A 72,089-nucleotide genomic window follows, 5' to 3' on the forward strand; every position below is an offset into this window, starting at 1 on the left:
TCATTCTCAAACTGCGTTGGGAGACACAGACAGACCTGGAAGTGGCTAAGATCCATACGAATAAGTTTACAATAATCAGAATGTCTCTTAAAAGCAAAAAATCAGCTTATAGCCTCAGGCAAGTCTTCCAAAAGGATCGTTTATAGTCTGCCTCCTGGCAGATTTTCCAAAAGCTGTCCTTAAGCCTGCAATCATCAGGGAAAAAAAAAATTCAGGACACAGAGTAAAATCTGTCTCTTGTTCCCCAGACCTCCCCGACTAAAACTTAAACATCTGGAGAACGAGGCTCCTGACCCCACAGGCAAAAAGTCATCTGTGGCATTTAAGGTGTACCAGGGCAGAAATAAAAGCCTGAAAACAAAATTGCCAAGTGCTGACACTCGCTGACTCCTGAAAACTGTTAGGTCCCTGTTTTAAATGAGGAAAAGGCCACAGCCTAGTGGGGACCTTGCTAGGCCATCAACAGCCTTGTTAAAAGTGCCGCCAACCAAGACAACCAGTCAGCTGACTGCCCCAGGCGACAAGACGCATGGGTACATCAAGCTAAGACCTCCAACAGACCTAGGCTTGGCTACAGACATGGCAGGGAACTCAGAACACAGCAGGATAGTCATCCTTTCTTTCCTTCTGGACACTAAAACCACTGACTCAGTCCTGGGCATTTTTGGATGTCACCTCTCCTTTCTCTATCATCGGGTACAGAGGACAGCCTTACCTACCTCACCAGATTTAATTACACTTTCAGAGTTACTTAATGGAAAACGATTTCCAGCTAAGATAAGAGCTTTTATTTCATTGTCTCACTCCAGATCTACTGCCTGTGTTTCTCACGTGCACACAGACAGGGCCCTGATCTCTGCCTTGTCCCTAATTCAAAAAAAGTAAGTTCTCATGCACCACAAGCTTTTCTCTTCCCAGTTCCCTGTTCTAACTCACTGTTCAGCTAATGGTACAGAACCACCACAGAACCGGAGTCCAGAGATCATCAAGTAAGGAACTGCAACAGCTAAAAGGTATTTACACCCCCAGACCCAAAAGCATCTGGGCGCTACAAAAAAGACTTTAATGTAAACATCTATTACTGTGAGATGTTTTTAACAATTGATCACCTGTCTCCTGGATGCCGAACTAGTAAAGGAAACGGGTGCTTTAAAATAATCTGTCTCTGATAAAGCTTAACATGTTTCAAAATCCATCTGGACAGGCCGGATCTACCTCAGATAAATGCCAACATAAAATAATAATGATTCTTTTCTCTCTAAGTTTTTTTCTGTGTCACCAGCATCTTGTCAGACAAAAGGTTCCCAGCCACAGCCAAGAGGGATACATGTCTCCAGAACAATGGATGACAGATAGTATCCCACAATGTCTGTCTACCTCGGAAGACTCCCCTTCCCCATTCCCCCAAGAGCCAACCGACTTCCAACAGTCAGCTGGAAGCAGCTTTTGAGAGAAATGATGCCCCTATTCCCATCCACCTGCTTTTTTTCATAATAATTAAATAAATAATTTTTATATTTTTTTAAATAAATAAAATAATTTATTTTTCATAATAAATAAATAAAAGTCTGGGATGTAAAGATTATGCCCTTATTATGCCCTGTGATGGCGTCCCAGCCTAAAAAACAGGCGTGCCCTCTCTGTGCCCTCTCCTCCTGTATTCTCTCCCCTCCATGTGGTCTCTCTCTCTTTCTCTCTCTCTCTCTCCTCTCTCTCTCTCTCTCTCTCTCTCTCTCTCTCTCTCTCTCTCTCTCTCTCCCCAATGAGGCTCTAAAAAGGTAACCATGGCTCGTGATTCTTCGGCCATCGCAGCATCCAGCACTCTCTTCCATAGGCATAACCGCCAGCCACGAGCGCTGCTTAACCAACAGAAACCCTGTCTCAAAAAAATAAGTGTGAAAATTTAATTTAAATGATTGTGCAGCTTATTTATTCTTAAATCCTATTCAGGAAAAAAGCTTCACTGAAGTCTAGAGAAACTTGTGTCTTAGGGAAGACACTGCTCACTTGGGAGCTTTGATGGCCCATACTTGAATTGACTGGGGAAAAAATCAGGTAGGTTATAACTGTGTGGCTTAACGCATATCAATTGGGACCAAGAAGTAGCTCTAGACCCTTAGTACAATCAACACAAACAGAAGTGAGAATAACACATTGTGTTCAGGGCACTTGCGTGTTATAAATATCTCATTTCCTTTCCCTCTCACCAGGGATTTTATATAATGCTAAAATCAATTTCACATGTTGACTCAATTGATTTCTCTCTGTCCTTGATTTATTTAAAAATTTCCTCTCTGCCCGGGGATATGGCTTGATTGGTTAAAGAGATCAGAATTAGAATCCTCATAAAGGCCAAGCAGGTTAGCCTGTGTCTGTAACCAAGGTGTTGGGAGACTGGTGGAGGACAACAGAGAGCTGGCCCAGAGCTCTGTGGTCAGGGAGTCAGCCAACTAGTGAGTCCTGGGTTCAGTGAGAGACCCTGTCTGGGAACAAGTGGAGAGTCAGAGGAAGGTATCTTACATTAATCTCTTGCCTCTTCATATAAGTGTTCACACACACACACACACACACACACACACACACACACACACACACACACAGAGTTCCTTCTCCTAAGCAGTTATAGGACAAGTACTTCCCACAGTAAATATGAGAGACACTCAAAATTGTCTTGAATATTCAAGCAACTTCAAGTTTTAGGTTATTGCTGGCATAGTTGTACACACCAAAAATCTTTACCCTTGGGAGGTATAGGCAGGAAGTTGAGTTTAAGACCAATTTAGCTACATGAAACTCTCAGAACAAAAAACAAAACAAAAACCACACCCAACAGCAACAAAAGTCTGAAGTTGTTCCATACGCAGGCTGACTCTTCATGTTCTCTTAGAGGAAGCTGTTAGCTTGCTTTGAATTTATAAGATGCACAGTTGCATCTCATAACTGTGAAAAGCTACCCTACCATGTGAAAAGAAAGCTATTCAGGAAAAGAAATGAACTTCGTTCTTGTTGGTGTATATCAACAATCATATGACTGATTAAAATGATTCTGAATAAAAATTCTAACCTACAGTTAATACAGCCAACAGTGAATGCAAGGTTCTGATGGTCAGGTCTGATTTTATGGAAATTGGAGAAATAAGTGCAGCTAAGTGTAATATTTTAATGTCAATTATGACAAAAGCAAGATTAAATTATTTAAATACTGTTTTCAAATCTTTTCCCTTTTCAGATTATAATTTACCTAACTCAATGAGAATAATCTTCCTGAATGTGTAGTAATAGTGATCTTGGGAAACTTATTTTTCTATCCATGTGCCTAGAATGTAGATTCTGTTTCTATTTTCCTTCTGATTTTTAATGGCTATATATTATATTTCTAAGATTTTTTTTTCAAATACTTGTTAGTGGGTTGTGATATCCACCTCAATTTTTCTTCTGGAAATCTGCTTTTGTGTTAAATTTAGAAGTTGCTCTGAAAAGGGTGTGAGGTACACTTAACATTTTGAAACTTTCTAAAATCTGTCAGTACCAATTATAGACAAACATGAAATTATTAAAAAGTGGTATTGTACATATTATAAAATTTCATATATAGCTGTAACCCTTAGGCATACTTTTTAAAAACTTAATGTGCATATATTATAAAATCAAATTTAACAAGTCTCAAAACATCAGTTAGTTTAGTTCTGGAATTAATTAAGCCTACAGTTACTTTAGTGCACAGAAATGCTTCACAGTGGAAAACTTCAACAAATCCCCATTATACAAGGGGCAAAGGTTTACCATCACCATGGCTGCAATAAGATGGCATCCCAGCCTCCCAATGCGATTACACTGAAGACACGCTATGGTTTTTTCGTTTTCTTGCAAAAACCATTCAATATGAACTGAATCATTAAACATCAGAGAAACTCAACATAAGGAGCAATCTTCAACATAAGGGCCTGTGTGCTTTTAAAAGTCGTAATTCACAGAAGATCAAGAAACTGCCCATAAGAAGAACAAAAAGACAAGAGAGAGTGAATATGATCAAAGTGTGTTATATGCATGTATAAAAATGTCATAATGAGATCCATTATTTTGTATAATTAATGTACATTTGTGAATAAGGAAATTAAGGTGTAACTAAAATAGCAAAATTTTAAAAACTAGGTAAGAAAAGAATAGAAGTGTCCAGATTAAAGAGACATGATAAGTATGTGTGTCACATGGTCATGCAGCAAAATAATTAAACCTAACAAAGCTACTGTTGCCTTACAGGTCATTCTTGAGATGTCATAAAACGTGAATAGGTCTATGAATTAGGGAAACACTGACTTCTTAATTTGGATTGTTATAAGGGAAAGTGTCTTTATGCTTTCGAAAATATACAGTGAGACATTTAAGAGTAAGGGGCATTATGTTGGGAATTTGTTCTTTAAAAGTTCATGAAAATATGCATATTTGTATGCAAACATACACACTGTATAATGTAAGCAAAATGAAATACTGATGTTTGGAAAAATGAAAACCATGCAGAAACATTTGTTTGATACTTGAAATTTTCCTGAATTCTGTAATTAATTCAAAAGAAAAAATTTGAAATTGCATTGACTTTATTGTAACTGTGATTAGGTAGTTTCAAAACTATGCAATTAAATGAATTTATTGAGAATCTCAATAAACCAAACTTGGATATTAAAAATCAGTGTTTATTAATTATATTTGCAGTAAGCTATTGCTTTTTAATTCATAGCTTCCTCGTGTTTGAAAAGAAACTAGGCATAAAGTATATGAATATAAAACATTTGTGATTTTCTAATTCATCTTATGATTATGCTCAGTTCCAAAACCACAAACAATTTAAAACATTTATAATGATTTATTTGCTTTTATTTCATGTGTTTTGGTGTTTTGCCTGCGTGTATGACTGTATGAAAGTGTCAGATCCCCTAGACCTGGAGTTACAGACAGCTGTGAGCTGCCGTGTGGGTGTTGGGAATTGAACCCAGGTTCTGTGGAAGAGAGGCCAGTGTTCTTAACTACTGAGCCATTTCTCCCAACATGACAAAGAATTTTGAAGAATTTTTGATGAACATTAATTGGAAGTAACTAGACAACTATTACTTTATATCAAATTTCTTAATTATAACTATGAGAAAAGCAATCCCTAGTTATAAATTGAACTTCTCTTGGTCATGTCTAAATTAATGCAGATGAAAACATAAAAATAATTTGTGTAACTATCTGCCAGATACTCCAGTGCTTAAGAAAAGTCTGAGGTGGTCGGTGAAGAAGAAGATTCCTTCTTCATGCTGTGGATTCTCTGGCTGATGTCCTCATAAACTGAACTGGCAAGAGGCAGGCCAACAAGAGAAAAACAAAGGAGTTTATTAGTATACACACTGCACATTCTTGTATAATATTAGTTGGAACCAGCCTTAATATTATACATCCCAGGGGCTCAGGAGAGAGAACTACTAACGGTGAGGACTATTTTCAGGAAATAGAATCTCAGTACACTGAGCTCTATAGTCCACTTGCTTTAATTCCTCTGGCATAACATCCACATATACACAGCTTCAGTTCTGTTCTCGTGCCTAGCTCCTTTCTTGTCTGATTTTTCTCTGTTTATCTACTGTTCCCTCTTAAGTTTTATCTTAATTCTCTTGTCTTAATTCTGCCTTATCTAGGTCCTTTTCAAATTATTCTTACCCAGCTAGGGCTTTCCCATCTTACTCTTCCTCATCTTCCATCTCGTTTTTCTAGTACTCTCTTCTAGCCCTTCAATCTACTTCTTTCCTGTCTCAGTTTGTTCCTCTCAAGTTTTTACCCATCTAGTTCTTCTGTTCTCTTTTCTCTTCTCTGTCCTTCACGTGTCCTGGAAGTCCTGGTATTACACTTACAAGCAGTATTCTCTTAGCAGTGCAAAACCAGGCTTCCAGGGTCAAATGGAGGGGTGATAAGAATCACATAGGGAGGCAATAACCATTAATTATCATTTGCAACCCCAAAGGGAAGTGACCAATAAGGAAATGAATTAACTAAAGGCTAAATTCAGATAATATCTAAGAAGAGGGCTCTTACATGTTCAACTATAATCTTGAACGTGATTGGTAGAAAATGTTGAGAATCTATAAGTTGCTAGGTCATTGGGAGAAAATGAAACTGTCTTCTTTTTTTCCTCTTATCTGTCCAAGCTATCTGCCATTTTTCTGCAGGGTGGGGGAAAGTGTGCTCGGTCGCTAGGCTACCTGTACAGCTAGATGCCTCTGGTGATAGTTAAAGGGAGATCTGGAACTAGAGGTGAGGTTTGGGAAAGGAGGAAGTAAAGCTTAATTGGCATATCCGCCAGGCCTTCTCAAACAGGTAGCCGGATGCTTAAATCTGTTCTTAGAGAGTACAAGAGGTATCTCTGATAAAGTACTTTCCTCTATTTGGGGATGGACCTGGCCGGATGCTGCCAATGATGATAATTACAAGGAGGCTTGAACGGGAGTTCTGGCTGTGCATAGCTGTCAGTGCAGGTTATCCAAATAGTCCTAGAAGTGGTTAGATAAGGAGTTAGAGGTCTATAAAGTTAGTAAGGTTGTAAGAAAGGAGGGTCCGAGCTAAATTGTGTAAAGCTATTACTGAGCATCCACCTGACCTAGGCGGTGTCTACTTGTGGAATTTGTCTCCAATCAGGAGACTTGCATGTGGACTGTTATTACTGCTAGTCCTTGAAAGTGGCCAAGGGAGATATCTGATTCCAGAGAAAGCCTTTCCTGAGGCAGTTCGCCAAATACCTGGAATGTGTATGTCCAGAGAGTGATCAGTCCACACTGTTAGCCCTTCTTAGGGAAAAGTCACTTGGGAAAACTATGAAGGCACACATGATTTTCATAACAGAAGACAGCTGATATATAACAAGCCAAGTAACAACAAAAAGCTCCTTGGAATTTGGCTTCCTCTGGAGGAATTCCCTGATCTCTCCAGGTAGTGACTTTGCCATAACCAGCTGAGTTCTTATGATATATTCCTGCAGCCCGCAGCAGCACATAAGAATACCCAGAGGTGGACAACTCAAAGGTTTGATTGGATTCATAACATTTAGTAAGTAAAAGTAAATTTTTGCAAAAAATAACATGATGGGGAAGGGGGTGTTCAGTCTCTAAGGACAGCAAATGTTGGGAAGGCTCAGCTATGATGAAGTAATGCTAGTCATGGCCTCATAATAAAGCTTGTTATGCAGAGTCCCCCAGTGCTGGCTGTAGGCTGCTGTGAATTTAGAGTGCCTTTGGCAACTGCACTTTGTCCTTTCTGGTGGGGATAAGAGGATAGCTTTGTACATTCTGTTCTCTTAGATAACCCAGGTAGGGTACAAAGCTTTTCTCGAATCCCCTTCTTGTCAGCTGTCTTCAGTTCGAAAGAATCCACACGCTTTGTGCCATTTTGAGGATTGTGTGTTCTGCTACCTTACAACAGTCTAAATGGAATACATTTATGTGTCTGCCTACCTGGAAAGCAGGGGCTAGACACATACACACACACTCACCACAACACCACACCTCCCTCCCCGCCACGTACACACACACACACACACACACACACACACACACACACACACACATATACATACAGATACATAAATACATAGCTTTAATATTTCCATCATCTAGCTAATGATCTTGGAGTTTCAGTTAGCAACTGTTGATGGAATTAATGCATTTAATTGGATCATTCATACTTCATATGGGATGCTTCTGAAGGAAACATTAGATATAATTTTCCAAAAAAATATAAACATTAAGTATAAAGGTCAAAATACTTCATCAACATCTAAAGTCTAATGTGAAGAAATTCCCATAAACACAAAGTAAATCATATAAAATGAATGCACATACTTGGATTCTATATTTCTTAAAAGATGTGAATTGGAGGCTGGGAGTGTGGCTGCATGGAAGAGGATTGTTTAGCTTTTGTGCATATCTGAGATGGATCTTCAGCACTAATTTTTTAAAGTGGTATCTTCTCTGGAAATCAGAGCCCACTTTACATCTTAACTGACAAGCAGTCTCATCAATTCTTGAAATGTGGACAGTTATAAAGAATAACTCAAGGCCGGGAGGTGGTGGCGCACACCTTTAATCCCAGCATTTGGGAGGCAGAGGCAGGCAGATCTTTGTGAGTCTGAGGCCAGACTGGTCTACAGATCGAGATCCACGAAATCCAGGAAAGGCGCAAAGCTACACAGAGAAACTCTGTCTTGAAAAACCAAAAAGGAAAAAAAAAAAAAAAAAAAAGACTAACTCATTTGATTTGGTGGTGACATATTCTCTGAGGAACTATTTCAGGAAGTGAAATACTATTGTTTATCTTTGTTGAAAGGAGGATCCTGACATAAAATAGCAGTCCTCAGAAAAAAAAAGGATTAAACCCTGTTACTTATCACACATGGATGGAAATTAATGATACTGTTCAGTGAAATGATACAGAAAGAAGACAAATGTCTCTGAATCTCCCTGATATCTGGAATTCAAGAAAATTGACCTCGCAGAAGTTGAGAGTGGAACAGCAGCCTCCAGGGACTGGAAGAATAAACATGCAGGAGGCCTGGGAAAACATGGTCACTGACTTACAGTTAAGGTAGGAAAAGTGATTTCTGATATGCTGTTGCACAGCAGAGTGAGAATATATTAACCATAAGGGACTGTATGTGTGAGTGTGGCACACGTAAGTGTGAGTGTGTGCCTGTGGAGGCTACAGTGGCATTGCTCAATTTTTCTTCACCTTATTCTTTGGGACAAGGTCTACTAGACTTGGAGCTCATTCATTTGACTAGGTTGACATTCCAGTGAGCTTCATGGATCCTCCCATCTCTGCCACACTCTGGCTTCTTCATGGGTGTGGGGATCCGAACTTAGATTCTCATGCTTGTGCGGTGAGCAGCTTACTGACTAGACCATCTCCCCAGCTGGCGTTGTATAATTTTTTAAAAGGCAAAAGAAAGTAATTTTAGTGTTTCTGCTATAAAAGAGATAAATATTTCAGAAGACAGATACATTTACTTTGATTTGAACAATTATACAATTTACACCTGTATTGAAACATCGTATGGGACTCAGTAAATATGTATTTTGTATGTTGATTAAAAAGGATATTTAATTTCAAAAATAAACTTCCTATTTATTTAGGTAATATTACATCCTTCTGAGGTCTTTGATGTAGTATAAGGCTAGATAGTTATAATTTCTTAGTTATGATAAAAGATAAGTTAGATATGAAACCTTAGACTCACAATGACAGGATAGATAGAATATTTTCTTTAATTTTGCTAAATACAAATAGACTTTTTCTTGCTTGATAATTGTTTTGTTATATGTAATTTTACTATGTTAAAGTTAAAACCTTCCTTTTTGAAAAAAAAATGGGGGGAAGTGCTGTGGATATCACTCTGTATGCTGTGAATATGTTGCTCTGATATGGTTGATAAATAAAATGCTGATTGGCCAGTAGCCAGGCAAGAAGTATAATATAGGTGAGACAAACAGAGAGGAGAATTCTGGGAACAGGAAAGTTGAGTCAGGAGATGCTGCCAGCAGCCACCAGAAGAAGCAAGATGTAAGATACTAGTAAGCCACGAGCTACATGCCAAGGTATAGATTTATAGAAATGGGTTAATTTAAGATGTAAGAGCTAGTCAATAGTTAGCCTGAGCTAATGGCTGAGCAATTTTAATTAATTTAAGCCTCTGTGTGTTTATTTGAGTCTGAGCAGTTGCAGGCACTGGTGGGACTGGAGAAAACACCAGCTACAGTATTGTATAATTTTTTAAAAGGCAAAAGAAAGTAATTTTAGTGTTTCTGCTATAAAAGAGATAAATATTTCAGAAGACAGATACATTTACTTTGATTTGAACATTACACAATTTACACCTGTATTGAAACATTGTATGGGACTCAATAAATATGTATTTTGCATGTTGATTAAAAAAGATATTTAATTTCAAAAATAAAATATGAATGAAAAAAATGAATAGAAAAAAGTAAGGACAGTCTCAAATTGACCTTTCCCAGGTAGGATTGGTAGTTTCATTTTAGTAATTCATAAGATAGAGAAAAGACTTTGAAAAATTCTTTTTACTTCCCTCAAAATTTGCCTCAAAAATTCCTCAATTGCTCGCCCCCTTATTTTCAAATTCTTTGAAAAATCCAAGAATAAGCCTATTTAACATTGTTTAATCTAACATTTCCCAAATTCATATGAATTCAACACTTTCTGCTCCCTGAAATAAAACAAACACATGCTACAGTCTATGAGTCATGATTTGGGAAAACACCTTTAAAATATATTATTTCTCTAAATATGGTATGTAGGTCATTTGTATTTCTATTGAGAATAAAATAAGACATTAGGGAGAATGAATTAACCTATCCAATAAATTATAAAAGGTCTAAGTGATAGTTCATACACTAAAAGTATTTCCTAAAGTGAAATTAGACTGAAGCTCAGTGGTAGTAGAGCTCTTGACTGTTTGTATGTGGACTCAGGTCTGATCCCCAGCATTACTAAAATAATGATGATGATGACGATGATGATGATGATCATGATATGATGATGATGATAAACTAGAAAGAAAAGAGAGATAGCATCTCATTTAAAACCAAACAGAAAAACTTACATTCATTTTTGTTGTTTTTGGACTCAGGTTAAACTATTAGAATAGACTTTACCATGGATCCCTAGCTGATCTCAAATTAGCAGTGACCCTCCTGCTTCATCTTCCTGGGTGCTGGGATTACAGACAGGGGCTACCACATGTGATGTAGTGCAATAGTTTAGGTTAATCAAGAGTGGATCAGCAACAAAAACAGTATGTCCTATGGAATAATAAGGCATCAGAAAAAAATATCAATAGTTCGGAGTTGGAATATAGAAATTTGTACCCACAGGAAGCACACTAAAAAAGAACAAGTAACACAGGAGAGTGGTTAGTGTGTTTTCCTGTCACAGCTAGAAGACAGTGGAGTCTGGTAAGGACAGACAGGTTAACAGCAGAAACATGGGCAGTGATAGAGAAGATGTTCAGGTTTGTGACCTGAAGCATGGTGATAGGAATCAGTAACAGTGGAAAAGTGTCTGAGGGCTGAACATTGCAGCTGCTGATGTATCCTGTGTCAGGAATCAGCCACAAGCTTTGGAGCAGCTTGGGTTTAGAGCAGCGGCTCTTGACCTGTGAGTCTAGATGCCTTTAGGGAGTCAAACGACCCTTTCACAGGGGTCACCTAAGACCATTGGAAAACATAGATATTCATGACACATAACTGTAGCAAAAGCACAGTTATGAAATAGCAACGGAAACAATTGTATGGCTGGGGTCACCACAGCATGAGGAACTCTGTTAAAGGGCAGCAGCATTAGGAAGGGTGAGAACCACTATAAGGTTTTGACCACTGTGTACACCTACCTGGGCATTTGAAGTCTTTTTTGTATGATTGTCACTGTTATTGGTTTTATTGGTCCGCAAACAATGCCTCTCTTCAACTCTTGTCTCCCAAATTTCTTTCCCCAGGAGCAGTTTTCGGTGTGAGTCTCCTGTCACCTGGATAGCATGGACATCCGTAAACCCACATAACATGGAGGTGATGAATGGAACCGCTAAATAAAATAATGAAAGCTTTTTATTCATATGTTTGTGCGTTGTGTAAATGTATACCTGATATATGTGAGTATCTGAGGCCAGAAGAAGGGGTTGGATCCCCCTGGAGCTGGAGATACAAGGGATTATGAGCCACCCATTATGTGTGCTTGGAATCTGAACTCAATTCCTCTGGCAGGGCAGGAAGTGTTCTTAACTTCTTGGCCATCTCTTCAGCCCAATGAAATACTTTTAGGTACTATTTTCTACCTCTGTTCCTGTGACCTCGTGAGCAGTTTTATGCAGTTACATTCACAGTTGCCGCATGTTGGGCTCCCAAAAGACTGTGGAATAAAAATTAGCATGAGGATGTTGGCAAAAGAGACCCTTTGGATGGATACCCGAGGCAGGGAGAGGAAGCAAGCAGATGGCACAGTGAGAAGCAGGCAGGGCTGCAGCATCACCTGACTGCCTGATACGCTAAAGAGCTACAAGGATCCTTTAGAGTTGCCTCTGTGGACCAAAATAACCAGACCTTCACACATAGGGATTGATTCATCACAGGTGTAGGCTTCCAGAAGTTTCGTGCTTGCTGAAAAGGTGGCTATCTGAAATCTATCTGTAGACTGCACTTGCCTCTTTGGGTTCATTCAGTCCTTTCCTGAAATTGGACACAACGCAGTGTCCCAGTAGACGCCCCCTGAATATGTACACTTTAGTTTTATAGTCCTTCAGAATTGTTTATGAATCAAAAATGCCACAATCACTGAACTGGGAGAGTCCAGTAAGTCAAACATTTTTTTCTTTAGAAAACCAAAGTTCATCTAGAAAATACTCAACTGAATGAAGCTGGTTTCCGAAACAATACAGTAAAAAGATACATCCTGCTTCTACAATGGGACAATTTCATTCATCTGTGTGTGAGGATCAGGAGCACTCAAATACTTGGCAATTTTTCTACCTTACTAAAAGCTTAAAACCACGTCCCAGTGTCTGAAACAATCCTGACTAGAACCAAGAGGGGGCAGCAGAGAGCCACAGTGCAGAAGCTATGTGTGATCATGGCAGGATTTGGATTCTAGCTGGGTCTTGGATAACCAGATCAATAAATAGATTTACTTGTTTGTGCTAACTAAGAAGCAGACTCCTGGGTTTCAAATTTAATAAGCACTGAATGAATCACCAATTGCTTATGGGCAGTGTTCCTGACACAAAAAACTAAACAGGATGAAAACAAGTAGATTCCCAGGTACATGGGGTTGGGGTTGCAGGGGGGGTGGGGGTGGGTGGGGGTGGGGGGGGGTGAGGAGGTGGGGTGGAATTGGGGGGTGGGGGAGTTGCTAGGGAGGATGAGCCTTTAAGATTTGAAGTTGCGTCAGGAGCCCTCAACATTCACATTGAGTACTCAGTGAACAATGTGTGTCAAAGGATAGCTCTGGCAAAAATTTGCGTAAGTGTATATATCTTCCTAGTAATTACTAAACCATCATAAGGGAGATAAGAGCTGATATCCTTTGAAAGAAACATTGTAAGACTTTGCATTTGTTAATAAAGCTGTATTTCTTCTCAATTTATAGTTTTATTTTTATTATTTTTGTTGTCTTGACATTGTTTTACTTTTTAAAATGTTTGTTGTTTTTTATTTATTTTCTCCTATCAAGTCATTTAAATATAAGTATATGAGTTTGCCTCTATAATTTTGTCACATCTTAACACATTTTAATAGAAAGAGCTATAACTTTGAATAATTTTCTAAATATTCTTTATTTGGAGACTTATCTTCTTTTAATTCAATTATTGTTTAGAACATGCTTTTAATTTTCTACAAAGGGAGCCTTTCTGTTTCAACCATTATCATTATGTTTTTCTACTTTTGTCAGAGAATATGCCATTTATTATTCCTACCCTGACATAATTGAAGATTTATGTCTTAGAAATGTGATTAATTTTTGCTTCAGCAATTCTTGTAAAGTATATATCTGTTGTAGAATATTATTTTAAGGTGTGTTACATTTGTTTATGCTGTGGAACATTTGTTTAATGATGCAAAGATGTGTTGTATTCTTTTATGTTGCATTTGTTTAACTCTGTGAAGCTGTGTTACTGTGCCTGTCTAAAACACCTGATGGTCTAATAAAGAGCTGAATGACCAGTAGTGAGGCAGGAGAAAGGATAGGCAGAGCTGGTGGCCAGAGAGAATAAATAGAAGGAGAAATCTGGGGAGACAAAACAAAAGAGGAAGGAGGAGGACTTCATGGCCTAGCCACCCAGCCACCTAACCACCCAGCTACACAGCTAGACATGGAGTAAGAAAGAAAGAAAATGTATACAGGAATAGAGAAAGATAAGAATTCTGAGGCCAAAGATAGGATAATTTAAAGGTAAGAAAAGCTGGCTAGCAGCAAGCCAAGCTAAGGCTGGGCATTTATAAGTAAAAATAAGCCTCTATGTGTGATTTATTTGGGAGCTGGGTGGCAGTGGTTCCACCAAAGAGTAAAAAAACAACCAACAACATATATTCTATTATAAATTGCCCATTACCTATTTATTTAAGACCATCACTAACTGAGCTTATTTTGAGTTTTCTAAGGTTTAAAATTTTTTTTTTGTTTTCTGTTTCTTTTGAGACAGGGTGTCTCTGTGTAGTTTTGGTGCCTGTCCTGGATCTTGCTCTGCAGACCAGGCTGGCCTCAAACTCACAGAGATCCGCCTGGCTCTGCCTCCCAAATGCTGGGATTAAAGGCGTGTGCCACCACTGCCCAGTTGTATTTCTTCTCAATTTATAGTTTTATTTTAAATTTTTTAAAAGAAATTGTTTTGGGTTGAGTAGGTGTGATACTACAATATGAGAATAATACCCCAAACTTCGTATATTTAAACTCAGTCTCTAGTATGTGCTACCTGGAGGTGAAGACATCCTGGAAGTCATTGGGAGCAAGAGAGGAGAGTGCTTGGTTGGAATCAGGGCTCTTACAGTCCCAAGAGAACCTCTTTGTGTTCTACTCTGTGAGAACACAGTAAGAAGGCAGCATCTTAAGGACAGAAAACAGACTCTGTTCAGACTGAATCTGCTGGTCCTTTGGTCTTGGGCTTCCCAGATTTCAGAAATATGAGGAATTCCTTTGTATTATAAAGAGCTGTCATGTTGATGCTCATTTGTTACTGTGGTCTGGGTAGACCAAGACATGAAAGACCTGTGAAACATCCTCCACAAAATACAGCAGGCAGGCTCTTCTGTTTCTTCATTTCTTCCTGATAGACTTCACTTGTCTTGATGCTGTGTTCTTGTCCATGAGAGTGAGATTGCCAAGATTTTCTGCCTGGATGGGATTCAGAATCCATATATATATATACCCTTTTCCTGAATCCCCAGGCTTGCACTTCCTTTCTCTTGTCTTTCTAGATCTTTCCTGGACCCTAGATTTTCTTAATCCTCTTTCCATAATGGATGGCTGGTCATTCTAACAGTTCCCACCTTGACCTCGGCTTGGCTCCTCTCACTGTAGGCAGACAGAGTTCTCTTTTTGAGTTGAGAGCAACCAGAGCAGGTTGTTTTTGCTAACCTTGTTCTTCATGGCATTCCTCTACTGTCCCTGCTGGCAATGGGATCTCCCATCTCCACTGATTGCTTCAACACCATTTCAGTGCATTGTCCTTAAAGCAATGAGACATATATGCATATTCATAGAGAATGAAATTCATTCAACTCTATATCTTTCCAATTTCACACTGGCTTTGCACTTTTTTTGTTTGAAAAGTATTTTATTGATTCATATTTAGTCTAAGTGAAAATTTTTCTGAAAATTGAGTTCTACAGAATTAAAAAGCAATCATGCATCTTTAGGCTATTGAATAAGGGAAGGCTGCCTGCTTATAACAGGGCCCCATACCATGGTAGGTCCCCAGACCTTAGCACAACTGACTGCATGATGGAAGTACCATCAAGGTTGTAAAACTCACCACATAGACAGCACCACTTGCTGAAACTAAGTCAGAGGCCTAATCCATCAAAGTCCATATAGTTTTGTGAAACTCTCTAAATGTACTAACCTTGGTTTTTAGCTTCTATAGTTCTTCTGGCTAACTGTTCTTGTTAACTGAAGTATGTCAGCCCAGAACATGGTTTTTGTACTTAAAAGCTCACCCTGAGAAAGGCTCGAGGCTACACTGGGATCCCAAACACCAGTGTATCTGCCAGCCAGCTAATAAAGACTGGTTATTGGCTTAAACCCATGCCTGAATAGTCTTCTCTGGTGAATGCCTCCCAACATGCTGACTTGAATTCTATTAGCTTTGTGATTTCACTCCAGCAATTTAAACTCTCTGGACTTTTGTTCCCTTTGTGGAAACCGAGATTGGGCCAGACAGTGACACCAGGTGGTATCTCCTTCCAATGGGTGTTTGAAAACACATGGGTCTATTTTTGTTATCATAATAAAAAAATATGGGGCTGAAATGTTAATTATCCTCTAATACATGGTACCGTATGGTGAACAAGAGGATGGTCTAGGCCACATGCTTTTGCAATCCTGCTGGAAGCATGACAGATAATGGATGAGATCCTAGAAAATATTTTTATTCTTGTGGTTCAAGCATAGACTGAAAAGGAGTAGAGAAAAATTGTCTCCAAGAAAATCTTATTTCTATTTTGGTCTGAGGAAAATACCTAACAGAAGATATTAGCATTTGATGTTGTTTTTAAGTGTCCTAAAATATTTAGCTTATTAATAATTCTGTCAAAACATTTTGAAAATATCTTCAATGAAAGCTCATTATCCACCATTCAGTTTTCTTTCAATTAAATATTAAGAATTTTAGAATAGTTTTGCTTGATATGACAAGGTTTTCCAAAGATAGTACAAGGAATTCATGTATACCCAGCTTTCAATTTCTAGCTGTTTTGAATGCTTTCATCAGAGTGATGGGAGTAGAAAGAAGTGTGTGAGTAGGATGAAGGACTGCAACTTAAAGAATGGAACTTGTGCCTCAGTCCCAGGACACATGGTTACATACAACCAATCCTTCCAAACATGTGCCCACATGAGAACTGGAGTTACCATGAAGTGAGAAGATACCTGGATTGGTCCCTGTGAGAATGCTTTCCTCAACGACCTACTTAATACTAAGTAGTTGCCTATCTAACAAGATGGTGAGAATAATGAATTCCTAGCAGACTAAGTTGTACTGTATTTTATTGTCATAACACAGTATACAGTAGGGGCTTAATAAGTATTAATAAAAATGAAGTGTGCCCTTAGTAGATTGCCTATTAAACATGCCCCCATTTTTAAATGCAGTCCATTCACACAGTTAGTACAAGAAATACGGTTTTTTTTTCTTCTATACCACGTGTGTGAAATGTTTATACTGTACATTGGAATTTATACAAAATGGTATACTCTGTTTGATTGCTCTTAGAATACTTGTGACTATTTTAGACAGCTAGGGGATATGAGTCTAGATATCTGAATATGGTTGATTTCCAGAGAATAATTAGGTGTTTTATTTTTTAAATATGGGAGAGTTTATGTTGTCATGTGGTACATATTAAACATAGTTTTCTGTGCTTTTGCCTTTTGCAGTAGACTTTGCAGTAAAAAATAGAATTTCTTTTCTGACATTTCATTACAGAGTATCCAGTCTTTTGATCCTGGGAAGCAGAGCTGAAAGAATGGATAATAATCTGAATCATCCTTTAAGTGAAATATCTGTTCCTTCCTCTCTCCTCTTTCTGCTCCTTGTTTATTAATCCTTGATGTTGACTAATTACATCATATGTCCGAAGAGACAGTTCATGTAACTATAAACCCATTCTGTCTTGGGGCCTGGACTGCCTGGAAGAGCTAGGGATTCAGTGAGACGCTGCTTTGTTTGCAATGGTTTAAACAGTGCCCATGTCACTGAGTGCTTCTTGCTCATCAGCTAAGTGTGGTCGCTGACACATGCAACCTGTCTTTTCAGATACCTTGAAAGTTGATGTCGATCTGACTGAATGCATTTTGTGCTTAATTTTAGCATTTTTTTTTTTTTTTTTACAAGTGCCTGGATGCTCGGAGATAGGTATTTCTGCTAACTTGAATGATGGTGCCACACAAATTGCACTCTACTTTCTGGCTTTAAACTATTACTAATAAATAAATAAATAAATAAATAAATAAATAAATAAATAAATAAAAGTTTAACATATGATGGTTGATCTTCATGGCCACCTTGATTGCATTTGGGATCATGTAGGAAACACACAAAGGGCAGATCATTGAGGGCATTTTAAGGCAGGATTAACTGAGAGAGGGAAGATCCACACTGAATGTGGGTGGTCCCTATCAAATTGGCTATAGTCCTGTATTGAACAAAAAGGAAAAGTCAGAAGTAAGCTAATGGAGCAGCTGCAGCCTATTTTCTGTTTCCTGATGTACTACAGCTCCCTTCCTTTCATAGTTTTGTCATTGCTGAAGCTCCAAGTTCAGGAAAAACAGGTTATTTGTGAAGGTTAGTGTTGACTGTCAACCTGATAGGACCTAGAATGATCCATGAGATAAACCTCCAGGCCCAGGTCCACCTTCCAGGAAATTTTTAGATTTGGTTAGCCTTTGGGCGTGCCTGTGAGGAAATATCTTGACTAGTGGCAGTGAGAAGACCTACCCTAAAGGGTCCACCTGTTCCCTGAACTTCCAAACGGTTGCCTAAAATGAAACAAACATAGGTGGGTGAGGAAGTTCCTCACTAGAAATCGTTCAACAAACTACTCTCTGGTTTGGTGTAGAATTTACATGCTTGGTATTCTTGGGGAGAAAAAAACCCTCTTGCCGGCCGGGCGGTGGTGGGGCTCGCCTTTAATCCCAGCACTCTGGAGGCAGAGGCAGGCGGATCTCTGTGAGTTTGAGGCCAGCCTGGGCTACCAAGTGAGTTCCAGGAAAGGCGCAAAGCTACACAAGAGAAACCCTGTCTCGGGAAAAAGAAAAAAAAAACAAAAAACAAAACAAAACAAAAAAACCCTCCTGCCATTGTTGCAGAGACCCAAAGAGCACTCAGCGGGGTAGAAGTCTGAATTTGAGAATCTTTATTTAGCTGGCTAGCTAGTGCCTAGAGAGAAACAGTTCTCACAGAGTAGCCTGACTGCTTTCCACAGGGAGCTTTTTGCCACCCTATCCTGATCAGCATTTGCAGGGGGAAGTAGAACAAGCAAGCAGATTAACAGAAGGAAAAGAGACAGTTAGCTGGGCATCTTGACCTCAGTTTTCTAGAACATGGTTGAGTACTTTCCCATGGGAGTTTTCAACCGTAGAAAGGTAGAAAAGGGTGTGTGTGTGTGTGTGAGAGAGAGAGAGAGAGAGAGAGAGAGAGAGAGAGAGAGAGGAGAGAGAGAGAGAGGAGAGAGAGAGAGAGAGAGAGAGAGAGAGAGAGAGAGAGAGAGAGAGAGAGAGAGATTGAGATTTCCGGTCAAATCAAAAATGGCTCCAGCTGAGACAAGATGGAGTCACAAATTTGTGTCAAACTCATCCTGAACACATGGTAATATTTTTGGCACATTCACATCTTGGAAGGTATAGTCTTTACACGTAGACCTCAGCTGGGTGTGGCGATACCTTTAGTCACTCCAGAGGCAGAGGCAGGCAGAGCTCTGTGAGATCCTGGCTAGCCACAGCAAACAATCACAATCACCACCACCTTAGACCTCAAAGAAGCCTCACTCATCAATTTTGAAGGAACATAGTTTCCAAGGGACAAAGATGTCTTAACTGGGCATGAGCAACAGGTACAGCAAGTGTGCTTACACGTGCACAGAAGGCTGAACCAAAAGGATCCATTGAGCCCAAGAGTTTGAGGCCAACCTGGGCACTGGAGGGAAATGGCATCAAAACAACAAAAATATTGTTTTAAATGCTTTGAAAAAATACCTTCAGTGAAATTTATCAGAACAACAACAACAAAAAAATCAGATTTATAACAAGTATTTTTTGTGTGCTTAATCTATTGAATGGAGTAGGGGGAAAAAAACTTAAGACTGATATATTTCCTTTCCATGGATATTAAAATATGAAATACTCCTTTAGGAAGTAGTTTTCTTCAGGCTTTGCATCAACTCCATTCTATGCCTCAGAGCCTGAAGTCTTTGCACGAGTGAATGGTACAGCTTGGGCACATTTTCCTTTTTTTTGCAATCTGAGATTGTACCCATAACCTCACAGCAACACTGCTTCAAACTCACAACTCATGGTAGGATATTATTTAAAATTTTACATTCTTCCTAATGGAAAAATAACTTAAAACACTTAAGTGGAAGATAACTAATTCATAAGAAATCCAACCCAGGACCAAATAATTTTCTATTCCTATAAACTCCATGATAAAATTCTGCATTTAAAACATTTGGTTCAGGTGTAGAAGCATATTCTGAAAGTTACATAATAACATATAAAGTCTTTTAGCTTTCAATTTCTGACTTCTTCAAGTTTAACAAACACTGACAGCTGTCATTTGAAAAGAGTACAGATTTCAAAGACTAGCTTAATTTTGAAAGTATCTTATTCAGAGAAAAAAGGAGTTTATTTTCATTAGAGACATTTTTCTGAGTTCAGATTCATGGAAGGTCAAGGTCATCTAAGAGAGAGCTTGTGAATAAAGCAATAAAGCAAGTTTTTTTTTTTCACACTTTCAAGTACAAACAGCAAACTGAAGAACAGAGCATTTTTTAATAGGTGCTCTTGGGAACCTGACTTAAGGACAGATAAAATAGTGTAGCAGGTGTTGCATTTGAGTGAGTGCCTGTGTAGTCAGTCCATTCAAATAAGTGAGAGATTCCATTTGAGTGACAGTGTACAAAGCAGGATTTTTTTTTTTCAAATTGTGTATTCCTGAATTTCTATGATTCCTGGCTTACAGCAAAAATCAATATTAGGTAAAAGACTAGATAACGTGTGAGAGTTCCTGCAGGATGTAACATTTCATGGTAGGGTATAAATACCACCATGTGTTTTGGGGGCACAAAGCTGTGTCTGGCTTGCTGGGAGGCAATACTGTATGTTCTTCTCCTCGTTGTCCCCATAGTGACCACCTTCTCCCTTCAGACCAGCCTCTCTAGGGAGTGACTTCACATTTAATACAATATGGCCTGTTCCAAGTGGAATCAAGACCCAGGTTCAGTTTTCTATGTGCACATCTGTAATAACCCTGCTCACTAACTCCAGTCACTGGTTGAAGTTCTTAATTTTCCAAGACTTTGTGTGGCTTGTTACAATGGACTTCTTAGACTGTGAGTATGCTCTCCTTGTCTTTTTAAAGACTTACTGAGTGAGTGAGCTGTTAAATCACACATTTCCATTCTGATGCCCATGCTGAGTGCTCACACCTGGCCTGCTTTCTGTTTGCATTGTATCCCGTTTTTCTCATCCTGAATCCTTCTACCGGCCAGGACCTCAGAGACTTGTCCAGCTGCCTGGTGATCCAGCTTGTAGCCTTATATCATTGCTCTTTCAGATCCAGTTTATAGCTAGTGGGAGCTAGGTTGGCTAAAACTGAGAAAAAAAAATAGAATCAAGAAGTTGCATATGTAAGTTAAAACAAGTCCCCACTGAGAATGGGAGCAGCCAAGGAAGGGAGCAAGGAGAAGGAACAGGAACAGTGGAGAAGAGGAGAAGAGGTTCTTGCTTGGTCTCTTCTTTCCACTCTTCCCAGGACAGCTAAAGGGCATGCAGTTAACAAGCTGGGGTGGCCAGGCATCTGACTGCAACTCTTGATAACCTCTTCCCACTATGGTGTGGAATCGATGCATGTGTCCTGCTCAGGAATAGATCATCTGAACACTTGTATAGTCAACTCTGTCTCAGGCTCTCAGAATATTTGGAGATCAAAATATCTTGAGATATATTAAATTTATTCAAGCATGTCATGTTTGAGATTTTTTAAAGTGGGCTTTTATTACAACATGACATATACATTCTCTGAAGAGCACACATACAATGCAAGCCTCTAAGCCACCATCGACATCAAAGTATAGAAAACATCCCTTACTCCAAAAGCTTCATTCCTGCTTGCTGTCCCACATTCAAGCTCACAATAACTACTCTTCCACCTCTATCAAAGAGGTTTGAAAAGAAAGATACTTTTCTTTCCCATGTAACTTTTTGGAAAATATTTAAATAATAGCCAAATATGCACTAGACACGTGAGCTAGATAATACAATAATATTTTAAGAAATTATTATTGTTGTACTCTCAGAAGATGGTGGTACTTTTTTTTTTTGTAGAGGGAATTCTTTTAGACCAAGGACCTGTGGCCTCCATCTCAGCTACTCAGCACCGCCTTAGTATAAAAGCAATCATCAAAATGGATACATGCCACTAGAGTCCCAATAAAACTCTAACTAGGGACAGTTACATCTGAGTTGTGAATTTATGGGCTGAGTAGTCTCAGATGGTCTGCCTTCCCAGTACTGAGATTACAAATGTATACCACTGTGCTCAGATTTTGCACTTGGGTTCTGGATACTGAACTCAGGGCCTTGTGTTTGCAAGGTGAGCTTTTCATTGTGCCATCTATTCAGCTCGTAAAACACATGGTTAAAAATGCTTTTTATATTTATTATATTATATTAGTAGTAGTAATAATGGTGTGTGTGTGTGTGTGTGTGTGTGTGTGTGTGTGCGCGCGCGCGCGCGCGCGCGTGCCCACACGCGCATGCTGGCAGAGGCCAGTGATGTCAAATTCCCTGGAGCTGAATTTATACGTAGTTGTAAGCTGCCTGATATAGATTCTGGGAACCAAACTCTGGTCCTTTGCAAGTACAGTGAGCACTATTAACCACTAAACCATCTCCCCAGTCCACCAAAATAATTCTAATTAATGAATTAACTTATCTTTCTCTTCAGGGACTTTATAATGTCAGAAAGATATTTACTTGTCAGAACACTAAGTTTTTACTCTAGGTATTCAATTTAAAATTTAGATTTTTAGACATTTTTTATAAATCATTGATTAGTTTTCTTTTTACTGCTGTGAAAGTTTTTTTTCCTGTGTTATTATTATATGATCAATTATATTAAAATAAAATTACTTAAAATATTTCCTTTTGTTCTTTAGAGCTCTTTACTAGTAAGACATAACATGATGTCTGGATTGTATGATTATTAAAATAACTATTAAAATTTAACACTTGCTGGGCGGTGGTGGCGCATGCCTTTAATCCCAGCACTCGGGAGGCAGAGCCAGGCGGATCTCTGTGAGTTCGAGGCCAGTCTGGTCTACAGATCGAGTTCCAGGAAAGGCGCCAAACTACACAGAGAAACCCTGTCTCGAAAAACCAAAATAAATAAATAAATAAATATAAAAATAAAAAAAAATAACACGTATAGTCTTACATTGCTTACTCCCAGTTCATGTATCGAAAGATGGCAAAACCTGAATTGACTGGAATTTTTAAAAAGTTCATAAATATGCACGATGTTCTTTTCTTCTTTGTAAGACTCATTTCTCAGTCCTTTGAACCTGGGTTGCTCTTTGGCGACTATCTAGTCCTAAGAAAGACAAACTGATGTGAGGTTCAGAACAATGTTTCAGAATTAAGGCATATTCGAAGTGCAGATAAACGCCTGTGTGGTGCTCAGCCACAGATGGGACATTTATGTCACATCTTCCCTGAAGGCTCAGGAACCAGCAAGGAAGAGGAGATGGAAAGACTGTGGGAACCGAGGCGTTGTGGAGGACCACAGAGAAAGAGTGTCTTCTGAACATAACAGGACCGTTTGACTCATGAACTTTCAGCAGCTGCCGATAACCTGCTTAAGAGCTGCACTAAATCAAGCCAATTAGCACTCCAGAATGCGGTGGGGAGCGAGACTCGCTTTTCTTTAAGAATGTGGCTTTTGTTAGGTAAAAAATGTTCCCCTGGATGGCTCCATATCCGTGACTTTATGGGCAGAACAAATTGGATTCAGTGGACAAACAGTCAATCAATCCAACAAACAAAAAAACCAAAGTTGGGAAGGGGTGGAAGCGGGGGATGGATCTGGGAGGAGTCAGGAGGAACTGAGCCTTTTAGATCTTATTCTTTTGAGTCAGGACACTAGTTCCTGAAGATATCCATCCATTCTGAAAATACTTTGGACACTATGGACTGCCTTTATGAATAAATGCTTCGATTTGAATGAAGATTTGGCAGAACTTGGACTACGTGACATAATAATGATGCCAATGACACTATAAAATGAAACCCAACATTGACAGGTAGTGTAGGATAATAAAAAAGCAGTAACAAAGATCAAATGAAATATGAGAAGGACTGAAACATGTGCGAAGTTAGGATTTGTTGCTTATACAATATCTGATTGACCTTTCTACTTACTAATACAGCCTTGATTTGTTGGTGTGTGTGTGTGTGGGGGGGGATATGCTAATTTTCTGGCTTGAAATGAATCTGTATTTCTAACCTTCCTTACCTTTACTGGCCATATATAACACCATCCCCACTGACAGAAACTGGCTGTGGGCAGCCATTAGACGGGGCTGGTAAGCTCCTCTGTTTGCTCCTGTCAAGGCACTGACTGCCTTTCCTTTGTTGGTGCTTCTGTTTCTTTCTGCCAGAATGACACTTCAGAGGGAAAAGATGGGAACCTCGGAGCTGAGAACAGCAGACAGCATGGGAGATGAGAACAGAGAGGGCACTAGGGAACTGCCATGTCAGGGCTGGGCCATGAACATACATCGGATTACCTGGAAAAAATAACGCATCTGTTGTACTCGGTGATATTATCTGCTTCTGAAAGCAATGCCAAACAGATATGGAATATTTTCCTGTACTAGCAAACTGTATATATTTCCGACAGCATCTTTTTTCTCAAGTCTCTCTTTCCCCTTAAAACAATTACGATAACATTGAGAACTTACTCTATGACAAAATTGTATCATGAGTAGATATTTTAGAAGTCAAATCAACATTGAAGACATGACAGCATACACTGTAATCTGTTGAAACGCGCAAAAGTAAATAATTGTAAATACAAAGAAAATTTAATAGTATATAGCCATAAGGTAACTTTTTTACAGGGTAGGGCCAGATGATAATAAGTATTGAGCACATGCCTTTAATCCCAGCACTCAGGAGGCAGAGGCAGGCGGATCTCTATGAGTTCCAGGCTAGCCTGGGCTACCAAGTGAGTTCCAGGAAAGGCGCAAAGCTACACAGAGAAACCCTGCCTCGAAAAACCAAAAAAACAAAAACAAAAACAAAAAGCAGAAAACAAAAATAAGTATCGAGACGTAAACTATATGCTGAAACATTCACATTAGTAAACTTCACAAGTTTTTGTAGCCTATGAATACATATTTTATTTTCTGTGCAAATGTCAAAATTAGTGTAGAATCATATACTTGGCCATAAGATATTAATAAATTAAAAATTAAGTATTTAAGCCAAATTGCCTGAGCACAACATGTTAAAGTTGGCAGTTATTTTGGGATGTATAAATTATATGCCAAAGAATCAATCAGTGTTTGAACTTGTTCCCTGCACAAGAAAGTGACCAGAAGAAAGTTTTGAGATCTGAGCGTACTGGAAGACATACTGTGAAGGCAGAACTTACACAGTAATATCCCATCCCTCTCCCGAACAGAAAGCGGACTGAATAAATCACAGCTTCAGTGGCGGCAGAGGGAAGGTAAACTTTACACTGCAGAGCAGTGCAGCTGGTATCCAGGATGGCTGATGGGATTAAGTGCAGGGAAGAGGTAAAGTCAACAGAGACCACCAAGGTCCTCTGAGCGGAACTGAGGGATCTCGGCCATGGGTGGAAAAATCCCAGGAACAGGAGTCTTACCTGAGGGCTCATCTCCCTTTGGAGAAATCATCCAATTAGTAGTAACTATGGGATGACACAATAGTGTCAATTAGAACAAATTGAGGCAAATTAAGGATTGTAATTAGGCAAATTACTATGGAAAGCAGCCAGTTCCTTCCTTCCTCTTTTTAAACACATTTTATTTATTAATTTGTGTGTGTGTGTGTGTGTGTGTGTGGAGGGTAGAGTCTGTGTTGCAGTTGTACGGCAACTCTGTGGAGTCAGTTCTCCCCTTCCATCTTTACATGGATTCTGTGCATCAAATTCAGATGGCTGGGCTTGCATAGCAAGGGTCTTTAATCACTGAACCATCTCTCCCGCCCTACCTTTTCTTGAAGGAATCATTCTCCAGTGGTCAAAGGAGGAAATCAGAACAAATGATCAACATCAAATAAACCCCATGTTCTCACACTTCAGAGCCATGGGCAACATCACGGTCTTTTAGCTAGACATGGTACCTACCGTCGAAGATCAGCACTAGGAAGTGTGGTCTCACCACCAGATTGCTAAGCACAGTTCTATCAGAATGGGGCCTAACATTGCAAAACCATAATGTTAAGATTTCAGCCTGGCTTTGCAACTAATTTTATCCCTCCAAATAGAAGAATATTGTATGGAAGATAACAAGCACAACAACTTTCATGCTAGGATATCTGCACTTACAAACAATGAAGGCCAGGCTGAAAAGGGAGAATATTTAACATTAATTCTGGTGTATTAATGTGTGAGGAATGTGAGTCTTTAACGTCTAAAACTTATTTTAGTGAACAAGTATAAAAATGCTAATCAATTTGGTGTATTTAATCTCAAATATGCCTTAAGCTTACCCCTTAAGCCAGGTACTCCATGGGTAAAAAGCAGTAAGAAGGGACTCTCCCTGAAGAGCTGGAGAGCTGTGCCTTCCACTCCTTGCATTGCTACAGGAGAGCTCATCTGAGCATTGGAGAGCTGAGGAGTCCCCTGATTAGGGCTTTACATCTTTTGTGTACAATGTAAACACACAGATCAGCTTCAGACTAGCGGCCAACACAGTTAAATAGATCTGCCTGTTTCTGAGACCAGGAACCCTGCTACATGAATTTTACTGAATGTCTTTCCTCGTAGATTTGGAAATGTGTTTGGAAGAAACAAAATATAATTTAATTACAACAGTCTTGTTCTGACATGACTGTAATAAATTTGAAACACACCTGGGAATCATACTAGTTTAGTGAAAGCCCTCGATTCATTTTCTCACTAAAAATAAGTTCATGGGAAAATTAAATCTGAAAATAGCATGAGACCTTGAGGGTGAGGATTTAGGAAGCTTCTGTGATTTCAGTAATGTTTTATAGACTGGCAATGGCTGAACTCTGGACTCCAGAGCATATTAAAACATTCTAAGTCTCTTTGCAAATATGAAATCCCATCCTACTGTTTTCAAAGTGGTCATCTGATGCCAGAATGGCAAGCACACAGAGGACAGGAGTGAAGAGAATATCAAATATTTATGGTGTCTATCATTTCATTTCACTCTGCAATACAGTGTTGAGATATACGGACCATACTATAGACTCTGCGCCAGTAAAAGGAAGGCAGAATGAATAAAAAAAATCAAACGAATTTGACTTTATTACCAGCTTTCATCCTTTAAGTTATGGGAAGACAATTATGGCAGACTTAAATGACTACATTTGTAGGAAAATAAGATATCTAAGGCTTAAATGATTAGAAATCTATTAACATCACAATAAATTATATTAGCATCTGGAAAAGAGAACACTGGAGCACCTTTTGATTGTATTGAATCCATTCACACAGAAATTTTAAGAACTTTCTTTAAAGAAAAAGGAAACATTTCGATAGATGATTACAATTCAGTTTTTAAAGGAGTGTTTTACATGACAAAAGCATCTTGTAGTATACAGGTCTTCTGTGGCAGCAGTGCTGGGTGGTGGTCGTGTGCGCCAAGGACTTCCCAGCTTTTCTTGACTGCAGCCCACAACCTGCAAACTATGCCTTATCTCATGATTGGGAAGATATTTTAGTTTATCCCTCTGTGTCTGAATCATGCCGGCCATTAGCATTGGCACATCTCTGAGTCAGCTCCTCCCTGTAGTAAGGCTACCAAAGGATGCTTCATTGAACTTGTGAAGACTAAATTAAAAGATGTTGGTAAAAAATTTTGCATGGGTGTCTTACACATTCAGGCCATACATCTAGAATTTACAAAGAATGCCTTCTGACTTATTCATCTTATTGTTCTCTCTTTGGCCCATAACATGACCTCTGCAGGGTTAGGAACTGAGTCTTGTTCCAAATGTAGCCCAGTACATAGCCCTGAGCCAAGTACATAGTAATGCTTAGCACACCCTTGATCAGTAAGGGCTAATACGAAATCAACTTTCTGAACGAATATGCTTTTCCTTACTCTAAAAAGTAGTTTTATTTTTGAAAACATATTTTATGTACATAATTTATAAATTAAACAGAGCAAAATAATATGTAACAAAGCACATAATTTTCCGGCATAGTCTTTGTAGTCTTCTCCCTCCGAAGACATCCCATCTGAGAGCTTTCAAGATTTCTTCCTTAAATATCACCATCTTTATAAATAATGGGGGTCTATAGTAGTTTCATATTTTGTTATTTCATTTTAAATAGTATGCATTGACTCATTAGTGTTATGGTTGAGGATTTAGCTCTCCAAAATGTCCTCCTCTTTTCCTTTTTTTTCTTATTAATTATAACAAAGTTGTTTAGAAAGATTTTGTTTGAATCTAAATTTGCTGTTATGATGAAAATAAAAATAACAGATGAGCAGTTTTCAAATTCACTGAAACTTATATTTTTCATCTTTCTTGACATTAGTAACAGACTTTTTTTTTTTAAATTATATTGTTGCTACTGAAACCTTCTGCTAATTTTTTATGTGTTTTCCAATAGTCTTTGGTACCAGTTTCCCAGTGGTCATCCTCATTAGCTTTATGGTCCTGGGTCACCCATATGGAGATGTCAATTTTGTTTATCTACATTAACTGCTTTTTAGAACCACTGCAGAGTTCTTTTCTAGCAACTTACGTTCCTTATGTAACCAGAGAAAAATTAGGGCTCCGCAGCTCTCCAAAGCTAGACTTTGTTACCCATCCCCAGTATAGCACTTTAAAAGATTAGCAATGGCTGAGAGGCAAAGAGAAGAGAAGATTTATCCAATGTGATCACAGTTAGAGAGGAACAAATACATGGGTTCAGGGTCCAAGGCCATTGTGAGGATGTTGACAAGAGCTTTAGATTTAAACAGGAAAATTTAAGGCAGGGGAGAAGAGGAATGCATAATTAAGCACTTCTGGTCAAGGCCTTATCTGGTCGATAATTCTCTGAGTTTTTATTGCTATCATTCCCCAGAGCAGATCAATCTGGTCCTCGGCCTCCCTCCACACCATAGATAATTTCCCTGTCGGGAGGAGGAATCTGTCCCTGGAGGTCTGCTGTTCCTGGAATCCAAGGTGACTGCAGATCTGTGACAATGACTTATCTGTGTCGCTTCGTCCTCTAAGGGGAAGCACAGAAGTAACAGGGCCCTCCTTAGAGACTGACTTGCCTAGGTTCAGAGGAAAGCCACTACCCAACATAAGAGACCCAAAATGAAGACAGTGAATCGGGTTTTCAACGAGGTTTTGTCAGCTCGTGCACCCAAATAAGGAGTCAGCAGTTTTCAGCAAAAGCAGCCTCAGGTGCCTGTTTCGTTTACCATGCTGTGGATTTTCTTAATTTTCCTCTAATATGGACATCTGGCTTCTTTACTCATTTTCTGTTTAAATTTCTTTCTTTCTTTCTTTCTTTGTTTCTTTCTTTGTTTCTTTCTTTCTTTTTTTTCTTTGGAAAACATCCTCTATTTCTTGAGAAGGGGTGCACGGGAAACACAGTCATTAATAATTTACTTACCAAAAAAAAAAAAAAAAGGGCTGGAGAGATGGCTCAGAGGTTAAGAGCACCCACTGCTCTTCCAGAGGTCCTGAGTCCTGAGTTCAATTCCCAGCACCCACATGGTGGCTCACAACCATCTGTAATGAGATCTGTCACCCTCTTCTGTACACATAATAAATAAATCTTAAAAAAAAAAAAAGAACTTACTTAACATGCCTTTAATCCCAGCACTCAAGAGGCAGAACCAGGCGGATCTCTGTGAGTTCAAGGCCAGCCTAGGCTACCAAGTGAGTTCCAGGAAAGGCACAAAGCTACACAGAGAAACCCTGTCTCGAAAAACCAAAAAAAAAAAAAAAGAATTTACTTACCAGTAAACATTTTTAGTTTATAACAACATTGGTGAATTGGGCATCAATTTCAATGTTGAAAGAGACTTTTTTTCTGTCAGTTCATTGTCTACCTGACATCAGTTGTAATGTTGAATACTGGAAACTGATTTCATTCCTCATTTTGGTATAATCTGCTGTTTTCTCAGTGCATCTGTTAGTCTGAAATTGCTGATTATGGTTTTATTATGGGATGTAGTTTTGATCTTTTTTGCTTTCATCTTAAATCTAAAAACTCTTGTCTTCTAATGCTGGGAAATATTCTTTAATTACACTGCTCATGATCCTCTGCTTAGAGCTTCATTTGACCTCTTCTAAATCGTCTATGATTTGAACCCTGTTCCTCCTGGGCTGCCTTACTTCCTTCCCTTCTCTCACTTCCTGTCTGTTTTTTTGTCCTCTAACTTTGGGATGATTTCCTTGATGCTGTCTTTCATCCTCACTTTATATCTCTTCATCATCTTTTTTGTAGTGTTTTCCTTTTGCTCTCCAAAAGTCCCTTTCACTCCATACCTGTCTTTGTTTCTTGAGTGCAGTGTGCACTCTGATTTCTCTGAGAGTATTTTTCATGCTTCCCCCTTTTAGGTCTTTTCATCCACCAGTGTTTTCTGTGTGGATCTTTCATATTACACATTTCCTCTTGTTCTGTATTTATTTCATTTTAAGTACAGGAATTCAAAAGTCAGTCAAGCTAGCTTTCTGGATACCATGGAAGAATAATTCAGAGATCTCAGAATTTATCATTCAATGTGTTTTTGTTTACTAGTTCATACTATTGTTGTTGTTTTTTTTTAACTCTGAGTATAGCATTTCCCAGTCCAAAGATCTCAGTTTTGTCTTCAAAGACTAAAACTTCATTAGATCTTCTAAGTTGAAGGAAGACAGTTATACTGTAGAGAGTCATGGGAGGAATCCATGGATCTTCCTGACAATCTTCCATTTTAGCCTCCAATTCCACTGCTAAGTTGTTTCCAGTTGCGGTGGCTTTTGTTCATCTTTGATGTTATATTTGGCCCAGGATTTCTTTGTGTCTGTCTTGCTGTTCTGAAACTACCCTTTACCTGCTTTGTGAAAACAGAGGTGGACCAAAGATAAGTTTCCTCACTAGAGGTGCTGGTCATGTTTCTGGAAGAAAGATCACTATGAGGTTCTACAGCTGGAGTGAGCAGCTTCTGGAGCATCAGGCTCTCTCCAAACAGGCAGCTTCTTCAGCACTTGGCCCTGAAGCTCACACCAGACAGCAGAACCTGAGAGCAAGCTGCTCACTCTCTCTGTATCTCCCTCTGTATCTCCCCACTAATGCAGCTTATTTCAGTATCTCCCATGAGCCACCTCTCAATGTGTAGTCTCTCAAAACAGAGGTTGTGCATTCAGCAAATTCCATCACTGTAGCACCTTGGCATCTCTCTTGCATTAACTTTGATACTTCTGTCCTTCTCTGGGGGCGGGGGATGGGGGAAGTCTAGATTTTAGTCTATAAGACAAACGGCTAGAGGTTAGGTAGAAACAGATTCAGCCCCAAACTCTGTCTCATTCTAAGGCACAGTGGCCACTGATTAAATCTGGTATTTCTATATTCTCTAGACTCCTTATGGCTTCTTCCCAGCTAGTCCTGATTTTATCCCTTTTTACAGTTAATAATCCCAGTCTTCTGTTTTGCCTGGATTTTTTGTCTACTAAGAGAGGGCCTCCCTTTGTAACTCAACACTCACTCAAATTTGTACTCATTCTGCCCTAAGCTCCAGAACGCTGGGATAATAAACGTCTATCACCACACCTTGGTAATAAGTAAGTCTTCATATTAACCCTTTCATGTTTAAATCTCTGTGTTTCTCTATTAGCCAGTATAGTCACGGAAAGTCCACAAGATGCTTGGTGTCTCCCACAGGATAACCCCACGCCTCGCCACGCTCTTCTTCTCTCACGTTGGTCTCCTATCCAGTTCGACCCATGGGCATTCTGATTGTCCTGCTATATCATAGCTATCTCTGGGTGTTCTTTATGTATCAGAGTCTAACTTAGTTGTTTTCAGGATTCACAAAATATAGTGACACCTGCTTTAAAACTCTACGGCTTCCTTCCTCTAGAAATACTTGCGTTCGTCAGTTTGCTACACCATTTCTCAAGGTTTCTCCAGTGTCATCTCTCTGAAGCTCTCTCTCTTTAGATGTGCAGCTCACAGGTCTGTGATCTCTGAGTTTATGGTGAATGGTGTGTTCTCTTTATATCACCAGACCTAGTTTGTTGGTTTTTTTTTTCCCCACATAGGAAGAGCTTGTTACACTTTTGTGAAATGAACAAACACATCTAATTTTAAGGGACATTATTTACAATGACTTCTATAGAGCAGTGAGTGTGGGCTGTGGGGTAAGATTTCTGGTGAGGAAGAAACTGCTGAAGATACAATGATGCCCACTTGGTGTAAGACCTTATTTCCGCTGCTGTCGTCATGGTTCCAGCTGCACCAGGCTGGTATTTCAAGCAGCTGCCAGGCCAACTTGTGCTTCAAGAGCTTCATAACGCTCTGTATGAATGGAACAGAGTGACACAGGTGGTTTGAATTTAGGGAAAATCAGTCCTCAGCGCATTCCATTCATCCAGTCAACACTGGCGTTTTTTAGGTCTACAAGCATAACTGGGAATTTGTGAATTTAAAATAAAAATAGAAATTCTTTCATAGGATCCTAAACATTTTCAATTGGAAACTCTGTGTTATAGAGTTGGAATTGACTTGAGTGAAAATTTGGCCAACACAATGGGACTACTATCAATTACTATGACTAAAAACTACTTATTTTTTTAATGAAAGAAATATATTAGCCATTAACCTACAACATTGATAGAAAATGTTAATCCCAACTAAGAATGAAAAAGACCTGTATTTTCCCGGTTTTATCGCATTCACAAGCTTTGAATTGTAGACATTTAAAGGCATTAATTTTGTTCCTATTTTGTTTGGACATTCTGCAGACAAAATGTTAAATAAATTTTAGCGCACAGGGATTATCCATGGAACACATCACAAAATGTACCATGTATTTATTCAGCACACGGTATTCATAATGCTTGCATCTGAGTAGTGCTTGTATTCATGTTGAAAAGGAGGCCAGGCATCTATAACATCTGGAAGATGGGCAGTAACAATTCTCTTCCTGTTATAAGAGGAAGGAATTAGCCACATGGGGTTATGTATTAAAGATCTCACAGGTAATACGTCTGAAGGCAGAATTTTATGGGAAGGCTGTGCCTATTGTACTGGGACAAGTACATAATTTTAACAGAGTAAACGATAAAAAGATTAACATTTAAATTAAGTGATCAATCATTTCTTTTTATTACAGAGAGATTCATGCACAACTTGATCAACGAAAGAAAATCAATGAATTAAACACCAGATACCAGGCTTTTCTAAATGACTCCTAAGCAAATCTTTGCAAAAAAAAAAAAAGCACCTTGTTATTGACTTTAATAATTGTTCAAACAGTTGTTCTGTAATGATAAATTCCCTCCTGACGATCTCAGACAAAATCAACAGCAAATTACAAGTGAATAGATAGGGAGCTACTGCTATTGGCCAAACTGGATGGTGATAAACCCACCCAGTCATTTATATATCATGGCTGTCCACTGTACAGGCTAGGGGAACCCAGAGATGGGACTCAATCACATAATAGAGGAATCAAAGAAATCTGAGGGATGATACTTGGAGTGAGTCTCGAGGATGACTTGAGTCATCCTGGAGGAATAAGGACACTCCCTGCTAAGGGACCAGGATGGGGGAAGACTAGGAGCTGAAAAAACACATTCTATTCTGTGGTATATGATAGATTTGGTATGATGGGAGAAAAGGTTGCATGAAGTGAATTCTCACAGTCAGGGCTGTAAACCCAATCGGGAGCCTTATTTGAAGGAAACTTTCAGTTGGGTGTTTTTTGCTATTTATCTTGGAGGCAAGAGAAGGCCATTGAAAATTGTATATTATCACAGGAAGAGTTGATGAGATGCAGAATTTAGGCTGAGAGTAGAAGAAATACAGAGTGCTTTAGGAAAAAAAAATCAGGAAGATAAGAAGCAAGAACCCAGATGTGCATTCTGCCTTTGATGTGAGAGGGTAATGTCATATTATGATTCTGTGGGTGCATATTCAGCAGGCCTTCCTTTCCCTTTTCTTCTCTTTTTTAAGTGGCCATTAGGAGGAACTGTGGCCTTTGGCTCCTTTTGTAGCATAGGGTTCTGCTTTCTTTCAGAGCACGTTTGGATGACTGGTTTAAAGATCCTGTTCATTCTCTCTTAGCTCTTCTTTATTAGTGTTGATACTTCTGAGGAGAGGAGACTCAGAACATGTAAGAGGAAAACTCACAACCCTGGAGATGTAGAGGTGTATGTGATACAGAGGTGCCACCTGTTAATTTAGGGCTTGCTACCTTCATAATGCTATTCTGGGTACAGTAGTCTGTGGCACGTCAATATGTCTCTTTGAAGATGAAGTACAATGGTGCCGCATGCGTCCATCCAGTTCTAACATCAACAAAGACTTAACAAACCTTGGGGCCTTTCTTGGTTTTCTGGAGGCAAGGTCCACCTCATTTTGGTGTACTATCCCAACCCACCCACCAAATTTTGGCTGCCGATTCTGAGGAGGACCAGGAAAAATAAAACCCTTTTGGATAAAGCTCTTCTGGAACTTGGTTCTTAAGAGTGAGCAGATCTGAGGGTGCCTGAAGTGTGATGGTCTGATAAGAGTCGTGATGAGACTTTTGCCAGCTTCCCAGGAGAGGGCTTGCCATGGAGCTTAGATGATCCAGGAGTAAATATATGCCCGTGCAAGAAAACAAAAACAAAAACAAACTTTTTTCTTTTTCCAAAACAGCTTTGGCTTTGCTACTGGGCAAGCTATATTTGTGACCATTCTCTATTAAGACTACAGGAGCTGCCTATTAGGGACTGTACTTGGCACTTAACTAAAATGTTGCAGGAGCAGTTCGGCATCAGTTGGAAGCAGTACACAGAAGATCAGGATTAGGCAGGTGCCTGATGACACAAGTTTGTCCATCTCCCAGTGCCACAGATGCTAATGGTTCATACTTCTGTCTCAGCTTGCTCCATCTCAGCCTGCACCTATGTTATCATGTGGAGCAAAATTAGGAAGAGCAAAATTTGGGGCCTGATTTACAAAATTTTCAGCATAATATGCTGGCAATATTCAAAAGAACAACACCGTAAGTTTTCAGTTCTACTCAAGAATATTCTGTTCAAGTCAGATGTGGTGGTGCACACCTTTAATCCCAACACTCAGAAGACAGAGGCAGGTGGATCTGTGAGTTCAAGGCCAGCCTGATTGAGTTCCAGGATAGCCAGGGCTACATAGAGAAACCCTGTCTCAGAAAGCCAAAAAAAGAGAACACTCTGTTCATGAATAGCCCTAAAGGACAGTGGTGAGGGAAATCCCCAGAGCAGGGTACCAGGTTGTGTATTTCTGTCTGTAAGGAAGTGTGGCTGAAGTCATAGATCTACTCTGATCCATATGCAGTGTTTAATGTTTGATGAATAGTCAGAGAGTATTGAAAACACACCTAGAAAATTTGTCGAGACAGTCTAAAGAAGTAAACAAATACCCCTGCCTACAAAGAATGACAATATTTTGTCCTATGTGAATTCTCTTGAAGAGTGACATCAATAAAAAGTTATTTTAATAATAATGTGATTTTGATCTTTGCCAGTCACTACTATCCTAGCCAAGTGAGCAGATGATAGTATGGGAGAAAGGAATGGAAGATATGCATGAGATTGACAGAACAGAGTTGATCTGAAATGTTGAATGTCTAGCCTGCTGCCAGACAGAATCTGAGCATGTGTATGGTGCCATTCTCTGGGGACTCACCAACAGTTAGATGGAGACAAGAAAATTCTCTGGATCATTTACATCATGGACGTGCTGGAGCTTTGTTTCCTCTGGAATAGATCCATCTCTGGATGTGTGTATGCCTTCTCTACCTCTGGTGCTTCTGCCAAAACCATTGTGTGTGGTTGTTTTGAATCCAAGTCATCCTCCCTACAAAATGCTTTATTCAATGTCATAGGATTCTACCCAGCATTCCCTCTGGCCATGGGACTTATCATGACGAACACAATGTGGCAGTGGGCTCATGTCCATAGAACACATTGGTCTCAGCATGATACCTATCACTATGAAGCAGCTGGCCTCACTCTGGAATGACATTTGGAAAACGCAACTATGGTGCCAACTCTAAAGCTATATTGTTGGAGACTGGAGTGGCATCCTCTCCTCTTGGATCAGGTAATTTGAAACTACTATGTGATCCTGTTTTGCCTGGAGCTGTAATTCAAATTATTGAAATAAGAGTGGGCATTGACACGTCTGCTTCTCATTTCTGCACCTTTTGACCTCTGGTTTAGATGTCTTAGATTCCCCCACACTCTAAACTGATCCTTTTCAAGAAGGGATACAGTAATAACCTAACTAAGCAGGTTGTCAAGACTGATACCTGGCCAGTATTGGTTCCTTATGCTGCCTAACTGACTAGAATCAACACGTGGTGCCATTATTACTCATGTTCTGTGACAGAGTTTAATAAGAAACTGCAGATGAATGAAGGCTGTGGGACTTGGAAATGTACATATTCTCAGGGGACCATTTCTTGCTGAGTCCTTTTTCAGTCTCCAGGGATAGAAGTGACTGACATGCTGAGGGGATGAAGAAAGAACAGACAGACAGACATATACACACACAGAAAATCTGGGGTTGCTTGGACTAGAATCTCTGATGAAGAAACCATAGCACTCTGGACACTCAGCATGTTTATTATATTCAGCTGGCTGGAGAGTTGGGATTATATACAGATAAACAAGGAGACAGGGTTTAAGGTACACAGCTGGATCAAGGACACAGATCTAGTTAATCTTAGCAAAAGCAATCTCTTTAAGGGGACAGTCTTCATGCCATAAATATCCAGAGGGATAGAACTATAATGGGCATTTTCTGCACACACTATCAACATCCATCCACACATGGACCAGAGGAAGGCTTTGCCATTTCCCTCTGGCTCTGAGACTAGGGTCATTAGCATGGTCATGCCCATGTCTACAACATACATTCATTCAGGAACTCACATTCAGCTCCCTACAACTCTCTTAAGTGCTTTCTGAGAGTAAAGGGAATACAGAATGGCTTATAGAACAGGGTGGGTACAAATGCCACCTACAGTCGCATGTTAAAAGTGTAATTGTCATGTCCTGAGTATTTTCACCATCATTTGACATAGCTTTTCTTGTGTCTACAGGTAATAGTCATTTTTATTTTTGTTTTGTCGCCTTATTTCAAAAATGAGATGAGCTCTCAGGGATGAAACTGAGAGATTAGCATTTATTTTCTGGCTAACCAGAAGGGAGTGCGACTCTGTTAGAGGAGAACTCGTCCTAAGATGGCATCATGTATGTTTCCCTTTCTCAGGAGAGGATCAGTATGTTCTTAGTTGCGCAAGAGAGTTCTGCATGAGGGTAGGCAGAAATGTGGACTTCCTTTGTTTTATATGCAACCTAGTTAAAGAACTGTTCCCGCTCACTCTGTATTAGCATGGTTAAGTTAAGAACCATCGGTCCCCAAATTTTTTCCCTTGCAATGTAAATTAGAGTTGATGGAAAGAGAACCTGTAAGATTTGGGAGGCATGAGGATTAAAACAATCTTTGCAGCCAGTTAAAGAAGCAGAGAAATGGAACTTTTCAACTGTTGATCTGGCCAATTAAAGACAGTGTGGATGCTAGCTTAGTGTCAATCATGGAAGCCATAGCAGCGTCTACAGACCTCTCCCAGGTCCCCTTGGGCCATGTTCTCACTTCTGTGGCTTGAGGTGCTTTTATTATCATATTTCCCTGCAAGCATTACTTATTCATCTTGGCTTTTTGAGACAGTCTCATGTAACAGCCCAGGCTGGCTTTCAGCTAGCGTTAATCCTCCTACCTTGGTCGTCCCAGTGCTGGGGTTACAGGCATGAGCCATGATGACCAAATGCAAACCTGTTGACTTTGGGCTGTTATCTCACTGCAGCATTTTGGGACTCTATTGTAATTCTACTCTCTCCTTAGGACTGTCCATTGCCAAGCACCTTTCACTGATGGGTAAGTTCTAAGTACTATAGTAGCTCTCTTCAATGGTAGTTCTTGTCTCTTACATGACTAGAGCAAATGTGCACTTGATTTTCTTAAACTTTTCCATGATACTATATGAGGTGTGTGATTAAGTACATTTTTAGGAAGTAGAAAGTTCTGTGAAAGTTTTCTTCTTCTGAGAAACTTAATGATATGCAACAGGAAGACATACAAACGAACATTTTTAGCTGTGTGTGGAGGCCCATGTCTGTCATCATAGTCATGATGAGTTGAGGCAGTGGCTTGTGAGTTTGAGGAGAGCCTAGGCTCTATGGCTGAGCACTGTCTCAAAATCACCACCACCACAATAACAATAAAAACAAAAGAAAAAATAGCAACAAAGAAAGAAATAAAGGAAAGGGAATTTATATTATTAGCATGGAGAGTAAGACTAGAAGTAACTTCATGTTCATATGACTCTAAGTTTTAGAAATACATTTTGAACTTGTGAAGCAGAAAAATGAATTTATTGTTTCAGATGACTGAGGACTATAGGTTGCATTTATAAGCTTCAAGCATGAATGAATTTAGGAGTTCACGGAATGTTATCAAGGATTTTTCTCTCCATGCTTCTCTGCTCTGCCCTTTTCACTGGTTAAATTCTCAGAATCTCTGTAAGCCATAGCAAGGATGGGTATAGATAGTTCCAGGATTATAGTCTACCAGACTAGTAATATCAGTTGCTCACTTTTAGTATGAGTCTGGTTTGATTGATGAGTCTTGAATCAAGTGCTCATATCATAGACAGTGATTGGATTCTACAGGTGACAGGCAAGGTAAAACTATGACCCAAGAACTGAGGAAGTCCATCTAACCCTCAGAAAAATCCACAGCCAAAAGCAGAGTGCTGTTATTGGGATTCTCCATTAAAAAAAGTAAGTCTTCAACACAACATTTGGTTTTCCATAAAATATATAATTTTTAAGTTAATAAATTGTTGTTTATCTTTACACATGCAATGTTGTTGTGTAACATACTACAGTTATTTCATATACAACACAAACAATAACAACCCACCATCTTTTCTTCTCTAAAATATACAAATAATGTTTTGTATAGTTACTTTATGTATCTCTAGGCCATGGCCTTTGTTTGGTGTCTGTCTTTCTATCAGTTTAGGATATAGTGGTACATGGCCCAGCAATGTATGACTAAGAGGGTGTTTTTGTTTAACCATGTCCAATGAACACAGTAGATAAACATGGAGTCAGCAAAACTAGATATGACTTCACCAAAATTCTCTCTTGGAATTAGAAAACTAACGAGTGATTCCACTGGTTAGGGATTGCATTTTTTACTGTCTTTAGTGAGCCAATCTGAATCATGAGAGATTTTCCTTGGTAATTATGGTCTTGTAGCTCTCCATTTGATACGGATACTGGGAAAGCGCCCTATTTAGTTGTTATATGTTAGCAAACTACATCCTGTTGGTAAGCTTTGGTGGGCAGTACTGCCAAAAACATTGCTTTGCCAGGATTGAAGTTCCTCAGGACTGAACAACCTTCCTAAAGCCTTGGGTGCCAGCCAGTTAATTCAAATATGGCTAATGTCCTAAACTAGTAACTGTAACCTAAGATCTTGATGAATCACCCTCTCAAGAGAGTCTGTGTTTTCTGTTTCTTAGACTTAGGTCTTGAAACTCCAAGCTGCATTTCAACTCTTAGCTTACAGGTTTATGTGATACAGAGCAGTTTGTTGGAATCGGGAGTGATAATTAATCTTCCCCTTATCTCCAGGTGGCTATGACAGAATGTTCTTTCCACTGTTTTTTAATTAAGATAATTAGATCAAGATTTTGTCGTCTTCACCTTTAGCATCCTAATTTCCTCAGCCAGGAAACAGCACTCAGGTGGCCTGAGAAAGGCCTGGGAAATCACACAGATTCTTCTAGACCCAATTCTTACCTCTGTCAGGCGACTCACTGGCTTTCTTTTCACTAACTTTGTCTTGGGTGAAGATTTTTTTTTTTTCAGTTTGCAAAACCCACGACAATGTGGTTCTCAGCTATGTTGGATTGTTAAATACAGATTTACAAGGTTGCATGTGTTTGTGTTTGCATTTAAACAGGCAAACTTAGGACTTGGTTAAGCTACTGAAGCAATCTCATATCCTCTTCTATCTCATATCCTAAAGTTCTAGCTTCAGGAGACACACAAGCTGAGTACGAAGCATGACAGACAGCAGTGCAGCCATCTGCTTCCCTACTGGCCAGCCAGATGGACTGCTTTTTAGCTAGTACAAGGGGAATGCTCCCTACCTTGTAGCCCGCCTCAATTTGGCCAACCTGACACTTCACGATTTGTCAGTAATAACTGTCCTCCGTGGTAGCTAAATTGTTTGTAGGTAGAAAAGGAAAAAAAAAAAAGCTATTAGTTGGTTCACAAGCCAGAAAGGACAAGGGTAAGATTAGGCTAGGGGTATAGTCATATCTGAATATCTGAGTACACTATTTATTATGATTTTATTTGTTACTATTGCTTGTATAAGTGCGGGTATTTGTGTGACATGGCATGTGTGTGTGTGAGTCAGAGTGCGACTTTCTGGGGTGGGTTCGTGCCTTCTTCCATAGGGTTCTGAGGATCATTTGGCTTGAGCAGCCAGTGTTTTTTCCCACTGGACCATCTTGTCAGTCCCTATCCACGGACTACTTTAATCATGCAGTGAGAAACCTGTCTCCCTGTATTGCTTTTCTCTGATGCCTTTGCTTTTTGGTATTTTTTTTTTCTTTTAAATGGGCTACCAAGAATACCTACAAGCAGCTCCAGGCTTTTGTTGTTTTTCAGATTGTCATGTCTTCCAGGCTCGTCTTGAACTCACTGAGCAGCTGAGTGATGATCTTGAACTTTTAATCTGTGGGCAATGCTTCCATTTCCCAATTGCTGAGATTACAGTTATATGCCCCCATTCCCAGTTTTATGAGGTACCGGGGCTTAAGCCAGGGTTTCATCAATGATAGGCAAGTACTCTACCAACTAGCTATATCTCCAGCCCACAGAAGTTTCCATCACCCGTTAGTTTAATAAATTCACTTTGAGAAGCCATTTGCTATGGCTTGGATATACTTTGTCACCCAAAGTTACAGGTCCCTAGAATATTGTTGAGAATGGATAAAATCATTAAGGGAGTTGGCACAGAAGGAGGTGATGAAGTCATTGGCCACATCATGCTCAGATGAGACTGATGTAATTCTTGGGGGGCCGTGGTCACTCCTTGTGAAAGTCAGAATATTACAAAATATTTCTGAATCTCTTTGGCCTTCTCACTCACCATGTGATCTCCCCCGTTTGCACATACTTTATCACTACGTCATTCGCTATGCTGTGACAGATCCATGAGACCTCACCAGAGCCCAGTGCACACCAGCACCATGCTCTTTAGTCACCAGAACTGTGAACTAAATAAACATGCCTTTGCTATAAAGTGTCCAGCCTCAGGGATTTCACTATAACAACAACAACATCTTTCTCCAAACTTCCTGCAAGTATCCTGGGCTGACTTTGATTGCCTAACCCTGGGTCATAGACCTAGCTGGGTGTATATCACTCTGTGTTGTTTCCTTCTTAGAAAAGCTTGGGCTTATCACCTGCCCTTGAAAATTAGAATCATAAAAAACAAAGAAATTCTGTTATGATAAAAGGGGTGATGGGCAAACAAACACAATAGATATTTGCCACTGTCATTATGACAGGAAATTCATATTCTTCCCATGTACTTTTTATATGCTTGAAGTATGTTGCTATGAAAATGATAGTGTAGGTAAAATAAAGAAAATGAACTGAATATTTGTAAAGAAAAAACCCTTATGTCATAGCTAAACAAAAATAGCTTTACAAATGCAAAAGTCACAAATTCAAAATCATGGCATAATTAACACTACAATATGAAGCTTTGGAAGTTGATAATTCAACATAAATTACCATAAATATCAAGAATATGGTATTATTAAAATGTAGAGGTCACACAAATCATTACAAAAAATCCATAATAGAAAACATCTACCCTTCTTCCTCGTTTTGTCAGCTAAAGTGAGTTATATTTTATTTTCACTGAGCCTGTTTTCTCTGAACATTTGGGTAATAGCATCATGAGGACTGAATCCAAGTATGTCATTAACAACTTCTATAGGGCGAGGCATTCAGTTACATACCTAGTAACAGTTTCACCACAATGATGTTTCTTGTAACTAGGTTTAATCTACAAATTTAGAGCTAGCCAAAGGCCTGGTGCACAAGAGTTATAGGTAAAAAGTTCCCACACTGTTCTCACAGTGCATAATAGGAAAAGATATTTTCTAAAATTTCTATAGCAAAGAACATAAAATAATGTTCAATGGAAAAAAACTGTTCAGACTATAAAGGTATATACAAATTATGATCCCACATTCAGGATTTCTGTTGACAATAGACTGAAAGAGGACACTTGTGTTTTGAGTTTATGTGTGTGTGTGCATATGCTGTATGTGAATGTCCATGTGTGCACATGTATATGCAGGTTTGTGTCATGTGTGGGGAAGCCAGATAACAATGTCAGCTCTCTTCCTCTATTGCTGTCCTTCTGACTGATTTCTATTTATTTAGAAATATTTTTTTAGTTGTCTTACTTAACATGGAGCTCACCAATGTGGCAAGACTGGCTGACCAGCAAGCTTCACAGATTCTCCTCTCTCTGCCTCTTAAAAAACATGAATGTACATGCAAAAGTTCTGACACTCAGCAATGATTTGAAAAGAACTGTGGAAGAGCATGTTAACATCCTGTTTGATTTTGTTAAGAAAAAGAAAGAACAGGGCATTACTGATTCATCTGATGAAGAAATTGTTGATGAGGCGGAAAGACTGGAGGTAAAAGCCACGGGTCCTCTTGTTTTGACTGAAATTCTCTTTAACAAGAAGATAAATGAGCAGATCAAGAAATACAGGCGCCATTTCTTACGGTTTTGTCATAACAGCAAAAAGGCTTAGCAGTACCTTCTTCATGGTTTGAAAAGTGTGGTAGCAACGTATCAAGCTCAGGTGATCTCCAAGATTCCATATGTCTTGAGAGAGATGGATGATGCAGACCTTTTAGAAGACGAGGTCATCATCAGCTGATCGGAAAAGGCCTCTAAGAAATATTTCTCAAAAGAACATGCCAAAGAGATTCGTGTCAGAGCAGAATCATTTATTAAATGGTTGAAGGAAGCTGAGGAAGAATCTTCTGGTGATGAGGAAGAAGATGAAGATGAAAGTATTGAGGTGGTATATTCGAAGACTGCCAGTGTATCAAAGGTTGAAACTGTGAAGTATGACCACAAGGATGATGACGTTGATATTGATGCCATTTAAAGGGATGGATGCAGCTCAGCTTAACAGTGTAATGCTGAAAGTTTTTCTCCATTATCATCAGTCAGAAGTGTAACGTGTATGTGCAAAAGCTAAAGTGGCTTAACATCATGCTACACTTGATACTGAAAAGCTATTATGGTGAGTGGTTTACAATTAAGCCCAATGAGACATCTAGGGAGTCCATACATATCGATGAGCAGTTGTAGTTTGCTTATTTATAGCATATTTCTTTTGAAAAACTACTGGTGGTTGGCACTTGGTGGACAACACAGTTTAGTGATACAAACCATATAAAATAGTATAAAAAAAAGAAAGATTTGATTTAGGTCATTCTTCAAAAAAAAAAAAAAAAAAAAATGAATGTAGATACATGCCACCACGACCAGCTTTTAAAGTGAGTGTTGAGAGACCCAAACTCATGTTTTATGCTTGGACAGCTGACACTTTCCCAACTGATCCATCCCTTAGCCTCGACAATATATTTTGGTTCTCTAGAATGACGGCTGTCCTGTTTCAACCTTCTGAGTCCCTGAGATTACAGGCTGGGCTAGTCAGTATTTTATATTTTACCTGTAGTCAAACAGTTCACTATTCTAAAGCTTTTAAAGTTTGTTTTTCTTTTCTTTGAAAATAAGAAGAAGGTTCCAAGCAAATGCAGTTAAGTTCATGCACTGAAATGGTTTGTTTGAAGTTTCTTCTTTCAATTAAAAGTGGTTCAAATGGAGTCTAATCACAGAACAGTGTTCTGCTAGATTCAATTATGAGTTACAGAAAAAACAAAGTTCTAGAAGTTGGTTTATTTGGGCGGGAAATTGGAGCTCTAGAAGATGACCTGACCACATAATTGTGTTGTTTTCATCTAGTCTATGAAATGAAGGCAATTGCCAAGCCTCCTGCCATTAGCATGTTACTCATTAAGCAAATTAGAAATAAATTTCTGCTATTATATTTTCCCTCATGCTCTTCTTTGAAACTGGCTGGCTTCTTTCTTAACATGCTCTTAAATGACTCCTCTCTGGGCAAGGAATGCCCAGCCTCCTGCTGTCAGGCCTCCCTCAGCTGGAATAAGCTTAGTTTCTTTCTATGGGGTTAATGCTGTGATGCATTTGATAACTCTACACTGTCTAGAAAGTCTGTGGGAAGAAGCTGATGGGAAAACAATGATTGTCAGCAATTCTTGTTGTCTGGACTACTAGGTGCCTGGTTCTGTTTCTATGTCACAGGCCCACACCTGCTGAACCTCGATATTCCATCTGCTATGGATCCAAGATATACCCCCAGTCCCACCAAAGCCAGGGAGCTTTCACATTGCACACCCAGGATATCTACTCACCATTCAAGCAGTCCTCATGATTTTTGTAAAAATAAAATGTTATGGGGCTCCAGCCCTAGACAACATCAGGAAATTATTGTCTGCTGAAAGATAAACAATTACTCCTTCCCAGGGATGGTGTCCCTAATAGGTTGTCTTAGTCAGGGTTCCTATGGCTATGATGAAACATCATGGCCAAAATCAACTTGGGTAAAAAAAGGGTTTATTTGGTGTATTTTTCCATGTCACTGTTCATCATCAAAGGAAGTCAGGGCAGGAACTAAAACAGGACAGGAACCTGGAGGCAGGAGATGCAGCAGCCATAGAGAATTGCTGCTTACTGGCTTGCTCCCTATGACTTGCTCAGCCTGCTCTCTTATAGAATCCAGGGCCACCAGCCAGGGGTGTCCGCAATTACAATGGACCCTCCCACATCAATCACTAAATAAGAAAGTGCCCTACAGTCTTGCCTATAACTCAATCCTATGAAGGAATTTTCTCAACTGAGGCTCCCTCCTCTCTGATAACTTTAGTTACTGTCAAGTTGGCATAGAAACAAACCAACACAGTTTTCTAATACCAAGTGATCTGCCATGAAACCATATACACACAGTTAACACTAAACAGACTCATCAGCTTGTATTTACATATTTATGCATCTATGTGCAACAATAAGGGAAAAGAAGCCATGAATTTGAGAAGGAGTGAGAGGGGGCGCATAGGAGGCATTGAAAAGTGGAAATAAGGAGGGGTTAAGTTCTTAAAATTGTAAGAATAAAAAGAACTTTAAATACCTCACTGCATTGTGATTTGGCAGAATTAAACAATTGTAATTATTCTTAATTAATTGCATGGGATATATATATATATATATATACACATACATATATACATATATACATACATACATACATAAGGGAAGATGTCCACAGAGGTGAGAGGGTTTGGATGCCCTGGAACTAGAGTTATGGACTGTTGTGTGTCACTCAGTGTGGGTGCTGGGAATAGAACTAGGTCCTCCTCTGCAAGAGCAATCTGGGCTCTTCACCACTGAAGCACTTCTCTAGCCCTTATTTTCTTACGCTGAGGACAAAATAGACTGCTAAGAAGCAGGTGCTTGGTATTGAAATGGAAGATTTCCTGATTTTTGTTTAGAGCAGTGGTTCTCAACCTTCCTAATACTGTGACCCTCTCATACAGGTCCTCATGTTACGGTGACCCCCAACTATGAAAACATTTCATTGATACTTCCTAACTATAATTTGCTACTCTTAAGAATCGTAATATAGATGTCTGATACGCAGAATATCTGATATGCGACCCCCAAAGGGGTCATGGCCCACTGGTTGAGAACTGCTGTTTTAGAGAATTCCCTCTCCCTGTCAGTCACCCTGGACTTGTTTTAATTACAGCATCTCTTTAACAATGTACTAGTTTCTTTTCAATGTGGACTGATAATTACACCTAGGCATCGTTATGCATGAGGTCCTGAGAGAAGAGAAACAAGTGAGTTGGTCTAAGATCCTCACAAAGGGCTTAAATTGAATTGGAAAGGAAAATTGCAGGATTGCGTTCAATTTAAACAACTCCCATGTATATGCCTTGAAAACAATTACCAAATCTTTAAAAATTCAAGGCTGGAGATTAAAGATTTAAAACAAATTCATTTTGCTTCTTATATGTAATCTTTTTTAATGTGATTGCTTCTTAATTCCATGAGTTACCAATGTATATTTACTTTGATCGTAGCCCCGCTTCCCCCGCCACTGCCCCAGTTTTCTTCCTTATTGTATCTTAATCTCCTTTGTGGACAGGAGTTGCCACAAACTGTAACTGTGCCAGGTGTCTCTGACAACTGAGTAAATAGTAGTTAATTGAACTAGGAAGTTATACTTTGTGTTTGTATGCTACAAACAAGGTGTTTTTCTTCTAGCTTTCTGTGTCCATGGGCAGCATAGTGAGGATGGAGAATAAGTAGTAAAAACAGTTGTGGGATATGACATCACTCATTTATTTTATTCTTTTCTTTCCCACGCAAGGGTACATGCATATATGCTCCACATATTATTTGAGGGCAGACATTGTCTTTTAGCCCTATGAACTCTATAAGGTATTATGTAATATACATTTTATAGTATATGGTGTATGTAGCAGTTGCTCAAAAAATATTTATGCCTCTTAAAGTTAAGTAAGGGGACTTTGTGGTTGTATATTTTCTATAGTCTACATGGAGCTAATATGGTAAGACTTTTAATTTATAAAACAATCAAAATGAGAATCATCCAGGTCTTCCTTGAGCAGTCCTGGTGTGTCTCCTCATAAGTTAGTATTTCCTCTGCAGTAGAATATGGTTATATCATAGAGCTTCACACTGTTTTCATCTAATTGCTACTGAGAGGTGAGGCAGGAGGGAAGGAGGAGAGAAAATATAAGTGAGGAGTCAGACATGGGCTACTGTTTAACAATATGGCCAGTGGCTTGTGGTTTTCATCTTTATGTGAGGATTGGGAATACCTGCAAAAGGCAAACGGCATTTTGACAGTAGAATGTGTAGCTCTTAGATCATTGCTACACAGTCTGCTTTTCTTAAAGGCTGTTGGTACAAATGCTGGTAAATACGCCTTCCAAAAAAGCTACAGCTCGGTGGTATTATCTGCTTAGGGTGACAGAAGAAAGGCTATGTGACTGGCCATCTTGTCCTTCTTTGTAGCTATAGATTGTATGTATAGAAAATTTAAAGGACTCAATGGCTGTATTAACATATTACTGTATATAAATACTTATAGTTGGAGATTAAAATACAATCCCCACTTGACCAGAGAGATTTATTTATTTATTTACTGCCAGTTTTGTTCTTTGTGTCTCAAGACTCGAAATGATACACCAAGGGAATAAGTTTGCAGTGGAGGCGTGTTCCCCCTTGTTCCATATCCTCTCCAACATGAGCTGTCAATTGTGTTTATTGATCTTAGTCATTCTGACAGGTGTAAGATGGAATCTCAAAGTGGTTTTGATTTGAATTTCTCTGATGGCTAAGGATATTGAACATTTCTCTAAGTGTTTCTTGGCCATTTGAGATTCCTCTGTTGCAAATTCTATTTTAGATCTGTACCCTATTTTTAATTGGAATATTTGACTTTTGATGTCTAGTTTCTTGAGTTCTTTATATATTTTGGATATTAGCCCTCTATCAGTTGTAGTGTTGGTGAAGATCTTTTCCCATTCTATAGGCTGCTGTTTTGTCCTATTGACAGTGTCCTTTGCTTTACAGAAGTTTCTTAGTTTTGTGAGGCCCCATTTATTGATATTGAACAGAACACCTGTGATATTTCTGTTGTGAGATTATTTATTTCCTGTGTTTTCATAGGTATATTTAACCTCCTCAGGTTGAAGTTTTCCTTCTCTTGACTTCTGTAGGGCTGGATCTGTGGATAGATATTGTTTAAATTTGTTTCTATCAAGGAATATCTTGTCTACATCTATGGTGATAGAAAATTTTGCTGGGTATATCTGGATCTCTCAAGGTCTGCTGCACATCTGTCCAGGCCCTTCTGGCTTTTAGAGTCTCTGTTGAGATATTGGGTGTAATTCTGATAGGTCTGTCTTTTTCTGTTACTTGGCTTTTTTCCCTTGTGCCTTTTTATAGTTTTTCTTTATTCTGCATGTTTAGTAGTTTGATTAATATGTAGTAGGGGGATTTTCATTTTTGGTCCAATCTATTTGGTGTTCTATAAGCTTCTTGTACCTTTATAGGAATCTCCTTCTTTAGGTTAGAAAAATTTTCTTCTATAATTTTGTTAAAAATGTTTTCTGGGCCTTTGAACTGGGATTCATTTTCTTCTTTTACTCCTATTATTCTTAAGTTTGGCTTCTTCCATCATGTCCCAGATTTCCTGGATGTTTTGTGTCAGGGATTTTTTAGATTTAACATTTTCTTTGGCTGATGTATTTATTTCTTTTATTGTATCCTCTATATCTGAGATTCCCTCTTCTATCTTTTGTATTCTGTTGGTGATGCTTGCATCTGCAGCTTCTGATTGCTTACCTAGATTTCCCATTTCCAGGATTCTTTCAGTTTGTGTTTTCTCTATTATTTCTATTTCCATTTTTAGGTTTTTAACAGTTTTATTCATTTCCTCTCCTGTTTGTGTGCTTTTTTCTGGCTTTCTTTAAGGGACTTATTCATTTCCTTTTTAAGATCTTTAGCATCTTTATAAAGATGATTTTAAGGTCATTTTCTTGTGCTTCAGCTGTGTTGGAATATTCAGAACTTGGTATTGTACGATAGCTAGGCTCTGTTGGTGACATATTGCCTTGACTGTTGTTGATTGTATTCACTGGCATCCAGGCATATGGGTTTGGGGTAATTATAGGTTTAGGTACTGATTTCTGAGTTTGTCTTTCTTGGATGGGTGTTTTTTTCCTTTGATTTCTGTTTCCTCCCTGGTCTTCTAGCCTGAGTGGCCTGCGGTTCTGATGACTGGCTGTGTCCTCTGGTCCAGCAGGGTGCCTCTCCTGGGGTTCTGGCAGCCAGGGTGACCTCTGGGAATCTAGGTGCTGGAGTGTGCTCTGGTAAAGAGGGGACCAGAGTTGTGGGACAGGATAGGGTGATGAGGAGAGGAGAACTGTTGGGAGAAGGCTTGGTAGTTGCTAATATTTTAAATGCTCAGATTTACTTCAAGAAAATGCATTTAACCACTCAATACATGCACACACACACACACACACACACACACACACACCTCTTTTACTTTTCTCTTAGTCAAAATATAAACATCACCACTAATTAATTATTCATAATTATGATGATATCAACAATATGAACAAGGTCTTCTGTATTAGTTTGTCTATTTTCACAGCTTTGACTTACTGTTTGTGACTTGAGAACAAAATAGGTCAATAGTTTCTTGGGCATTTCTGAAGACAAAGAGAATAGAGCTGACAAGCCAATTATTAGGTTGGTCTGACTTTATTTAGACTGGGCTGTACCTCTTTTGGCAATTTCATTTGGATGGGGAGCTGTAGAGTTAGACTTTCGTGTCTGTAGTGTAGGAGGTTCTAACTTGGGAAGTCACAGAGGAATAAGGAAATGTGTTGTTTATATTCATGGTGGCTGAGCTAACCTAATTTTACCTGGAAGAGATTACACAGCATGTACACAGATTGTCTGCAATGTTAAAGGCTATTTACGTGTTGATAGTAAGTGTGAAAAGGTTTAATTACAATACGAGCAAGCTAATCAGAAAAAAGTATATTTAGAAATGGAAGAATGTGAGAGTGCTGAATGATCAGACATGCATAAAATTTTAGGGTATTTCCTCCATCTTATTTTTTTCATATTCCCCCACCCAGTATAATTTATTCTAATCTCATGGGAACATCAAATGAGAAAGTGAAAGTAAAATGTATATCTATGGGTAAAAGGTTAAATATATTAGTGCAAAGGTGATGTATTGGCTGCATGTTATAAGGAATAATAGATTAACTCAGGTTCCATAGAATTCTATCCAACACTGTTTTTGCATCAGTGAATTAAGTAAGCAGTATGGGCACATATTAGAGGTTGTGATTCATAGACACAGCAATTGAAAATCCCCTGGCTTTGAGGAGACTGGCACCACATCTTGAGCCAGTAATAATGGAAGATTGGGGTTTGGAAGGCAAAAGTCTATGTGACATAGAAACAGAGCTAGCCATCCAGTAACCTAGATGACAAAAATTGTTTTTCTATTGGTGGAAGTATTTTTTTTCTGCATCTCTTGTTTACAGGAAAGTTGCAAAAATTAAGTTTAAAAAATTAATCCTGTCCACTTTATATCAGAGAGACTTAAATGAATAAATTTAGTAATGAATACAACCAAAGAAAGATTAAATGTCACTGATTATTTTATCATTTTATAGCCAGGAGAGTGGCCCCAACCTACCAAGAAATGATTTTAAAGTAGGAGGTTGCAACTAAACGAGTTATTTTAAGTTCTGTTATGCCAAATCTTAACTATATTAAACATCCGATTTGAGATGTATTCTGATCAGTGGAAGCATGGTTCCCTGTGTAGTCAGGCAAGGTACAGGGAGCAGGAGATGTCACTGAATAACTGAGCCTCTCCCATCTCCACTCAGCCTGTAGGCCTGACTGACTGGCTACTTGTACTGACTCCTTTTCTAGGAGTTGACTCCCTTGCTAAGTTCAATCAGAATGGGCCTACAGATCATTTAAGCTCCCTATCTTCCTCACACCCAGTGAAAGTCAATTCTTCAGGGATATAATTAAATTATGCAAGTAAACACTGCAAATTAATGAAACGATACCTGAAACCCAGTTTCTTAAGTCCTATCTCACTGTTGAAATTGAAATTGTGAAATACTCTTTCTTGAATTATCTGAATGACCATGTTTTATGGTCTTTGAGCTCTTCTGGCTTCCCTGGTATGTTAATCATGTTGAGTCTTTGTAAACTACGTAAGCCGATGACACATTCAAAGACTGATTCGGTTTTGAGATTTGAGAAGGTGGCGTCTTTCTGATAGTGATTATGGTTATGTCCCTAGTAGCTAATAGAATGCCTGCTGCATGACAAATGTACTCTGAACTGAATAACAACCAAATTGATAAGGGGATTGTGAAATCATGTTTTCAATTACCTACTCAGTGGATGAGTCATTTGTGTGGGTAGACCTGTCTAAGAGTAAACAATGATCTACTGAGCCAAAAATGGCAAAGACCAATAAGACCAAATGAAGTAAAGTAATTCATAGATTTGAATCCTCATTCCGCTGAAAAGTAAGCTAGAGTCATAGACTCTATGACTCATGGTGCTCATACACTCTGCGGCTCCCAGTCTTGGGCAGAGAAGCTTCTGTTTGCAGTGGGTTAAGTTTGTCTTTATTTGTGTTCTAATTGTTAGATGAAGTCTTGGTACTGTCATATGGGTTCTCATATTATGTCATTGTTATTTCTGCTATATATTTCTAGCTGTATTTTAAAATTAGCTTTTAATGTATCTTAAAAAACATTTGGTGATTTCATACACACATGTAATTTGGTTATATTCACCACCAATGGCCTTCTCTCATCTTGTTCTCAATCACACTGGACCTCTTCTTTCTAAGAGGTCTCCCTCTTACCTTAGTGTCTTTGTTGTTGTTTGTGTGTGTGTGTGTGTGTGTGTGTGTGTGTGTGTGTGTATGTGTGTGTATGTGTGTGTGTGTGTGTGTGTGTGTGTGTGTGTGTGTGTGTTTTGGAAACTGTGCTGGTTAGTTTTTGCAAGCAACACAAAGTAGAGTCACTTGGCAAGAAAGAACTTCAGTTGAGACATTGCCTCCATCAGATTGGCGAGGGTCTACCTCACTGTGGGAAGTGATTACCCTTGGGAAAGTGATCCTGGGATATATATATATATCAAACTGAGAAAGCCAGAGGAAACAAGCCTTTAAGCAGAATTCCTCCATGATCTCTGCATCAGTTCCTGCTTTTAGGTTCCTGCCTTGAATTTCTGCCTTGTTTTCTTCTAAGATGGACGCAACCAATAAGCCAAATTCACCCTTTCTTCCCTGAATTACTTTTAGGAAGTATTTTTTATCACAGTAACAGAAACCAAACTGGGTCAATGGTTACTAAATTTAGTTAGGGTTGTTTACATGAGTATAAGTAGAGGATTATTTACCAGGACATGGACAATAGTGGCCACAGCACTGAAGAAAATGATCTACTTTCTCCCGGCAATCATTAACTACCTAGTTATTAACTAACTCCTCAACTACGGGTAGGGCTTCATGAGTACCTCCTCATCCATGATAGAAGGTTATGGGCCCTGTTTATAAGGCCTTATGCAGAGCTGGTGTGAGTTCATGATAAAACAGCCTTGCCATATCTAGAAGACAATATTTAACAGTACTCTCTAGCGTCTGGCCCATGTATTATTTCTACTCTCTCTTCCACAGTATTCCCTGAGTCTTGGTAATGGGGGTGATTCATATGGTAGTACTGTATTTGTGCTGAAATATGGTGGTATTTTATTTGTGCCTTAATAAATAAAGCTTGCCTGGAGATCAGAGGAAAAACCAAGCCATTGTAAGTAAACACAAAAGTCATGCAATGTTAGTACATGCCTTTAATCCTATCACTTGGCAGACTGGGATCTGTCTGGATCTCTGTGAGTTCAAGGTCACACTGGAAACAGAGCCAGGTGTGGTGGCACATGCCTTAAATTCCAACAGCAGTTAACCATGGAGATCTAAAGGTCTGTACAGAGGGATAGGAAGTGACAGAGCTGGACAGGAAGAGGAAGTGATGTAGCTGGACAGAGAGAGCAAATCAGATGGCAGAACATTAAGGCATATAGGCATGGGTAGACAGGAAGTTGCTCGCATTTGGATGCTAAGGTATGGGTGAGGTGAGATTAGCTTGTGGCTATTCCTATTCCTCCGATCTCCCTCAGGCTTTAACCCCTATATCTGGCTCCATGTTTTTTTATTTAATAAGACTATTTAGAATTCATCTACAGATACTGATAATCTGTTTCAGAGCTGGGCACTCAACAATCACTTACTCTCAACACTTTGACCAGTTATGATTCTCTGCATTAACCATTACCCACTGCAAACAAGGCTGACCAGTTATGAATCTCTGTGTTAACCAGCACCCACTGCAAACAAGGCTGACCAGTTATGAGTCTCTGTGTTAACCAATACCCATTTCAACCAAGGATGACCAAGGCCAAGAGGAGTATCAGCCTATGATCTAGCTGTCTTTTCAGCTGACTAATAATTCAATGCTTCAAGTAACTTAACAACATATTTGTATTTTGCATGCCTGTTCTATGTGATCTGTACCTCTAACACTTTTAAATCTTCAAAGAATGCTTAAAGAAATGAAAAGAAATATAGGCTCAGTGCTAAAGGAAAGGAATCTTAGACACATGAATGGAAATGTTTAATTTTTTTCTATTTGGTCTTAGTGAGGATTAAATTTAAAAGTCCTCTTGAGAAAATTCCTCCCCAAATATCACATAGGTCCCACCATCACATAGGTCTCTTCATAAAAGAGACATGTATTTGACTTATAGTTGGTAGTCCAGCAGACGAGGGGACCTAAACTTGAAAGAACAATCAAGGAAATGGGACTCGAGCCTGGAGATGGGGAATCAAGAGTGAACTTCATAGCTAAGGGAGGCGCTTGCCTGGGATTACAGGCCTGTGATACCACACCAGTAAGAACACACATTTTGTAGCCCACCTCCGTTTCTTTACATTGCATTTGTTTACACATTGCTTTGTTTCCAGGTATTTTTTTTCTTAAGTCCTTTTCTTGTAAATTCTGTGGGTCCTCTGCACTCCAGCACTGGAGATTGAACCTGGCATAAATACTTGATCATTGAGACACTTCTAGCCCTACATTGTGGATTTTTATACTCTATGCTTTAGAGGTCCTTGCTCCATGAGTGAATATCAGAATAATGGAAGGTGCTGTGTGCTGTGTGAATATGTGAAGTATGAAAGGTAAGAAAGTGAGTTCTGCTGAGGCTGTATATCCACAAACTAGCAGTAGTTTCTTTGAAATCCCATCACATGCCACTAACTTGAAACTCTGAGAGTAACGGAAGATAATAAATGTGAGCATGTGTTCCAACAAAGTCAATTTAGATTACAGTAAAAAAAACCCACAACATTTTCAGTCTGAGTAAGTGTCTCAAATGTTTGCTTTTTATATTTTTTGGAAAATATCTGAATTTCACTTTTGACTATTATGAAATATTTTACTTGTTAGTACATATATATTTAACCAGAGAATGTTTCCCTGTTACTTCAAAAATCTGAAAAATATATATGAAATTTATAATTAGAAAGGTGGAATTCCTAAACATAATTTATTTGGAAGCAGGAAAGTATACATAAATGCTAAATGTTTGGTAACAACAGTGCTATCTGATTAAAATATTTATCTTTCTAACCTCTGAGCCCACTGCTGGCCAACACATCATCTTAAAATGAAGCTTCATTTTAGAATGAAGAGCTTTGTGGATGACTCCTATTCAACAAATATTAGAGTGAGGCTTAGAACCTTATTCATGGATACTTAGATGATGAGTAGGAAAGATCACAGGGATCAGGTGCTGGACAAAGAAGTTTTGACATAGCGTTTTATGACTTAGTTGTTAAGATATAGAGTAAATGATTTACCTGTTTGTATTCAGTTTACTCTTGGGTTGGAGGCAATAATCCTCTGAATTGCATACATTGCCTTGTTCATGCCATAATGAGGTCATGATGAATAACACATGGCTCCTTGGGAGTTCAGGAAACTGAAGAAGACTTTTTTTGTTGTTGTCTCCAGGGGATTATAAACTATGGGTAGGGTGTAATGTGATAACCTTGTATTAAGAGTTAATCTGGTGAGTGTAGACACCGAAGGGATGAGAGTTTAATCTCCAGAGCAAGTATTTCAAGTTTCAGATGGCGGAACAATCAGAAATCTTTCCTGGTCTAGTCTGGCCAAGGAGTCAAGGAGAGCCAAGGGTGTGCAGGGAGAGACTAGAGGCAGAGAAGACAGTGGGGCTGTGGTACATGTGTAGTGGAGTCTCCCATGTCTGTCTTCTGCACCTTTATTTCTACTGACAAGGGTGGAGGATGACATAGATATGAGACATGTAAAGTGTGAAAAAAACATCTGCCAATGCTAAATTATTCTAAAGACTGAATTTCCTTCAGAAATGTTCCTGGCTGTCACGAGAGTCTTATTTTGTAAACATTAAATAATAACAAACAAAACCCTCAAATCATATTGATTTCAGTCTTCTAGGCAGATGATGGTTTATCTACCATTTACATTTCTCTTTCAGGAAGGAAGTCCCAGAAACCCAGATTCTCCATGCTATAGTCAGCAAGATCTCTTTCATGTGATCTTTGCATTCCTATCTACTTGCCCGCATTCACACATTGCATACACATACATTGCACCAGGCTAGGACAACCATGTGACTACATGAGTTTCCTTTGGATAAATGAAGGCGTACTGAACAGTATTGCTTTGAGGTGTTAATTTAATTGATAGACTATTTTCTAATGCTTTCTTTAAAAGAATAGAAAATGAAATGTTGAATCCATTTCAAGTATCTTGGTTGTTGTCTTAGTTAGGGTTTCTATGGCTATGAAGAGACACCATGACCACAGAAACTCTTATAAAGGAAAACATTTAATTGGAGTGCTTCACTTACAGTTCAAAGGTTCAGTCCATTATCATCATGGCAGGAAGCATGGTGATGTGCAGGCAGACATGGTGCTGGAGTAGTAGCTGAGAGTCCTACATCTTGCAGGCAGCAGAAAATGGGTCTCTGTGTTACACCGAGGGAAGCTTGAGCAAAGGAGACCTCAAAACCCACCCCTACAGTGACACACTTCCTCCCAACAAGGCCACACCTTCTCCCACAGGGCCACACACACCTCCTAATAGGGCCACTCCTGTGAATTATTATGGGGCCAATTACATTCAAACTACCACAGTAGTGAATTATCTATTCAGAATGAATCTGAGTCTCAGAGTGATGACAGGAAAGTAAATTCAAAAGATATTTTAGTGGTCCAGAGCTAACTAAAAAGAACAAAGAAGGAAGGAAAGAGAATGTTTGTTCACCATCTTTTGCTAATAACTCCTCATAGACTGAACCCATTAAAGCTGGTTGTTAATACAGTAGTTAAAATTCAAACCAAGATCCCAGTAGCCTGCTCTGGTTTCTTTAGAGCATTTAAACCATGAAATTGCTCTTGGCACTTTCATTTGTTTCAGTGATGCTAGGGTTTTTAATTGTATGTTGGACTTTATTCAATGTCCTAGTTAACTTTCTATTGTGACAAGACACTGTGACCATGGAAACTTAGAGAAGAGTTTATTTGGGGCTTACAGTTTCAGGGAGTTAGAGTCCATGACCATCCTGGCAGGTGCAGAACATCAGGGTAGTAAGCTTGCATTGGAGCAGAGCTGGGAGCTTGCTTACATCTGGATCCACAAGCATGAGACAGAAGGAACTCATTGAGAAAACTGTGGGCTTTGGAAATCTCAACCTGCTTCCTACGGCACACCTCCTCCAACAGAACCTTTCTGAGTCCCTTCAAACAGTTTCATCAGCTGGGGATCAATCATTCAAACATCTGTCTATGGGGACATTGTCATTCCAACCACCATATTCAAGAACCAGTTAAGTTAGACTGTAAAACAAATTCCTAGTCTTTCTTTGGATGAATATCTAGCTCAAACTGATCACCTGAATATAAGATTTCAAAGGGCAACATGGACTATTTGGATCTTAATATCCTCAGCTGCTGTCCTAACACAGCACTCACTAAAACTACTGGCTTGCTGTGTAGTCTGTTTTTCCCCCTTTTGTTTCCAACAATTTCCTTTTCTTGCACTTTAAAGAAGAATCAAATTTGTGACTTTTCCAAATTTAATATTCAACCTCAGCAAACAGAGCCAAGGTTTTACACTTCTTTTATACATTAAAAACAATAAATTTAAATTAATGATCTTTTTAAATATCTGATATTGTCCAGTAATGAATCTCTCTTGGCAGCTGGTAGGACAAGATTTGCATCAAGGATAGCTCTTGATATCTGCAACCTTTTTGTGGATAATTTCCTTTTAGTGAAATGACTAAATAACTTTAAGCTAAATGGTTGAATGAATTGATTAGACAACCTCCAGCATTCCTTTTTGATCAAAATTTCCATTACTGTAACTTTAAAAATTTAAAGATGATGAGTTTTTAAGTAACTTGATTGGACTCCCCATCAGAAGATAGAAAATTGGTCTTATTTTAAAGTATGGGCTCAAATGAATTCTGTAGAATTCTAATTATTTACAGACTCATGAAGGAGTTACATTTGTAACACTCCAAAGTCAAATACCCTCAAAATTCTGATTTGAGTAATCTGGGGCTCATTTTCAGGAAAGGAGGACTCTTGTATTTTGAGCGGTTTTTCCATGTAATCTGCCTCACTCTCCTGAGACACTGTTTATGAATTGCATTTGCCATGCCAGAAATCGGATTAACTTGAATACTAGGATTACTGTTCGGTGATGAAAGGAATTTTCTTCCTTAGAGTAAGGCAAGTACAGTTAATCCAGAGTGAAACCTCAGAAGATCAACTACTGAATTTAAGATGCACATACAAGAGGACTTTTCAAATTTAAAATGATACAAATTGTTGAAGATCTCATTAAAGGCCAACTGAGGTTTGTGAGTTCTAGGATGGGTCTACAGGGTTTTTTGAACTAATTAAAAATTTTCATTTATTTTATATCCTGACCACAGTTTCCCTTCCCTCTTCTCCTCCTGCCCACCCCGACCCCACCTACCTTGTGTTCCCTCTTACCCTCACCCCATCCACTCCTCTGTTTCTGTTCAGAAAGGGGCGGGCCTCTCATGAGTGTCAACAAAGCATTGCATATCAAGTTGAGGTACAGTTCTATGTTCCCAAGACACTTCAATTTTACTGCTTCGGAGAGCTTATGGAACCACAATGCACACCACTCTAACACGTAGGGACAGGGATAGTCAATACACTTAATTTGAAATCATGTGTGCTTGGAGATCACTTCTCTAGGGATCTTTTATAGACTAAAGCATTGTCGGTAAAAGTGTGTGTGTGCTAAGCCAATGTGTATCTGTGCAATTTACTCCTCATGTATTTTAAGATATTTTCATTATTGAGAATTTTTGTACAATGAATTTTGCCACATTCACTTTCCTTCCCCTAACCCTTTCTAGATCCACCCCCACCTTCCCTTCCCTTCCAATTTTGTGCACCCACCCCTACTCCCTCCAATCAAGGCCAATTTGTGCTGCTCAAGTATTCTTGGAGGTGTGGTCTTCCACCGGAGTGTGGTTGACTTATCAGAGGCTGCACTTCAGAGAAAACTGGCCCTTTCCCAGCAGCTAACAATTGCCAGTAATTCCTCAGCCAGGTGTGCAACTTCATGCTTAGCAACCCTCTGTATGCTGGAAATGTGTCTGGCTTGGACTTGACAAGACTTGTTCATGCTGTCCCAACTGACAGGAGTTCATATGTGCAGCTACCTTTCTGTGTCTGGATGATAGCATCTCATCGTAGCCACCCACCTGCCTGTGGCTCTCACAGATTTTCTGTTTTCTCTTCTGCAATGATCCCTGCGCCTTTAATGGAAGGGGATGTGATACACACAGACACACACACACACACACACACACACACACACACACATATTCCCACTAAGGCTGTCTGAAGACTTATTCTCTGTATGTGGGCTAGTTGTGGGTCTCAATGTTGATCATCCTTTAGTATAAATGAAGAGACGTCTTAATCTATGAGTATCATGATGTCATTAGGAATTTGTTTAATGTTGATTTAGTAGAATAATAGTAGTAGATTCTCATTTAGAGCCTATGACCTGTCTAGCCATTAGTTCTTGACTAATGATAGTTCCAGGCATGGGTTTTGTCTATTGAATTGAGCATTAAATCCAATCAGAAGGCATAATGTTCATATTACTGTTGTACCAATGCCGTGTATTGTTAGGCCATTCATTACTATGATTTTCAGAGCTCACAGATGGGTGTGGATGGTGTCTATTCTCTCTTCTGATAGCATGCATCTTCAAGCACTAGTAAAGCTGAGCAGTAAGCATGAAGTTTCCAAGTCAGTACCAGCTTGATTTGTCTATGTTCTATGATTCAAGCATATAGTCAGCTATACAGTCATACTATCAAGTTCTGGAAGATTACCAAGAGGGGGTGTTGGCAATTAGCTTCTAATGATTGGGGATCTTTGGAAACTCACTGGCTAACACCTTCAGAAGATGTATCCCATTCCCAGGAGTGGGCATTTTATTTGTTAGTCTGTGGTGTCTACTAGGGACACTGTTGCCTCTTTATAGGATAACTCCACTTTGTATTTCTTATGTCCGTGGAAAGATGTACTTTAGGAATATTCTACAGTAGTAGATAACCATATGACTTTTTGGGAAAATATTTAGTGTTATTTATCCCTCTCAGTTTTTCTTTTCCATTCTGCCCTCCCCTTCCTGACCCTGGTTTATCCTTTCCTGTTTCATAATTCCCTTTGAGGCTTTTATCAAAGTGCATTCTATCTTCCTCTGCCCAGATAACTATACATAAACCAAGAGCAGAGTGAAAAAAGAATTGGCTGCAGTAGGTTCATAGACTTTCATTTTTAAACATCAATTTGGATAGTTTTGAGAAGTAAATGCTATAAAAATACTTTGTGAGAATGGGGGTATTCGTTAATAAAGATCTGTTGATCATCAGTTTAATGAAGAAGCTGAGAAGATTACCAACTCTGAACTGAGAAATCTTTTGTATTCATTCCTTTCCTTGACTTCAATGTAGCTCTTCATGGTGACTCTATCAACTGTGGTGGAGATTACAGCTAGAAATTAGCCCTGTACTGATAATGAGTAATTTATAAATAGATAATATTTGTAAGTGCTAAAGTATTTTAAAGGAAATATACTTAGAATTTAAAAGTAATCCTAGTTGAAACTTCTTTTGTTCATATTTAATATGAAAGTGCTACATAATTTTAATAGAATGTCAATATCAACTGCCATTTTATATAAAAATCTAGACATAAAAAGTTAAGACCACAGAAGTTCCCACAACGTTAAGAATAGAACTGGTTATCTCAGAATTATATCATCCACAAAATTCTCCAGATTAATTTCCTCTGCGAAAATGCAACTAAATTCTTTTTCTTCTTTAAGATTTATTTCACTGAGTCTGAATTATTTATTGAGTGCACTGTGTGCAATGAGTTGTTACTAAATGTTTTGTTGCAAAATGTTTTATATAAAAACACAAAAACTATAAAAAACAAAAATCTAAAAAGACTATGGGACATTTGCTCTACTTGAAATGTAGTAGTGACCTGCACCACATTTACCCTTTGGCCTGGGAAAGTTATCAAAGCGGGTAATTGGTATGTTTCTTAGATGTTGCATGCCAGGCAGCTCAGATAGTTCACTGTGAGAAAGAAGGAACAAGGGAGGCCCACACTGGGGCCTCAGAGCACTGTCTAAAGAGAATGTCCAAGCCACAGTGCAGAGAGGAGAACTCAAGCCAAGTTCAGTCATTTCCCAGAGTTGACTAGATGGAGTTGGTCCTTTGCACAGCGCAGAGTTCTCTAGCAATGGGATCTGAATGGAAAAGAACTTGAAATCTTTAGATCTTCACAAATCTTCAGTTCAGTACAATCTTTGTTTTCATGTGAGAAAACTACTTAAGACTGGGAATTAGTCATCTGATTAGTCATACCCAGGGAATGAGCAGCAGGAGTGGAAATAGTTCACTTTCCTTCCAGCAAAAATGGAAAACATCTTATTTTAAGAGACAGGTATGCTTGTAACGCCAGTGCTGGGAGGCTGAGGGGGGACACAAAGGTGAGTCTGAGGCCTCCCTGAGCCACACAGTGGACCCATTGATCCTGTATCAAAAGAAGGGGATGGAGGAGAAGAAGAAGGAATGGGAACAGGCTGAGAGGTAGAAATTTATTACCTCAGAATGGGAGAAAAGTAAGCCCTAGATTAACATGACTTCTTTCTAACCATACCTCACACAACTCAATATAAAGCTTCAAAACACCAGACTCTTGCCAGATATTATAACAAAATATGAATGGTCAAGAATACTAATACTTGAAAATAAAAATACTCTTCATCTACCCAGTGAGACAAAGTCACAAAATCTGGCTTTCCATAAAAATTGTCAGGCTTGTAAGAAGGCTGGAAAATTTGATCAACATTCTGAAGAGAAGCCGGGAATGGTGGCGCACACCTTTAATATCAGCACTCGGGAGGCAGAGGCAGGTGGATCTCTGTGAGTTGGAGGCCAGCCTGGTCCCCAAAGCCTGTTCCAGGACAGTCAGGGCTACACAGAGAAACCCTGCCTTCAAAAAACGAGAGAGAGAGAGAGAGAGAGAGAGAGAGAGAGAGAGAGAGAGAGAGAGAGAGAGAGAGAGAGAGAGAGACAGAGACAGAGAGATGAGAAAAACCAACAGAAGCAGATCTGGTTTGACACAGACATCAGAGAAGTTATTGTAACCACATCCCATATGGTAGTGAAAAAGGAGGGGAAAGCAAGAATATTAAGTAGACAGACTCGAGATATGAAAGAAAAAAGCCACAGATGATGCTTCTAGAGCTGAAAAGTGCAGTAGCTGAGATTAGAAACGCAACATACAGAATTAGCAGTGGGTTAAGTGCTGCACAGTAAAAATACCAGTGAGTTTAAAAGCAAGGCCGCAGAAGTGTGGAGAATAAAACACACAGAGAAAAAGAGACAAACAAATGAATGTGGCCTCTGTGATCTGCTTCAGCAGGGTCACAAGCATGGCCTTATTCTGGAATTATGAAGTTGGAATCATTCAAGAAGGGAAAAAAAAAATTTATACCAAGACATTACTGAAAGGTTGCCAGTCCAAGAAGGTCAATGAGAATTATGGGCTAGAGCTTGTATGTCCCTAAAGGCATGAGTACTAAAGGTTTGCTCACCAGCCTGTGGTGCTATTTGGAAAGGCTGAAGCCATTAGGGAATGGAAACTAGGTCACTGGGACAAGTCATTGAAGAATTTATTGAGACAGAGGCACTCTCTGTGTCTCTCATTGTTCCCAAGCTGGTTGAGGTGAGCAGACCACCATGCTTTCCTGCCATGAGGTACCTGTGCCACTGTAGGCCCAAAGCACAGAGCCAAGAAAATATTCGCTAAGACTTGTGAAACCAGGAGTCGAAACTAACCATTCCTCCTTCCAAACCTTTTACCTTAAGTGTTTGGATAATTGCAGGAAACTGACTTGTAGTGCAAATCCTAATTGGTCTTAATAATTAAAAACCTGGAGCTAGATATCAGGGTAAATGCTGAAAGATCAGAGAGACAAAGGAGCAAGCCACACCCACACTCTTACCTAGCCAACTCCTCAGCTGAAAAAGCTGAGCTCCTGTCTCCACCCTGCCTTATCACTTCCTCTCTCCTCCCAGACATAACACTTCCTGTTTCTTCCTTTCACGTGCTGGGTTTAGAGGTGTGTGTCTCTCAAATCCTGGGATCCAAGGCATGCGATACCAAGTGCTGGGATTAAAGGTGCATGCCACCATTGCCTGGCCTCTAGTGGCTAACTCCACACTCTGATCTCCAGGCAAGCTTTATTTGTTAGAGTACAAACAAAATATCACCACACTGACTCACGCAGGGTCCTCAAATGCACCGAACATGAAAATACCTATTCCAAAGACTTAACATCACTAGTAAATAGAAAGTCTTAAAACCTGTTAAAAAGAAAAAACAAAAATACACTTTGGAAATTTAATAAAGTATAGAAACTTCTTTGAAGTATTGAGAAAATGATGTGTTTTCTAACATTTCCATGAACACTTCTCTTACAATCAAATTTTAAAACGAAGGGGTCACTATCAAGTACTCTTGGTACAGTCAGAAAGGCCTGGGACTTGCCTGACGCATCTTCAAGTGGTTGATTATAGTCACCCTCCTCTCCTCCTTCCTTTCTTCACTTCTACATTATTGGGAGAAAAGGTTATCTAGTGCATGCCTATTAATTGACAAATTCCAAGGTGCAATTTGTAGACATAGGTGTCATATCCTAGATGTCAGAGAAGAGCTTAAACTCATCGTTGAAAGAAATAAAATTCCTCCCCAGACATCATCTCCCTAAAGTTCTATTCTATAATATAAATTACTTTTCTTCACTTCCCTATAGCTGACCCCAAAGAATCCATGTGGTTAGAAAACCACTTATGACTCACGGGGGAGAGGGATATTTTGGATTGCCAATAGAAGACAACAAAGATTTAATAAGAGGATCTGCTTTGACAGATTTAGAGTTATGGATAAGATACTCCTTGGTCAAGTAGACTGGCTCAGTGCGTAAAGGCCTTGTTGCTAAGCCTGACACCTCAAGTGTGATCCAGAGCCTGTATTACCTTCCAGAGAGCTGAGGAGGGTGATGGACTTTGATTTCAGACTTCAGTTCCCAAACTACAAGAGAACAAATACAAACAAGCTGGTTTAAATCACTATGTTGTGACAATTTGTTATGTCACCCTAGGAAGCTAACATACTCTCCGACAGAACCACAGAGTAGGTTGTTAGTGGCCATTCCCAACTCCCACTCAGATCTCGGCCAGAACTGCCCTGAACTTGGACTGCCTTTGAGACCTTGCATGGCCCTTCTCCCTGAAAATCTTGGTGGTCTCCTAAAATGCAAACTCCTGTGATGAAGGAGAGAACCGAATTCCTCTGGCCTCTACACATGTGCTGTGTCCCTGTGTCCCTTAAAATAAATAAACAAATAGTGCAGTACAGAATAAAAAAGAAAAAACACCAACCCTTCTCTTTAAGCATCTGTTTTGTGTGGATACTTTAGGTATTGAGGACACAGTCTCGTGAGTTCAGACAGTTGGAAGTATGTAGTACTTTAAAAGCACATCATTGAGGACTAGTTTTTAAAATCAAATTTGTCCCCAAATGTAGGTTTTTTTTTTTTTTTTTTAAATAAAACCAATTGTAAGTGTAAGGACTACAGTTGAACAATCATAAAACTTTGCTCATTGTCATATAATAACTTATTTAGTTTACCCTCAGACCCCATCGTAGATCCCTCACAGGAACTAGCTTTAGAATAACTGGGCTTAGATAACACATACTGTGTTACATTATAGACTAGTATTAGGACTTAGAAATGCACTGAATAGCAGGCACATTTTAAAGCTGTGCTAAAGGCAGATGTAATGCTTGATCTTTTTTATGGATGCATCGTGACTACATAAATGTTCTCAGAGGAAAAAAAAAAAGCTCTTATCTCAACATTTAGAGGACTCACATCACATTACCAGGATGCAATTTAAACACACCATTAATTCTGATGGAAGAAAGACATGAGTTTTAAAATCAGCTTAGATCTTTTAAAATAAGATTTATTTATTTGTATGTTTGTGTTTGGTCTGCAAGTATGTTCATACATCACGTGCATGCAATGTGTGTGGAGGCCAGAAGAGGGCGACAAAACTTCCGGAACTGGAGTTGTGGTCCGTTGCCATACACACCTTAGGTGCTGGGAATGCAATGCTGGTCCCGCTAAAGCAGCAGGACCTCTTTACCATGGATCCATCTCCCCAGCTCTCTCTTAAATTTTAAAATCAAATTTATATATGTGTATTGGTGAATGCATGCGTGTGCGTGAGGCACATGTGTAAGCCAGAGCACAACGAATGGGAGTCGGTTTTCTCCTTCTACCATTCGGGTCCTGGAAATCAACAACTCTCCGGGTCCGACAGTCAGCACCTTTACCCTCTGGCCATCTCACAGTTTGGATTTCCCAGTTCCATCTTTTGCAAATGACCTAACTTTGCAGAGTTCCAGTTTATTACTTGGAAGTAGAGAATTATTAGCACACCGTGGGGTTACAGATATTGAATAACAAACAGTCTAATCATCATACACTTTGTAGACACTTTAAATGAGGATTTTTGCCTGACTGTACTTTAATGTGTCACAGTCTTTTCATGAGAAGGCGATTTAGAAATCGTCAGTGGGGAAGGTGTCAGAGACCTGGGATTCCAGAAAGCCAGATGCAGGATAACTGAGCAGCCCAGTGCTGTGAAGACTTGACATTCCGGTTACTATCATAACATCAGAGGCCACCTCCTCCAGAAGCAAAGAGGAGTCCTCATAGTTTTGTTAGCAGCAGCATCTTCAATTTCCTACATTTTTTTTTTTTTTTAAAAAGGGCATTAACAACAGCTTAATAGTAAGAACTTAATTTTCCTTAGTGAGAGTCTAAAAGTGAAGCTTGATATGCATTGATTTCTGCTGTTCACGGCACACACACACACACACACACACACACACACACACAGCCAGGCAGGCATGCACGCAAAGTGTTCTGCATGGCGTGAGACTCCAATGTGCTAAAAGAATCCTTGTAAATAAATTCGAACACCCGGATTCCAGGTGCAGACAGACCTGCCTTCTCCAAACATCCCTTGTTAGAGAGCAACGTCTAGACGCCGGGAACTGGGAACGCACCCCGACCTGAGGGAAGCGTAAGAGCACCCGACAGGCAGCAGAGGAGGTGCGAACTTCCCGTTGTCTCCAGCAAATTCTTAACCAAACCCAGGGGAACTGACTCAGGTTCTCTGTGAACGTGCAGAGAAGAGGAGAGCTTTGCCCTTAGGACGCGGGCCGCCGGGAAGGAAGAGCCACTGTTGCATTTGCCCCCTGGGGCTCGGCGGTGGCGGGCTCTGCTTGCCTGGCCCGTCTTGCGGAGCCGAACTCAGCTCCCACCCCCCCGGGGGCGGGACCGAGCCGCTCCCTCCGCCGCACAAATTGCTGCCACTGCTTCAGCCGGGCGCTCAGACGCCGCCGCCGCCGCATCCCACGGCAGAGGCGGCCGCGAGCTCGAGCCGCGTCGCAGCTCCGTGCCGCAGAGAGGCCGGCAGGCGGCACCGCGAGGGACCTGGCCCGGCGCCGCTCGCATCCCTGGCGCGCAGCTGGTACGTAACCGGTCGGACTGCGAGCGGGTTGATCCTAGAGCGAGGAGGCAGGGAGAGGACTCGGGGAGTTGGGAGAGACTGAGCGTGCAAACGTGTAAGCCCAACTTTGCTATTTTCCGTCCGGTGGGCACAAGCCAAGGAGCGCAGCGGGGGGGGGGGCGCATTTAGAGCAGATCCCATCCTTCCACCTGAAGCTGGAGGACTGTGGGAGCGAAAGCAGGTGCACCCGCCCGGGGGAGGTCTGCTCATCGTCTTTTACCCTATGGGTACTGAAAGTGGACTCTGGGGACCGCTGGTTGTAAGTTGCTGAGCCCTGTTCTCCTGTCGCGCCATCAACGCCACGTCGTTTTCCTCCTGCTTCGTTTCCCTAGTGCCCGGCGGCGGTGAGCGTCCACCAGCGCAGTAGAGATCTGAGTTCCAACCCGCTCTAAGCGTCCAGAGCTGTGGCGTTAGCCAAGTCACCTCACCTTACCGGTTTTCCCCCATTCCTCCATAAACTATGCCTATGAGGAAACCGGTGACCTCAGGGGTGTCCCGCAGCTCTATCAGACTCTCCCAGCTGCTGAGACCCTAGCAGGAGGCACTCCAGTGGCAGGTGGTCGGTCGCAGAGGCTGAGAGGCAGAGGGCGCCCCAGCCCTGGCTGGTCCTGGCTGCTGTGACTTGCAGCCTTTGCGGGGAGTTTTCTGAAGGCACCTTCTGGAAAGGGTGACCCTGTCTTATGGACCTCCCGGATTCCATAAGGCAATTTCCTTCTTTAGTGAGGCTGAGATGATAATGTCAGCGATGGTATCAGAGCGCATTCCTGATTTAGAAAAGCATCCCGAACAGCAGGTGCTGGGCCTGGAGAGAAGCCATAAAGGCAAACAGTGGGGTTAGCAGCTGGACTCTGCGGGATCAGCAGGTGGATACTGGGCGCTGATGATCGCTTTAGACATAGGTGCAGTCAGGAAAGAGAAACCCAAAATGAAGTGCTCTTATCAGCGGTTCGATACTGGAGCAGTATTGGATTAGCCTTTCTCTTAACAGTTGCGTTTCTCGTTGTAAACAGCAACCTTTAAAAATCCACTATCCACTTCACGGGATTTTTTTTTTCCTTCTTGGCGTGTTTAAAAAAAAAAACCAAACTTCCTTGAATTTAATATTTAGATAGCTCAGAGTCTGGCTTATTAAAGTGAAAACTGGTGACCACAACTCCGAAGCCAAAGGTCGTGTCTCTGAAAAACCCTTGTGTCCTGTGACTGACAGACACTAGTCGGTGCCCCTCAGCTGACACTCTCTCCAGAGAGCTTATTTTCCAAAAGAAGTGTTTAGCAAGATCAATTGATTCAATTTTAAACAGAATCTAATAATAATAATGATAAAAAAGCTCAGGGAAAAGTTTTAGTAATCAACTTTTTTTTTTCTATGATTTTCTTCACAAAATAACACAGACTGGGAGATTACTCAATCTAGAATATTTAAAGAAGTGTCAAATTTAATTCTTGTTAAAGATTTTTCCCTCCTTCTTTAGTCAATTTAAGCATATGTTTAAGTTAATGATGGATCAATTTGTTTTTCTAATAGTATTGCAATTATTTAAATTCCTATGCAGTTTGCTTTACGGATTTAAACAATAAATGTATTCATATATAGATTATAAATTTACACATCATAACATTTACCCTCTTGAGAGGCAAATGATTTTTAGAAAGTCATTCCCTATTAATGATTTTTAGAACTTTCACCAAGATGCATAGTAATTATTATGATCTAGTTTTAATCTTCAGCACTTCGTAAGATCCATTGTGCCTATTTGTAGTCTTCTATACCCATCCCAACTCCAGGACATTGTGCATCCACTTTTCAGTTCCTATAGGCTTACTTTCTCTAAACATTTCAGACAAATAATATATTATATGTTCTTTGGTTTCTGGCTTCATTTGCAGTATGATTTGTGGAACATCTGTAATTTGGTAGGCATCAATAACTTATTCCTTTTTAACTGCTGCATAATTTTCATTGCGTGGGCATACCATATTTTGTCCATTTTCCAATTGTTGTGCATCTGGACATTTTGTGGTTTGATTGAGTCCAGTCCCCTATTCCTTCACCTCCAATTTCTTTCCTTCTTCCCATGATTCCCTCTCAATTTCAGGTGTCCATTTTTCAAACCCATGAGTCAACAGTGCTACCTGCACGTGCCTGGCTGTGAGACCATGTGTTGGAACATGGGTAGCCTCCGGGGACTCACATCTCTTAAGAAACTGACTTTCCTTCACCCATCAACAGTTGCCAATAGCTTCACCATTAGGGGTAGGACTTTATGGCCATCTCCCCATTCACTTTGGGTTTTGCCAGGTTTAATCTTGGAGAGGTCTTGTGCATGAAGTCAGAGCTACTATGAGTTTATGCGCAACTATCCTGTTGTACCCAGAAGGCACTGCTTCAATATAGTCATCTCTGCCTCTGGCTCTTTCAGTCTTTCCAACCCCTCTTTAGTGATTATCTCTGAGCCTCGAGAGGAGAAGATGTGACACAGATGTCCCATTAAGTACTCGGAACTCAACGTCTCTTTTTTTCTGTGTGTGGATGAGTTGTGGGGGGCGGGGGGGGGTAGTCACCTTCTACTGCACAAAGAAACTTATCTGATGAGGGATGAGAGACAGACGCACTTAGCTATGGGAATTCGCCTTTAGATGTTGCTTTAGTACTTGGTTCTTTTAGCAGAAAATAATAGCAGTAGGTTCTCTCCTAGGGCCTGTGACCTACCCAGCTTCAGGTTCTTGGCCCCATTTATGGTGGTAGGAATGCTTTTAATTATATATATATATATATATATATATATATATATATATATATATATATGTATGTGTGTGTATGTGTGTGTCTGTGTCTGTGTCCAAGTGTGCAGTTAGCATGCACCTGAAGGCTAGAGGACAACTTGGGGAAGTAAGTTCATGTCTTCTACCATTTGGGTTCTAGGACCAAACTCCCATCTGCCGCCTTGGTGACAAATGCTTTTACCCCCTGAGCCATCTTTTTGGCTCTGTGTTGTTGTCAATTTGGGCTATTATGAACTCCAGTGTTAAGAACATTCACATGTAAGCCTTTGTAAGCTTGTGTTTTCATTTCTTTTGGGTAGATATAAACTAAGAAATTACTTGCTTACATATTAAAATTATGACCCTCTTTTAAAGAATATAATAGAAGGAGTTTTAGTAAAAGTTTTATATGTATAAAGTGTAGAAAGTTCTAGGGGAGTAAGGTGTGTGTGTGTGTGTGTGTGTGTGTGTGCGTGTGTGCGTGTGCGTGCATGTGTGCCTGTCTGTCTGTCTGTCTGTCTGTCTGTCTGCATCTTTGTTAGGTTTTCTGTTGCTGCAACATGCACCCTGATCAAAAAGCAAGTTGGGGAGGAAATGGCTTATTTGTTTACACATCCAGTCCACGTTGCTGTTCATCACTGAAGGAAGTCAGGACAGGAACTCAAGCAGGGCAGGATCCTGGAGGCAGGAGCTGAAGCAGAGGCCATGGAGGGGAGCTGCTCACTAGCTTGCTTCCCATGGCTTACTTAGCCCACCTTCTTCTAGAACCCAGGACCACCAGCCTAGGGATGACACCACCCACCATGGCCTGGGCCCTCCCCCATGGATGAGTAAATGAGAAAATGCCTAGCAGCTGGATCTCATGGAGGCATTTCCTCAACTGGGGCTCCTTCCTCTGATGACTCTAGCTTGTGTCACATTGACACACCAAACTATCCAGTACAGTGTGTGTGTGTGTGTGTGTGATAGATGACTGACAGACACAGACAGACAGACCGACACACACACACACACACACACACACACACACACACACACACACACAGGAAAGCTTCCTTTCAAAGTTCAAGTACAGCAAACGACTCCTAAAAAACCACTACAACATTTTTCGCTAATATTTCTTGCTTAATGGTTTATTTTATGCAAATGAAAGCAAACCAAGCTTAATCAAGACTAAATCTGAATTTAAAATGAGAAGGAAATCCATTTGAAGTTTGTATTTCCAGATGTTGCTACCACTCAACTTTGTGTGGCTTGACTGTAGATTTGGTTGTTTCCCATGCCTTTAGTATACAAGTTCAACCTAAGGGTAAGAAGAAGAAGAAGAAGAAGAAAAGAAAAGAAAAAAAAAAAAAAAAAAAAAAAAAAAAAAAAAAAAGAAGAAAAAAAAAAGAAGAAGAAGAAGAAGAAGAAGAAGAAGAAGAAGAAGAAAAGATTCCTTTCTGAATGTCAAATACAATTGATAAAGTCTACAATGAAAGAAGCCTCCTTAGCTAAAATGTCATGCAAATAATAATTAAGCATCTCCTAGTGCAGGTGGGGAAATCTAAGGCCCTAGATTCAGTAATTACATCTCTAAAAGTCACTTATTATGGGTAAAATCAAGACTGAAGCCTTCCTTTCAAAACTTCTCCCATTGGTACACACTTTTCTAAATACTGTTGTTCTCACATATTATCATATACTTTGTATGTACCTCTTCTGTGCCATTGTGAGTGGATGATATTTCACACAAAAAGTTCTAGGTCACACTCCTGTGTATACCTGCAAAACCAAAAGTGGTTATTATTTTTCTTCTTACTAGAAGTAGAAGTGAATTTGAGAAATGAAACAGAGTTTCTACTTTTTATTCAAATGAGAGCTTTTTTTTTTTTCACCTCTCAATGGCAAATGGCCATTTTGTGCATTTACCCAGGTAGGGTTCCTGCTGTGGACTTTACATAAATGATGATTTGTGTCCCTCAGTCACTCAGAATCTTAATAGAACAGTGCCCAGAAACTGTTTGTTTTTGTTGTTGTTTTGTGTTGTTTTTGATCAGAAGGGGGTTCAGAGATGCTGAGAGGAGAATGAAGTGGATTCAGGTTTGTGTCTGTTCTGAATAGGAGACAGCCATCTCACCTAGAAGCCTGGATTAATAAGAAACAGGGTTTCTCAGGCAGGAAGGAGGGCCAGGGGGACAGAGATGCTTTAGAACAAGCAGTGTGGAGGCAGGACATTGTTGACACCGACATGCTGGACCAGCAGCTGAAGTATCTGAGCACAGGACAGACAGACAGACAGGAAGTCCTTCTAGGATCCTCCCCACACACTCCCCACTTCTTTATAAGACCTAACATTAGCTCTGCTGATGAAAAGACACATCATCTCTGCCTGCCTGCCTCTCTCTCTCTTCCCCCCCTCTCTCTCTCTCTCGTGTGTGTGTGTGTGTGTGTGTGTGTGTGTGTGTGTGTGTGTGTGTTCATGTTCAGCATAGGCTACTGAAGGTGTTCATTTGGGGAATGAAATAAAAGGAGAAACCAAGGCCCAGTTTGACAGAAATAAAACCACAGAGGAAAAGGAAGAGTCCTACATTCTTCCTGTACATGTCTTTATTCTAAGCATCACAAAATTGCTTATTTCTAGATTAATTTTTGTGCACTGAACTAAAATGTTTTAGGGAGAAAAGAAATATCTCTCTCTCTCTCTCTCTCTCTCTCTCTCTCTCTCTCTCTCTCAATCTCTCTGTCTCTCTCTGTTTCCATGCACACACATGTGTAAATAGGATGGCTTATAGCTCAAGCAATTATATTACCTTATTATGTTTGTTATTTTTTTTTAATGAAAATAAGTGGAGCCTCTGGAGCAGGGTGTAATAGTAAACTCAAAAAGACAAAATAAGACCTCTTTGCCTGCCTTTCCCAAATAGGTCTTTCAAGTCTAATAAAAGAGCCCTATTACAGCCATGATGGATTTTTGTTGCACTCTGAAGGTTTGTAAAATGTCTATCAAGCCCAAAGAAGAAGTTACAGAAGGCGGCACTTCCTCAGAAACCGCTGTGCCTCTCAGTTCCTCTGTCCTTGAAGAAGGACATCTGTCACCGTTCTGTGTGTGGAGGGACAGAAGCAGAACTGTGCACAGGAGGGAAAAGTTAGAAAATAAAGCCAACTCACTACGTCCTTCACACATTCTAGGAAGCAGGGAGTTATAGACATTTTCCACTCTTACAAT

The 72,089-nt window shown here is 39.6% G+C and overlaps 1 protein-coding gene, 1 long non-coding RNA gene and 1 pseudogene across 3 annotated transcripts in view; all 3 read left to right on the plus strand.

Moving 5' to 3' along the window:
- The first annotated feature begins 956 nt into the window (after positions 1-956).
- LOC119086880 lies at positions 957-11,651 on the plus strand. The gene is made up of 4 exons (XR_005090266.1): positions 957-1,013; positions 1,951-2,055; positions 8,350-8,607; positions 11,534-11,651. It is a non-coding gene; the product is annotated as an uncharacterized LOC119086880 (long non-coding RNA).
- A 30,921-nt stretch (positions 11,652-42,572) lies between these two features.
- Positions 42,573-43,255, plus strand: LOC114692565 (annotated as a pseudogene).
- A 22,670-nt stretch (positions 43,256-65,925) lies between these two features.
- Positions 65,926-72,089, plus strand: part of Pkib (cAMP-dependent protein kinase inhibitor beta) — a 97,206-nt gene continuing 91,042 nt past the window's right edge. Inside the window, exon 1 of one of the 2 annotated variants that reach the window (XM_037200491.1) lies at positions 65,926-66,079. The gene's annotated coding sequence lies outside the window, so the exon portion shown is untranslated. The other variant, XM_037200493.1, reaches the window with a different exon arrangement.

The sequence above is a fragment of the Peromyscus leucopus genome, chromosome 8a (assembly GCF_004664715.2).
Source record: "Peromyscus leucopus breed LL Stock chromosome 8a, UCI_PerLeu_2.1, whole genome shotgun sequence".
Classification (NCBI taxonomy): domain Eukaryota; kingdom Metazoa; phylum Chordata; class Mammalia; order Rodentia; family Cricetidae; genus Peromyscus; species Peromyscus leucopus.